At 35.3% G+C, this 72089-nt stretch overlaps 2 protein-coding genes across 2 annotated transcripts; both read right to left on the bottom strand.

Annotated features, from left to right (window-relative positions):
- Positions 1–16316: 16316 nt before the first annotated feature.
- LOC114317958 (protein FAR1-RELATED SEQUENCE 6-like) lies at positions 16317–19479 on the bottom strand. The gene is made up of 6 exons (XM_082900661.1): positions 18391–19479; positions 17320–18213; positions 17154–17219; positions 16906–17040; positions 16608–16612; positions 16317–16452 (listed from the first exon to the last, which is right to left on the bottom strand). Exons 1-6 carry the CDS (start codon positions 19477–19479, stop codon positions 16317–16319), a joined length of 2325 nt encoding a protein of 774 aa, XP_082756787.1.
- A 42950-nt stretch (positions 19480–62429) lies between these two features.
- LOC114269780 (uncharacterized) lies at positions 62430–68514 on the bottom strand. The gene is made up of 5 exons (XM_082902609.1): positions 68408–68514; positions 68247–68326; positions 67744–68152; positions 66601–66728; positions 62430–63071 (listed from the first exon to the last, which is right to left on the bottom strand). Exons 2-5 carry the CDS (start codon positions 68322–68324, stop codon positions 62604–62606), a joined length of 1083 nt encoding a protein of 360 aa, XP_082758735.1. The 5' UTR covers positions 68325–68326; positions 68408–68514; the 3' UTR covers positions 62430–62603.
- Between the last annotated feature and the right edge of the window lie 3575 nt (positions 68515–72089).

The raw sequence follows: 72089 nt of genomic DNA, 5'->3' as shown, positions 1-72089 counted from the left end.
AATCACTCACACAATTTGGCACCGTCTGTGGGAAAGAAAGGAGAATATATGGCCAGTGACGGACAGAAGGAAAAGATTGGGGACGACACTCCTGCTAGGAGTGGCAGACCTATCGACCTTGACATCGAAGGAGACAACCGCAACACAGAAACTCGTAACCAGAATCACAGCAAGAAAGACGTCAGCCAGGATGACGACGTACCAAAGAAGCTAGATCGAAGTGGGTACTAGAATGAGGATGACCTCCAGGTATGGAAGGATAGATACCTGCGGAGGGACAAAGAGGTAAAAGAGATGGCGGACAAATTGGCAGACCTGCAATCGGTCGTCAATTTTATGATGCAAAACAATGTCATGCAGCCACCGTTCCCGCTGCAGGGTACGCCAATTTCAGCGGCCAATACACAGAAGGGAGGGCAGAAACTAATCCCAGAAATTCCCTAGCACACCAGGAGTGAAAAACACTCTCACCGGCCTTCAAGGGAGGTCGAACGAGGAGGGTCGAGGAAAGAAGAGTCGCAGAGGACGCATCGTGCCAAGGAGGCAGACCCCAAAAAACACCGGCATGTTCAGGGGCAAGCACTTTGCTTCGACACAACCCACGGAGAAAGATCGAAAAGGACCCACCATGAAGCTGAGAGTAGTATGCCGAAAAGACTGAAGTCAGGAGATAGCCGAGCTCCTGGGCAGAGCAAAGAAGACTTGAGAGATTACCTCAAGAGGAAGCAGCAGAATGCCGATGCCGAGGTAACTTCCCCTGATAAACAGAGAACACCATTCTTAGTGGAGTTAGAAAAATTTGAGGTGCCGAAGAGATTCAGTATGCCGAGGTTCCAAATATATGATGGTAAGTCAGACCCCAACTTCCACGTTGGATTATACTTAAACTCAATGGCATTATATAGTGGGAACGAGCCGTTACTCTGCAAAGTGTTCCCCTCATTGTTCGGGGAGATTGCATTAGATTGGTTCCATAAACTATCGAAGGGAAATGTGAAGACCTGGGAAGGCCTGGTCGAGATGTTTGTGGTCAGGTTCGTGACAAACAAGCTGCAGCCATTGAGAGTAGATGCATTGATGGCTCTGAAGATCAGCAAGGATGAAGGCCTCAGGGCCTATGCAAAAAGGTACTATGAGGTGTTCAACAGAATACTAGAGTGTAATCAAGAGGTGGCGGTCGTATCTTTCAAGAACGACCTAAAAGACGACTGCCCACTACGAAAATCTTTGGCAAAGACATTGCCAAAAAGCATGGAAGAGCTCATGGCGAGAATCGAGAAGTATGCTAGAGCCGAGGAAGATACATCGGGGACTAGGGGGACAAAGCAAGAGAAGGGAAACGGCTCGCCGAAGCGAGGCCGAGGTAACAATGGATTGAGTAAGCAAGAGCCAGAATTGAAAGTTGCACAGACAGTGACAACTGTGTTCCGAATCCCAATTCACAAAGTCCTGGATCAAATTCGGAATCAACCATATTTCAAAACACTAGCAAAGGCACCAGGAGAATTCATGGGAAGAAACCTTGGCTGGCATTGTGCTTACCACAATGAAAACGGACATATAACTCAAGGCTGCAGAGCCCTGAAAACACACTTGGAAGACCTGGTAAGGCAAGGCCATCTGAGAGACCTTGTCGATGAGGCCAGAACAACGGAAGAACATGCAAGATTGCCTCAAGCGACAATAACTCCGCCTCACCCAACACAACAACCTCAAGTAGGAGGACCTCGGGTAATTAATGTAATTCACTCAAAGGTCAGCGAAAATGAGATCAGGGGGGAGACCTAGAAAGTGAAGCATTTGCAACATGTCTACCACGTCAGGGAGAAGACACATCGGGCAGAGGAGTGCCAAGGACCAGTAGTATCCTTTTCTGAAGCTGACCTTGAGATGGTGCAGCACCCGCATAATGATGCCTTGGTAATATCCCTCCAGGTTGGAGAATGCCAAGTAAGGCGCACCCTGATTGACCAAGGCAGCTCTTGTGACATCATGTACGTCTGATATTACAAGGAGCTTGGCCTTCACCCAGACGATATGGAGCAATCCAATAGCCCAATGGTCGGGTTCAATGGAACGCCGACATGGCCACTAAGAACAACCAGCTTGGAGATGCAGGCAGACACCAGGAAGATAACAACAGAGTTTACCGTAATTGACACACCCTTCCCTTACAACATCATTTTGGGAAGACCATGGTTGCATGCAATGAGGGCTGTTCCCTCAACTTTGCATCAACTATTGCGGTTCCCAACAGAGCATGGGATTGAGGAGGTCAGAGGAGATCAGCTGTAGGCAAAGAATTGCTCCATGGCAGCAATGAAATCCACCTACAGCATAAGAGAACCAGAGAAGGCAGAGATCGAAGACGAAGACATAGAGGTCTTAGAGGATGTCGGCAAGGAGCCAGCTGAGAAGAGCGAAGAAGCACTGAAGAAAATCCTCGTCCAGGAAGAGGATAAAGAACGCTTCTTTCTTCTCAGCTCGGACTTAGCCGAAGAAGAGGAAAAAGAGTTAGAAGTTTTTTTGAGAGCAAATATTGAGGTGTTTGCTTGGACACCTTATGAGATGCCTGGAATTAACCCTGAGGTCACTTGCCATAAACTAAATGTTGATAAGTCGGCAAAACCAGTGATCCAACGAGCAAGAAGACCGACGTTGATACACGTCGAAGCAGTGGAAGAGGAAGTAGACAGACTTCTGGAAGCTAGGGCCATTTGAGAGGTAAATTATCCGACATGGCTATCAAACACAGTGGTGGTAAAGAAAAAGAACGGTAAATGGAGGGTCTGCGTGGACTTTACCAGCCTGAACAAAGTCTGTCCCAAAGACAGTTTTCCTTTACCTAAGATTAACCAGCTGGTAGATGCCACTTCGGGGCATGGAAGAATGAACTTTTTGGATGCCTACAGGGGATACCATCAGATAGCCATGTATCCCCCAGATGAGGAGAAGACTGTATTTATTACCCCAAAAGGTCTGTATTGCTACAGAGTGATGCCCTTTGGGTTAAAAAACGCAAGAGCAACTTACCAAAGATTGGTAACTAAGATGTTCAAACACCTGATTGGCAGAACGGTGGAAGTTTACATCGATGACATGGTCGTGAAGACCAAGGTACCTAAAGGTCATCTGGCCGACCTGAAAGCAATCTTTGACATCCTTAAAACATATCGGCTCCAACTCAATGCAGCAAAGTGTGCATTTGGAGTGGGATCTTGTAAGTTTTTAGGATACCTGGTGACTAGAAGGGGCATTAAGGCCAGCCCAGATCAGGTTAAGGCCATCTTGGAATTGAAGAGCCCGACATCGGCAAAACAGGTACAAGTGTTGACTGGAAGGGCTACAGCCCTGAATAGGTTCATAAGCAGAAGCTCAAACAAGTGTAAACCTTTCTTCAACTTAGTAAAGAAAGCCATAGATTTTTTATGGACAGAAGAATGCGAGGCTGCACTGGCTGACCTGAAGAAGTATTTGACCACAACTCCAGTTCTTTCAAATCCAAAACCTGGAGAAGAGTTGTTTTTATACTTAGCAGTCTCAGAACACGCAGTAAGCACAGTGGTAATCCGAGAAGAAAAAGGGGAGCAAAGGGCTGTTTACTATGTAAGCAAAACCCTGGCCGATGCAGAAACAAGGTATCTACCCTTAGAAAAATTGGCACTGGCTTTAGTAATGGCTTCAAAGAAACTGAACCATTACTTCCAGGCCTATAAAATTGTAGTGCTAATAGAACACCCTTTGAAGTCTTTGCTACAACAAGGATACCTGACAAGAAGAATAACCAAATGGGCAGTGGCCTTAGGACAGTATAATTTGGAGTACAGACCCAGAACAGCAATCAAAGGCCAAGTTTTGGCCGACTTCGTGGCTGAGTTCACACCAGAATCCATCGTACATCGGGCTCTGTTGAGCCGAGGTGAACGATGTCCAAGAAAGTAAAGAGAAGCCCAACCAAATGCAATAGAATAAAGGAAAAAGGAAAAACTCAGACCCTGCAGCATTTACATCGGCGACTCCTTTCGACTGTTTGTCGATGGGAGCTCAAACCGGCAAAGAGCAGGGGCAGGAGTAGTACTGGTATCTCCAGATGGAGAAGTATTGGAACAGTCCATTCGATTGGGATTCAAGGCCTCAAATAATGAAGTAGAATATGAAGCATTGATTGCAAGACTAAAGCTGGCGGTAGCAGCAGAAGCATATGAAGTGATAGTCTTCTGTGACTCCCAGCTCATAGTCAACCAGACAACGGTCGAATTTGCAACCCGAGATGAAAGGATGTCAGCCTATGTAAAGGAAGTCAACAGGTTAGTAGCTTTGTTTCAGAATTGCCGACTACATCAGGTCAGCCGAGATGATAACAGTCACGCCGATGCACTAGCCAATCTGGCTAGTGCAATACAACCTGGAAAAGCAAGGACGATAATGGTCGAATACTTGTCGGCCCGAGCATCGAACCACTGACCACAAAACGTGAAGCAATGTGTGTGGACATGGAACCAAGCTGGATAAATGCAATTGTTGCATTCCTGAAAGAAGGAAAGCTGCCAGATGACCACAAGGAGGCACACAAGATCAGATTGAAATCGGCAAGATTCAGTCTAATAGCAGAAGGACATCTCTACAGAAGATCTTTCACTGGACCCCTTTTAAGGTGTGTACACCCATCACAAGCTGAAAATTTTTTATATAAAATACATGAAGGAATCTGTGGAAGCAACACCGGGGGTAGATCACTAGCCCATAGGGCCATTACCCAGGGATATTGGTGGCCCTACATGCAAAAAGACGCAGAAGCCTATGTCAAGAAGTGTGAAAAATGCCAAAGGTTTGCACCACTGATACACCAACCAGCAGCAGACCTTAACCCAGTATCCAGTCCTTGCCCGTTTGCCCAATGGGGCATGGATCTCGTTGGGCAACTGCCCCAAGTGACTAGACAAAGAAAGTACTTGCTGGTAGCAACAGATTATTTCACCAAGTGGATAGAAGCTGAGCCCTTAGCCAAGATCTAAGATGTAGACGTGAAGAACTTCTTATGGAAGAACATCATCGCCAGATTTAGGATTCCGAGAGCAATAATTGCTGACAATGGAACACAATTTGACAGTAAGCTAATCAAGAACTTCTGTGCAAAGTTTAAGATCAAGAACTACTTTTCAACCCCAAGTTTTCCTCAAAGCAATAGTCAAGCAGAAGCATCCAGCAAAGTTATCCTAGATGGGATAAAAAAGAGGCTGCATGCAGCAAAAGTAAAGTGGGTGGATGAACTACCAAGTGTGCTCTGGACATATCGGACTACGCCGAGAAGATCAACGGGGGAATCCCCCTTTGCCATAACTTATGGCACAGAAGCTGTCATTCCGCTTGAAGTCGGCATCCCTGGGATCAGAACCCAGGGAGTAGAGAACGAGACTAATAATGTACTTTTAGCCCGAGATCTGGACCTACTAGAAGAAAGAAGAGAGAGAGCTGCAATTCAGCTCGCAGCCTACCAGCAGCAGCTTGCCAGAGCTTATAATAAAAGAGTCAACCCAAGGGAGTTCCAAGTCGAGGACTTAGTCTTGAGAAAAGTCGTCGGCAACAAGAAGGATCCTAAGGAGGGCAAGCTTGGCCCAAACTGGGAAGGACCCTACAGAATCACTTCGGTATTGGGCAACGGGGCATATCGACTTGAAGATAGTGAGGGCAAAGAGTTGCCAAAACCCTGGAATACTTGTAATCTGAAATTTTTCTATCATTAGATTTTTCTAGTTATTTGCCGACATAATGAATAAAATTTTTAGCAGAATTCTTCTATATTTGTGACTGATGAAGATACATAACGTTGTTTCGGAATACATGCATAATGAGACCCCAAGTGGAACTTAGGTTCACATTAGGGGGCATAGAGAATAAGTGATGTTTAACACTTGTTGAAACTTGAGAAAAGTTTACAAGTTGAAGTTAAACTGATATGATGTTTAACACTTGTTGAAACTTAAGAAAAGTTTACAAGTTGAAGTTAAACCGAAACGATGTTTAACAGTTGTTGAAACTTGAGAAAAGTTTACAAGTTGAAGTTAAACCGAGATGATGTTTAACAGTTGTTGAAACTTGAGAAAAGTTTACAAGTTGAAGTTAAACGGAGATGATGTTTAAACACTTGTTGAAACTTAAGAAAAGTTTACAAGTTAAAGTTAAAACCGAGGTCGCGCCAAGAAAGGTACTTGGATACTTGCCGAAGTAAATCGTCAGTTTGTATAACTGAGGTATGTCATCCCGAGAAGGTTTCACAAGATTGAAGTATATATTAAAGATGTGCAAATTATTCTAAGTATGAAAGTCATACAAGAAGCAATAAAGGGAAGACAAACATACAAACATTCAAGAAAGAAGGAAGTTGTATTCATTAAAAGGCACGTCGGCCATATGTAGAGCTTACATTGTCTCAAAAAAAAAAAACAAAGAAACAAAAGTACAAAAGACAAAGGAAAAAGACATAGAATCAAGAGTCTTCAGCATCATTAACAGGCTGGGTCTGTATCTCAGAAGACTGTTGGGAGGACATCTCGGCCACCTTCTCGGCCGCAAGCTCAGCATCGATCTCTTGAAGGGTCTGATCAAGGCTCTTGTCGGCGAGAGGCACGTCCAAAAATGCCTGCTCAGGGGTAGCTTCCTTGGGGACCTCCTCAACCTCCTCATCTTGAGTCAAGTCTAGGACTTGCTCATTTTGAGGAAGAGACTTGGCTCCAGCAACGTCTTTTGGCTTCCTCACCAAAACCTCCTCCTCGGACTCAGAATCGTCGTCGGCAAGCTGACTTGGAGTTAGGGGGAATAGCAGAGGAAGGACATTGACATTCTTGAGGGGAGAGTCCGCGGGGACATCAAGCCTTTCCAGCAAGGTAATCCAGCCAAGGGTGAAGCCTCTATTACATGCCTGTTTCACCTGCTTTTCGTAGTCTGCCGTAACGTCGGCCACCCCCTCAACATATACCTTCTCGTCGGCGGCCTTGACTTCGGCCTCTTTGGTGGCCAGGGCGTCTTGAAGCTCCCTTTGGGCCTCGGCCATCTTGTCCTCGACCTCTTTCAGCTGGGCTTGAAGGACTTTGTTTATCGCCTCTACAGCACCAACCATTTCTTCGGCATCGTCCTTGGCTTTGATAGCGACCTCGGCCTGATCCTCCAAAGTCTTCATCTTTGACTGCAGATTTTTGTTAGTCTTCTGCAGACTAGAGACCTCCCTCTTCTTCTCGGCCAACTTCTCCCGGTTTTGGAAAGATTGTACTGAGAAAGAATGAGCGTGCTGGATGGCCTGAAAGTAAATAAAAGTTATTAGAAAATATTCTAAGTGTGTAAATGACGAAACAGAAAGGAAAAATTCCCAATAAAGAGACTTACCTGAACAGAATTCTAGAGCATCAGTGCATAATTTTCATACTCACTAAGCTCGGCGTTCTTGTCGAGATCGCCGGGAAGAAGCAAAGCGGTACTAAGGGCAACGCCGACGTTAATATCTTCAGCACTATCACTAGCCATAACTGGCTTATCTTCCAAAGTGATTTTGGGGGCCCAGGGGGCATCATGCTTTTGAGACCCCGAGGTCGTTGCAGAAGATGTCCTCGGCCTTTTTGATCTGGTTGATTCGAACGGGTGTGTTTCAGCAGACCTCTTCTCGAGGACAAAGGCAGTCTTCTCGCTCTCAGTCAATCTGGAAATTGGCAAGGTGTCCTCAGTATCTACCTGAGTCACCTTTGCCTTTGGTTGAGCCTTTTTTTATTCTTTTTTGCTTTGGTGGAGGCTGGCTTTGCTGAGCGTCAACGTCAGAAGGGATGCTGGCTAAGAGGTCTTTTGCAATAGCTTTTTGGCGGCCCATTTCGGCAGCAAAAACGGTTCGTCGCCGACGTTGGCGCTGGGATATTGGGAGCAGATAAGGAGCTGAAGTTGACGGCTGCTCAGTAGGATCAGAAGTTGATCCTTGGTCTGTTCGAGATGTGGACGCGACTTGTGGAGTTGTGGCGGAAGGTAGAGAAAGGCTTTTCTTCTTCTTTTTTGGGACGTCGGGAAGAGCCGACTTATAAGTGGGGATGAAGTTGAGAAGCAGAGGGGCCTTCCGCTTGTGAACTGGCAAATTCAGTAGTTTCCTCAAGTCTTTGTTGGGAAAGAAAGACTGACGGAAACCCTTTGGAGGCTGAGGAAGAGCTGCAAGAAAAAACAGACATTAGAAACAAATAAGGGTATCGAAGACTTTGAAACAAACAAGTAAATATGGACACAGGGATCTTACCATTGCCCTCTGCAAAAACTGATCGAGGAAGAGGGTAGAGATGGAGGTCCTCGTCTGGAGCAAATTTCCAGTTCCCCGAGGTAATGAAGTAATCGTCTCTAGCTCCCTTGTTGGAGTCTGGGACGTCGGCTACGATTTTGTATTCTGTGGACCTTGGCTTAAGGTAGTAAATATAGCCTGTATCTTTTTTGAGGCCACACATGGTGTAGCAATATTGGATGTCGGCTAAGGTAATCCTAGCATTTTCTTGTTTAGCTAAGGCAATTATACCGTTGACAACTCGATAGGAATTGATGGCAAGTTGCATAGGGTTCAGCTTATAGTAATGAAGTATTTCACGAAAAATGATGTTTAGTGGGAACCGAAGTCCGCACTCAATAAAGGCCACTACAAGGAAGGGCATAGAATCAGTGGTGGGCATGATGAAGTTGTTATCCCCAACCAACCTCAGATGGATGTCGGCAGGGATGGAAAACTCTCGCCTAAAGTAGTCTAATTTTGTCGGGGTGTCTACCTTATGCTTCCACATACCCAGGATATCGGCTTAACTGAAGGGGTTGGATTTAGAAAGGTATTTTAAAAGGGTTATTAGGACCTCGGCAAAAACCAAAATTATGTGCTGGGTAAGAATTTGTGAAAATAGTTTCAGTTTTTCCTAATAATCGAGGGTTCTACAAGCAAATCTCAAACCTAGATCTATGGAAACGAAGATTGGATGCACGGATCTGGAAAACAGAAAAACAGGGATGTGCTTCAGAATCAAGAACAAAGATGGATTGTCAAGAACATTGAAAGAACAAAGGGTATCAGGCCAAGAATAGTGGTAGAAATAAACTAGTGTGAACAGTGTATATTCAAGAAGATGATTTGAATAAAAACATAATCATGAAGCAAACAAGTTCAAATATATAGTGGAATACAAAATGCAAGATGTAATATCAGAAGTATGAACAAGATTGCAAAGACAACAGGTAAAACAGTAAAGTTCAGTAAGGTAACAAGAAACCGAAACCAGGAGAAACAATGGCTTACCAGAAAGAAGAAGGCCGGTGTTGAGTTCGCCGAAGTCAGACGAACGGTAGCAGCGGAGAAGAATAGCAAGCGTCTCGCCAGAAGAGGAGAACAACGGTGGTACCAGAGCTTGAAAGCTTGGAACAATGGAGGAGATGGAAAGCTAGAGAGAGAGAGAACTTCAGAAACAATGAAAAGTGAAAAGACGGGGGAAAGAAAGAAGTTTTGATAAAACAGAAACGGCGGCAAAAGGGTCATAAATGTGCCTAGAAGAACGTATGCGTCAGACGGCGCACGTGAGAATGATTCGATTTACAGACGTGTATCAGGTACGATCCAGTAAGAAAAAGACGCGTGGCTAAAAACGGTTGAGTTGTTATGCATGACAGCTCATGCGCGTGAAGAAGTTCTTGGAAATCTTGATCTTTAAAAAGACATGTCGGCCTATAGTAATGAGCTTGGCTTAAACTGATGTACTGGCAGGAAGTACCAATATAGGTTCCATCACCTCAGAATGCCGAGGTAATAGAACCTAGGGGGCAGTTGTGGGGAAATATTTTTTGAGTCCCAACACGTGGCCAAGGTGACGCCGACATGTCAGCCGAGGTGCCACGCGTCCAGGTCATGACGCCGAGGTGATCTCGATAAGGCCGAGGTTATCTCCGAAGATATCGGAATCCAAGATAAGCAGATAAGGGACGAGAGTCCAAGAATAAGGAAAGACTTTAGCATGGATAAGGATAACACTCTTAGGGAGTTTATCTTTATCTCTTGGAAAGTCCAGGATAAGCACAGAACAAGAGTCCATTGAAGCTAGGCTTCTAGTGGGACAAGGATTGAGTAAACTATAAAAGAGAGGCACCCCCGATGGGTCAAAAGTACGCAATTTATATTCTGAACAGTGAGTTTAGCACTATTGATTGTCTTTGAGAAATTTACTGACTTGATCGTCGGAGTGCCCCCGGGTGGACGAACTACCGTCGGAATCTTCTCTTTCTATTGCAGGTCAGCCAGGTGTCATCTATTCTGCCAGTACTCTCCAGCTGATTACTGAGTTGGCAGTGTGATCGGAAAATCACTCACACAGTAATTAACTTCAAATATTCTCAGTTTGTTCATTAAAAACCTACAATCAAGAATAAAATTACTGAGCCTATGGTGAGTTATGTCTTTAACTGTCATGAATTCCTTAACTAACTTAACATCTACTTCTACTACTAGATTATGAAGTTCAAGATTAGATGCAAAATTTAGACCCTCTTTTAAAGTTCAATCAAACTTCTGCTTCTGGTGGATCGATTACCACAATAATAAGCTAAAGATTATTACGATATGCCAATGGGGCTATTTCGGCGGTTTGGCCGCCGTTATTTCAACCGTAGGTAAAGGTTTTTTAGGTTTTAGCGACACTTTTTCCTGCTTTTAGCAGCAATTTTAGCCGCTGCTAAACGTGATTTTTTTTGTAGTGACCATTGGAAAGATTTTGCAAGGATTAGAGCTGATGAGTTGGATTGGATAGGACTGCTTGAAATAAAATGAGCAACACAATAAAATATTTTTCTTAGTGAGAAATGTGGAACCCAATTGCCTTTATATTTATGAGTATAGTAAAAAATTTCGCATATAATAAAATGCCATTTTATATATTGAGAGTATGAGTATGAGATCATCAAGTGCAAATTTTTTTTATTTTTATTTTTGGTTCAACGGTTAGGGATGTTCGGGTCATCTTATGTACATCTCAACTAATTCTGTTTCGGGTCTAGTTTACGGTAGGCCATCTATGCCGGGATTAGAAAATTCATAATAAATTACTTTTTCGCAGCGTGGCCTCAAGAATTGAACTTTGAGTAATTGCGTAGGAAGCACACCTACCAACAACTCAAGACAATCCTAGGGGTTTCATTAATGCAAAATTAAGGTCGATTTCATGGCGCGAAAAAAATAAAATAAAATAAAATAATTAAAAATAAAAATAAAAATGAGGAAGGTCGATTTCAAGGCTGGGGGTCAGGCTGGTCCTACACCCACCGAGCCAATTAAGGTAGCATGTGGTGCGCCGGTCTGGACTCTTGTTTTTGTCTAAGATTTGATTATTTCCAATTTTCTTATGTTCGAGATTTGGACCAGCCTGTGAGTGTGACCATTATAGAGGCAAAATCAATGATTTCAATTTTCAACCCTAAATCATGCGGGCTTTTTTTTTTTTTTTAAAAAAAAGTGCAATTAACTACATGATTAGTGGTGTACTTTACTAGAATCAAAAGTGAAAAATCTTCCTAAATTTTTTTAAAATTTTGTTTACAAACTAATATTTTATGCGATAATAAATAATTTGATATTTGAAATATGATTTGCTTAAATAGGGATTGGGAAGACTGATGTATACATGCACAGCAACCACTGTTGCACACTTAATGGAGTCTTTTTTGGCTTTCATTCTGAGGATCCGAACCGTTCACTATTTAGAAGACATTGAATAGAATATACCTGTAAAAATTCAAATTAATCGAAGATCAATATCTTTTTTATCTAGACATATTTGTATCTATAAAATTGAATGGTAAATTTAATTTTAAGTATAAATATGAATACAAACACGTCTTGATGGAAGGGATACCCAAGTCCGATTAACTTGAATTTTTGCGTGCATATTCTACTCAATGTTTTCTAAAAATTGAATGGTTCAGATCGTCGAAATGAAACCCGAAAAATGCCTCATTAACTGCGCAATAGTCACTGCTGCGCATGATGCGCTGCAGCCTCCCCAAACTGACTCAAATAACATGACAACAGTTTCATCAATCTATATACTATTATAATTGCAAAACATTATCTTATTAAGGCTGAATGCTGCAATTTTTTTTTTCATTTTTTTTATTTTGTTTAATTTTTGTTAATATGTGTCACAATATAATTTGCCTATAAATTAATTTTATATTCTTAAAATAAATTTTAAATATAGATTTTTACTTAAATTATGTTACCATAATTGGAATAAGATCAATATTCATTCCTTAATTTACACATCCTTTATTAAATTATAAAATAAAATTTTAAATTTAAATTATCTTTAAATTATGTTACTACAACTAGAATGAGATCGATATTCATATGTAGCATAATAATGTGTCATAATATTATTGGTCTAAACCTAATATGTTATTAATCGCTATTAGAAGTTTATATTTTTATTTTTTTGTCATTTTGGTTTTAAATTTTAATTTTTTTTTTCTATCCTTCTAAAGACTTGAACAATAATTTTTTTTAATACAAATATTTTTTTTAACAAAAGACAAAAACATTAAGAAAATGAATGATTTTTTTAACGCTTCCCAAACATGATGGATTCTGTTAAATTTTTGTATCTCAATTGTCAATTAAACAAATTAAAATAAAAAAATAAAATTTTTTGGCTTAAATAGTTGAGAAGTAACTTTTGTTAAAATCAAATATAAATAAACATAATATTTCTATTAAAAGTAATGGTTAGTGAAACTTATTTTTTCTTATACAATAAAAATATGGGAGTTACACATGATAATTTATTATTCTAACAATGGTACAAACCCACATTTTCCAACCACAATAATGTGGCAAGGGAGTTGGGCCCCATATCATTGAATGTATAGCTAATCAAGAGTTAACACATATGATATCAATAATGTTTGTAGCTCGACAAATTTGGCTCGAATTGGCTCGAAAGAGTGGACTCACGTGCGGTCTTTATCTCTTGTATCTCAAACCCCCATTTCTCTATCTCTCTACTTCTTTATCTGTCTACACCCAAAGTATGATCTCCTTCTCTCTCCTCTCAAGTCTGAAACTCTCCTCTCCACCTGAAACCCTGTCGCCGTTTACCCTCCCTCATCCGAATGCCCCTCCAACGCAGACATCCGACTCTATACTCTGCTCATTCTCCTTTGACTTGGTGGTCATACGCTGGTCATTATCCTTCGACTAGGTGGTCAGCGGGACACTTCTCTCATTCTCCTCTCGTTCGACTATGTTCATCCGACTCCTTTCACTGATTGAAACTTGTCATACGTCGAATTACCGACTAATTGAAAACGAATCGCAGGTACGTCCCGACATCGCTAAACTAGGGTTTCAAGATTCAAGAAATTGGGGTTTCGTGTTTGGTTTCTCAATTGGTTTGATTTCTAGTCTTTAGGTTATAGAGTTAGTTCTTGTGGGATGTTCAAATTAATTGTGGTGATGTGCTTGTTCGGATGTTCATTTCCAGACATTTATTTATTTTGTTTTATGCTGAAATTTTCCCCGATGATTGTTGCTGCTACATATTGGTTTATTGGTGAAGTTTTTCCCCAAGAATGTTTGCTACTAACATCCTGTTTTGCCACTGAATTTGTTGCCACTAATGTTCTGTTGCTACATGTTGGTTTGCTTCGTATGTTTGGTCAAGAATTTATGGTGGTAAACATTGTTTTGCTGCTAAAATTTTTTTTGGCAATCCATGTCAATTTAACAACTTTACATTTCTCCAACTCATATCTTCCTCTAAAAACTGTTAATGATCTTCTTCACCTTTGTTTGGCTTTTTAATTGGTGGTTCCATATTTCTTTCTTACTGCTGCATCCTTGTAGTACAATTACTGATTCATAATTACATTAACAGTTCTTGGGGGTATTTAGTATGGATGTAATTACTGATGGTTTAGGATTTTGGGGTATTTAGTTTTGATGGTTTGGCAAGTTCAAATAGCTGGAATCAGTAGTACAATTTTGGGCTTTGCAACTGAGAAGTCATATTGAATAGGCAAACAAGGCTTGTGAAAAAGAAATGGTGAAAAATAAATACATTGTCAAGCACCTCTTATTGAATAGGCAAACACTAGGAATCCATCTTTTTGAGTGTTTTGGAAATGCAAGTGAAAAAGAAATTGTTTTAGCCTAATCACTTCAGATTGCATAGAAAAATATTGAGGAAATGGTGTAAACTTTAGTTGTTACTAAGTTGCATCTGTGCTGCACAGTGTAGCGAATCCTTTTGAATTTCCAAAGCCCTAAGACTGCAGGAAAGGCGAAACATGAAAGACCAAGAATCACGATTGAGTAACACAAAGAAGAGTTTGGCATCATAATCTGATTTTTATTTACAGGATTCCTAGTGTTTGTTTCCTTTCTTTCTTATTTGCAGTAGAGTATAGTTGAATCATCATCTTCTACTAATAGGTAAAACAGCTTGAGAGATAAAAAAAATAGGAAGGACATCATCTTCTACTAATCGGTAGTTGAATCTGTTGGTATTTTTTATGCAGATGAAAAAATGGTTTCATCTTCTACTAATAATACGAACATAAGATTAAAGCCAAGGTTTTGTAATTGTGGAAGAACAACTTCCATACGTATAGTACGAACCAATCAGAATGGAAATGAAGGACGTGTCTATTTTGTTTGCCCAAGAAAATATATAAGTACCTGTTATATAAATGAATCTGTTACTTTTTACAAATTTCATTTGTCCTTTATTGATTAACTGATTCTTGTCCATTGTAGACTGCGAATGAACACTGTAATTACTTTAGGTGGTTTGCAGATAACGACGATGACGACGACATTACCTCCACAATCCAAGCCAATAATGGACTTCAGACAGATCCAAGAACAGAAAAAATTAATGATCTACGGAGAAGGGTTGGTGAGCATGATAGAAGGCTTCAAAGGATGGAGAAAATGTTCAAGGCAATGACTTATGTCATTGTATTTTGTGTATTTTTGTACTTTATCATGTAAATGACTCAGTTGTTAGGTTTTGGAACATGCTATGAATGTAATCTACTTTTCTACTTGTTTTGTAATTTTTTTTTTTTTTTTTTTTTTGTGCTTATGCTTAAAAATCTGATGGTTTGAAAAAACAAGTGTATAACAGGTTTGTTTGAGATGAAATGTGTTGAATGAACAGTGTGTGAAATCTGTTGAATTATGTTGGTTGCTTAACAGTGTGCATTATATGTGATGGTTTGAAAAAACAGATATATTGATTAATAATGTATTGACTTAACAGGTGCTTCACAGTGTATCTTTTTAGACAATGGTTGAACAGGTTCAATTTAAATGTGTTGAATGAACAGGTTGAACAGGTTGAATAACAAGGTGTTCAATGAACAGGTTGAACAGGTTGAAGGTTGATTAACAGGTTCTTCAATGATTAACAAGTTCTTCAGGTTGAAGGTTGATTAACAGGTTGAAGGTTGAAATCTGATACTATGAACTTGGCATGAAATCTGTTGATTAACAGGTTCTTGAATGATTAACAGGGTCTTGGGAAAATCTGTTGAATGAATGAGACAATGTTGAAAAATTTGTTGAATGAATAAGAGGGTCTTGAATGATTAACAGGGTCTTGATTAATGGGACAATGTGGGAAATCTGTTGAATGAACAGAACCTTGCTTAACAGTGTGCATTGTATGTCATGGTTTGCAAATGACTCAGGTGTATTGATTAACAATGTATTGAATGAACAGGTTGAATGTATTGAACAGGTTGAACTTGACAATGTGCGAAATTTGTTGAATGAATAGGGGCATTTATTAATAGTGTATATGACGGCATACTAATAACAGTGTATTGTATGTGATGTTGAACAATCTGTTCATGGTTTGCATTTATTAGCAGGGTCATTTCTTAACAATGTGTATGGTTTGCATTGTATGTGATGGTTTACAAATAACTCAGGTTTATTAATTTTTTTTCATCACAACAGATTATTCTGGTTGGTTTTATCTTCATGCTGCTTATGACATTATTTCTGAGAAAACTTCATCTTGGTCTACAACACACTAATGATTCCAAGCATCTATGCCACTATTGAAAGCCAAAACCAGCAAACTCTGTTCAGATGCAGGACACTATAGGCTGCAGAATACTGTAATGCAAGACATTATAGTAGCCTTTCAGCAATATCACCCCACTCCAGCCGGCCCAACAGTGCAAAGATGAACATCAAACTAGCAGGCAGGTAACCCAGCAATACCAGAAGCAAACATGGCACACTTCACAGAACAGATTAAACATCAATCCATCAGTAGCAGCAGTAGCCCTGTTGAAGAACTCAAAATACCAGCAGACAGCATAGGAAGGATCACAGCAGCAAAATGCCACTGCTCATCAACACTACATTGGACTAGTTGCACCACAGCAAAACACATCCTTTAGAGCATAATCACCAGCAGATTTGCAGAGACCATTTCTAACAGATTTCATTCAATCACCAACAGATTTGCAGAGACCTTCTAACAGATTTCATTCAATCACCAACAGATTTGCAGAGTTCACTTTCTCACCAATAGATTTCATTCAATCACCATTTCTATAGAAACATAATGACAGTCATAGTGACTAACAGAACCATTTGTACAAAACCATTGGTGCAGAAATTGCTTGAGAATCAAAAATAACAAAAAATTGCTTCAGAATAAAAAATAACAAAAAATAACAGAACCATTTCTAAGAATAACAAAAAATTCCCAAATCATTCAACTCAAAAATACGAGACATTCACTTCATTGAACTCAAACGTATGGGACATTCAAGTGAACAATCGAAAGTTTACAAATGAAATTCACGTACAATTACCATTTCGAAATTAAAAAAAAATGGGACATTCGGATCCCCGTCGATGTTCAAGTCAACAAAATATGACGGTACTATCGATCTTTGACAGCTAATATTGTTGACCATTCCAGCTTCTTGGTGAGATGTGCTCCCAATGTCATCCCCACTTATGGTAACTGGTGCCTGTAAAAATAAAGTAAATAATAATAACAAAATTCCACAAACATATTCAGGGAAAGGGTCTACTATGGCATCGACAAACAAAGTGCAATATATTAAGTTCGTTGAACACATACCGGTACAAGGAAATGGTTTGGTATGGCATCCATAGAAGGACGATAGTAATGTTGACTTGGCGACACCTAATGATGAAATAGTAACACAAGTAAATTACTAATTTCAAGCAGTAAAATGAAAAGGCAAAACACAAAACCCCAAACAACCTTCATATTTAACACGTACCGGTTCATACATGGTGTGTTGCACGCTTCCCATACAAGGAAAGCTTAACTTACGAGGTTCACCTTGACGCACCTTCTTATTCTTTCCCTTCAACCAATTAACTATTGCATCAACCTTGCTAACCTTTCGTTTCGTACATGGACGACCTCTTCGGCAAGCAACCAAAGGACTTCGTACCTTGCGAGTCATGCTTTCTTTTGTAGTATTGATACGAGGCGGACTTTTTGGTGAAGTATGGGAAGGTGGTAAAGTACTACTTGAAGGTAATAAAGTACTAGTACATGGCACATTACTCGCACTACTTGATTGAACTGTTCTCACTTCATCCTTCATTTTCATCAACCCAAGTTGAATCACTTTGTGTTTAGCATCATCATTGGTAACAAGATCTAGGATCTCATCCAACGTGTTGTGATAGTTATCATGCAACTTTGGATGTAAAGAAGAGCCAAAGTTAATATATGTGGTTAGAATGCATGTGTAGCCTCTTTCCAAGTCTTTTCTCCATCTCGAAACAATGTATTTAGTTGGCACCTCATATATGGATCTCTCAATAAGCACAGAAAATGAATGTGCACACATAATACCTCTAAACTCAAACAACTGACACATACATTGGAGCTCACATTTAGTTGAATTAAAGTACACAACAAATTTTACTTTTTTCATCCCCTCACCCACAACAATAGCCTCCCTCACATGATAGGTACAAATTGGTCCCTCATTTTTTATAAGATTTGCACGACAATACACTAGACGCTTCATTTCTAGTTGAACTTCTTTAAATTTGTAATTAGTGTAAGCTGCACGAAATTGCTTCTCAAAACGATACACCGTTAAGCAATCATACAATTTGTTACGAGACTTAAAATCTGCTTTTGTCTCCTTCTCTACCTAACTTCTCAACGCATTGTCATATTGCTCAACAAATTGCTTCAAGGTTGTCTTGGAGTTCACATATCCATCAAAGAATGCATTCATACTCTCACTTCATTGTGTAGTTGACTTGCCAGCCCAAAATATGTCTTTAACATAGGCAGGAATCCACCTATGTTGCTCACGGTGTAATACCCCCAACCACTTGTTATCATTCAAATTGAAATTTTCAATCATTGCTTCCCAGTATTCCTCAAATTCATCTATTGTGAATGAATCATAAACTGCATTACTGAAAGCAACCTTAATGGACTCATATTGCGAATATCCTCTCAATTTCTCAGAAATTTTCTTCATAATATGCCATAAACACCAACGATGCCGAGCCTGTGGGAAGACAATTTCTATGGCATTTTGCATAGCTCTGCACTGGTCAGTTATTATCGTTTTTGGGGGAGCATCTGACATGCAACTTAACCATTCTTTGAATAGCCAAACAAAAGTCTCCGTGTTCTCATTACTTAACAACCCACAACCGAACAAAATTAATTGTCCATGGTGATTAACTCCTACAAACGGAGCAAATGGCATGTCATATTTGTTTGTCAAATAGGTTGTGTCAAAAGAGACAACATCCCCAAATGCTTTGTAAGCCACCCTACTCCTTGCATCCGCCCAGAACAAGTTGTGCATGCAACCATCTTCATCAAGGTTAATTGCCGAATAAAAGTTTGAATTTTGTTGTTGCATTTTATAAAAATAATGTGTAACTGATTCGGCGTCTCCTACCCCAAGTCTCAACCTTCTAGCATTGTTGATATAATTCCTTGCATCTCGTTCATCAAACATTAATGCCTCATATCCCCCCGCTTCAACAACTATGGAATGAAAATTCTTAGCTACCCCAATTCCTGCTGCATCATTAACTTCTGATCTCCTCTTCACCGGCGTAACAATCCTCTTATTCATTGCAAAATGCCGTGAGTCAGTAGCAACCAAATCATGAGTGTGCTCAAGCACAACTGTGGTTAACTTATATGTTCTATCCTTTTGTAGACTGGCTCTTACCCTTGCTTTACACTCAATTTTTGATGACAAAGATGGTTCCAAGGGATTTATTTCTAATCTTTTTGTTCTGTTCCGCACCCTAGTGCATTCAATTCCAAAGTACTTAACTTCCCCATCACATGTTAAATTTTGTGTTCTATAAGCTATAGCAAATCTCGAGTATTGGGCATATTTTGCATAACATGTGTACACCTCTTCCTTTGAGCTAAAATACATTCCCTACTTAGGTTCTTCAACTTCACCACACTCATTAAATGAAAGAGTGTTATCTTCTTCTTCAACTTCGTCACTCCTATTGAAAAAATTATTGTTCGAATCAATATCCATTGTACCTTCAAAGTTAAATAGAATACAAAATTTTAGAGTACAAACAATTATCTTTATCTAATGCTATGGAATCAAATAAGGAGACATGTGAAGCTAACATATTGCAATTACAGACAACATCTCTGTGAACAAGTTGAATTAAAACAAACAAAGAAAAAATAATTCAAGAAAATTCATGACAACTGTACATTAGATAAAGAAAATTCAAGACAACTCTACATCCGAACAATAATTTTTTCAATGGCTTTGGCTTTGATATTGATTCGAACAATAATTTCTTTTGCAATTACAGACAAAAATATCTGGATTTGAGTTGCATCTGAACAAACTTAATTTGTATGGACTTATGTGACTTGAGTGATTAAGTGGCTTGAACACCCAAAAGTGATTAAGTGACTTCAACACCCAAAAGTGATTAAGTGACTTCAACCAAACATATGTTCAGACTTAAAATGTTCAGACTTAAACACCCAAATGTTCAGACTTAGAAACATATATTTGAGCATTATATTTGAGCATGATATATATTTGAGTGACTTGAACCAAACAGATTCGTTATCTGAAAGTGATTAGTCAATATTTGAGTGACTTGAACCAAACAGATTGCATGTATAAAAAGCTATTTGAAAGTGAATTTGTATGATTATTAATAGATCCCATATCAATATTTGATTCAAGTAAGCTTGCCTTTGATTCAAGTCACTCTCAAATAATCAATATTTGAGTGACTTGAACCAAACAGATTCAAGTCACAGCCAAACGAATCTGTTTCTATGGACATGATATATATAAACGAAAATAGAGTGGATTTGCACACTCAAAATTCTGTTAAAAAATACAGTGGATTTGTAGAGAAATTATATATCACCCTAATTCTGTTAAAGAATAGAGTGGATTTGCGCACTCAAAATTCTGTTCAAAAATAGAGTGGATTTGTATAGTGGATTGAGCATGATATATAATCTATTCTTGAGCATGATATATAATCTCCTCTTCACACTCAAAATTCTTGAACCGAATCATATATATAAACTAGAGTGGATTTGCAGAGAAATAGAGTGGATTTGCACACAAGGGAAACAAAAATACAATACAAACAGATTCAAATGACGAGCAAAGAACTGAAAAGGGAAACAAAAATACCAGTCAAGACTCCTCTTCTTCAACTATGGACGACACAATAACAATAGCTTCCGACACCCACGGCAGCAACAGCAACCCAGATCGAAAATGTACAGTGCCGCTAGGTTACAAATGATACATTGCTCCTCTCATTGTGCAACCCAGATCGCTGCTCTCACTGTGTCTTTCTTTTTCGTTCTTTTTTTATTGTTTTGCCACCAAATATGATGCTTGGCTGTGATACTTCATTCAATTCAAGCACACGCCAGCAGAGGATAAAAAATAACATTCGGGCCACTCTCGAGCCACAACATTTGAGTTACGAATCGGAATTGCATATGATATCATATCATTATAGGTGCAATTGTGAGTATTTTTTGTGGGTCTCAAACATTTTCTTCGTTGAGTTCAAAAAAACATTTTCCTTATTGTTCATCTAAATTTTTTTTTGCACTTGCCAAATACGATGGATCTTATTAATTTTTTTTAATCTCAAATGTCAATTAAAAAAATTAAAATAAAAAATATTTTTTTTGCTCAAATTACTAAAAAGTGACTTTTGCTAAAACAAATAAAAATAAATGTTATTTTTCTATTAAAAGGGATGATTTGTGAAGTATCTTTTTTTCTTAAAAAAGATTAGGATTATGGGTGATAATTTATTGGTCAGCTAGAGTTATTTTAAGATCAAATGACAATACCATTAAAAAAAAAAAATTTCTTGTCTTCTTCTTTTTTTTCTTTTTTCTTTTTTTTATCTAGATACTTTATTTTGTAAGAAATTTAATTTTATTATATGAAAATTATTTTATGCCATTATAAAATGTAATTTTTGTAAGGATAAATCACAATTATAGTCCCTAAAGTTTAAAACCTTTTTCGTTTAAGTCCCTAAAGTTTCAATTTTGTCAATTGAGTCCCTAAAGTGTTAAATTCAAATCAATTTAATCTTAATGACAACATAAAAATAGAACATAAGTCTAAAGGTTATATAAAATTGTGATCATACCTAAATTTTAATTTATTGTTAACTCAATTATTATCTGCACGTGTGTTTTTATAATTGGTAAATTTCTCTCAGACTTAATTTTAATTGCTTATAAAGATCTTCTTCTATTTCTATTATGCTATTATTTATTTCTTCTAATATACAATTATCCATTTTATTTGATTTTTCAACTATTTCTAATTAATTTAAAAGATTATCTTGGCGAGTTTCTCGGTAAGGATAAGTATAATTACCTGTATTATTTTGTACAAGAGCTAACTACCTACCTTTATCTAATAATAAATATCGAATTTCATGTATAATTTCGAATTGATTTCCCTTAAGATTTTTCTTAAGTTCTTTTAATAACTTGATTATTGTATTATTTTGTTCAATAATTATATGTAGGGCAGTACTATTATTTAAATTATTTTATTTGGCTTCTTCAGTGTATTTAATGCTCATATATTAATATTGGAAAAATTGAGAAACCAAACTCTGATATCAATTTCAAAACACACGTGTGGAGGATAATTAAGTTAACAGTAAATTAAAATTCGAGCCTGATAACAATTTCATATAACCTTTGGGCATATATTTTATTCTTATATTATCTTCAAAACTAAATTTATTCGAATTTAATACTCTAAGAATTTAATTGACAAAATTGAAATTTTAGAGACTTAAATGAAAAAAGTGTTAAACTTTAGTGATTATAGTTGTAATTTATCCCCTTTTTTTAATATCCTATGATCCCTTTCGAAAATGTGTATTTTTTAAACATAATAAAAAAAATTTCTTTTGAAAAAACTTAAGCGTATTGCTTTTACTTTTGTTCATTAATATTAAAATTTTAATTAATCTTATTTATTATTAAAATAAATAAATTAGCAAATAATTTCATATATTTATATATATATAATTTTGTTTCGATTACTCAAGTTATTTGGTGTCTCTATCCAAATCCACTCAAATTTATTCGAATTTTTAAATTTTACATAGGTCATCACCGAATTAAAAATTATGTTGTCCAATCTTTAAAAAATTTCAGGCTTGACTCGAGTTGCTTGGGTTGCACTCACCCGAGTTTACAACTCTAGTGAGAGAGTTAAAAGTTACATGATTGAAGTTGTAACAAATTTAAAATTAATACATAAATTGTGAAACTTAAATTGCAAGTTTCAATATTTTTTTATTTTCATAATTTATATATAAAAATCTAACTATTTATATTATTTTATACAAAAATATTTTATTAATTTTTTTTACAGGTTTTCACTAGTTTTAATAATGTGAATTTTGTTCTTTAGTATAGTTTTACTCTTTGAGAAACTCTAGTGACATGCTACAATTGTCAAAGGCAAATTATAACTAGATTTCTCAAAAACTCCACAACAACATTCTCCCAATGCTCATGTCAAATTATAAAGTATTGTCAAATTTTGACTCAATTTTACATAAAATCTGGTAGTTACTAAAATTTGGCAATTTTTTTAAAACTTATCTAATAACTATTAATAAACCCATGCTATTTATAGAATTTAAAAAAAAAAATACCAAAACTTAAAAATTATGAAAATAACTTATCAATTTTATATGTTTGAACTAAACACTAATAATGTGACTTGTACACAATTTTAATAATATCCTACATAATTTTAAAATAAATATTAAAAGTTGATTGTATTAAAACCCAGTAACTTGCAATGAAAAAAAATAAAATAAAGTTCTAATATGAACATTCTAAAGTAATTCTTTTGTGCTTAAAATATTGCCAAGGGGCTACATCGATTGAAGAGTTCGGTGAGAAATGAAATAAATGGAGAAAAATATGATTTTGTCACTTGTTTAAATCATTAACAAGATAAGAAAAAAAAGAGAAAGCGATATCTCTTGAAACTTCTCTTATGTTTGTCACCATAATTGGTAAGAGTAGGTCAAAAACAAAAAGTTGTTGTATACAATTTATTTATTTTTTAAATACCTAAATTGTCAATCTAAATTTTAAGAAATTAAAAAGACAAATATCTCCTCTTTTTATTTCTTGTTCATTGATAAAAAAGAATGAGAAGTCACAATCTATTCTCACGTGAGAAATCATAATATTAAATAATACATGTGAATATAGCAAAAGTTTTAGGGGATGCACTAATAAATCCCAAATTAATAACTTATGCACTGTTTAGTCCTAAAAGTTTTCTTATAGACTGAAAGGTCCCATTACAATGTTAATAACATCAGATACAATGTTAATAACATCAGAGTCATGTTACAAACATTGGATTTCAAACATCTAATGTTCATCAAATTTCAATAATGTTTGAAAATATAGGATGAAAAACATCTAATGTTCATCAGATTTCAATAAATTTTGAAATTATAGAATGAAACATCAGATCATTTACATCATTCACATCATGTTGATGTAAAAATGGAACTAAATGGAGCATAAGAAAACTTTTAGGACTAAATGGTTCAACGTTTCAAAAACTAGGACTTATGGGTAAATTTTCCAAAGTTTTATGTGTAAATGAAAAATGTTAGTTTTAAGATATGGCACAAATTAATTTTTGAAAAATGAGATAGATAATTTATATAATCAATGATAATGAGATATGTGTATCAAAAACTTTACAAATTAAAAAAAGATAAAATACACTGACCACCTCTAAGGTTAAGAAAAATACAAGAAGTCTAATTAAAAAAAAGCTTTTCCTAAAATTGTGGTACAAACAAAAACCCACTAACATGGATGGTTTTGATTGGTTATGATTTGCCTTTGGCTTTGTCAGCCCATGAATAAACCAATTAAAATGAATCTCGTTAGTGGACATCAATTTCCATTTATGCAAGAGTATCAATTTCCATAATTTAATTATGAATCAATCAAATTCGCACTTAGTATTTTCATTATTAACAAAAATAAAAAATGTATTTACACACGAGTTCTAATTTATAAACTTACACTCCATTAAGTCTTAATTAAGATTTTTTAGATTTTAAAATCCCATTAAATTTTTAATAATCGGAATTCCCCTTTAAACAATGGTTGTTTATCCTTTATGATTATCTATAAAAGAATATGATGATTTGACATTTATTTTGATTTTCAAAACTTTCAAATTGAAAAAACTAAATATATATATATGTGCAAAAAAAAAAGAACACTAATTTTTTTTGGAAAAACTGAATTATTTTTTTGTGCAAAATTGAAAATTTTGTATCTATAAAGGAGAATGATGATGGAATATTGATGTGAAAAATTGAAAAAAATAAATAAATAAGAACTTTAAAAATTAAAAAGCTGATAATGTTCTCAGTTTTAAAACTGGAAAAAACTGTTAATATTCTCGATTTTGTTGAATAGTTGAATCAAACCAATAAGTAAAAGGGTAAAAACATTTAATCTCATACTCTATTTTTTTATTAGTTAGTGAAATAATTACCTGGAACATTACTATGCAAAATTGATAATATTCTTAGTTTTAAAAATTAAGAAAAATTGATAATATTTTCAGTTTTACTAAATAGGACTTATTGGTTCAAAAAATATTAAATAGAACCTGAGCTACCTAACATTTGTAAATCAAACCAATAAGTAGAAGGGTAAAAAAATTTAATCTCATGCTTTGTTTTTTTATTAGTTAATGAAACAATTATCTGGAATATTATTATACAAAATTGATATTGTTCTTAATTTTAAAAATTGGAAAAAAAAATTAATAATATTCTCTGTTTTACTAAATATGACTTATTGATTCAAAAAATCTTAAATAAAACCTGAATTACCATAACATTTGTAAATAAGATTTTTGGATAATTAGCTCAAAATAAAAATAGAAAAAATTAGGTCAAGAATTTTAACCTCAAAGACCCCTATTTTAATTTGTAATAAGTATAGTTGTGAGATGAGATTGTAGACACAACCAAAAATGAAGCAATACAACCAAAAAAGGAAGTTTCTTACTTCTAAGAATGCAAGTCTATCATTGTGAAATGGTGAATAATTTTAGTCTTGTTAAAAAGAATAATGATAATTTTAGTCAATTAACAAACACTTTTGTAGTTATTGTAAAACTTTAATAGTGTATTATCATCATGTCAATGATAGACAATAATATTTCTTAGATTGAGCATCTAATTTTTTTTTTTTTTATAAATAAAATAAAATCAACACAATTAGAAAAATTGTTGTAAACGTTGATATAATTGTCATAAGGGTAAATGACAACAAAAACAGCTATCACCAAATTCTAAACATGATTTTTTTAGAAAAATACTTGGTGGTCCAAATTTGCGTGGCCTGAATAGTTTAAATGTGTCAAAAAGACATCGCTTTACACCCAAAACGACGTCGTTTGTCGTTTTAAGTGTTTCGAGTCATTCGAGTCATGATTTTTGAGCTACCTAACATTGTTGAATTTTTTAACTGTAGCCCCACAAATATAACAACTTTGCTACGTTATTCTGTTATTCTGTTTTGCAAGAAACAAATTTATGGATTTCAACTACATTTATAATTAGTATTTGCAATTGTGTCCTTTTCATATTCTTAAAAGCTTATGCTATTTACATAAATGTTCATGATTCGATATTGTTCACTCAATATTGTGATTAGGATTTTCAGTATTGTTCACTCAACTATTAAAATTTGGGAACGTTGATTTATACCCAAAAAATATACATATATATAGGGGTCATTATGTTTTAGATATAGTAATGAGTTTTCGTTTTGGGCACATCTAAAATTCTTAATATAGAAGTCAAATTAAGTTTTAGGGGCTATTGATTTTTTTAGAACAGAGCCAAAACCCCTCCCTACGCCACTGATGATTGCGGTGATGGAGGTGGTCATAGTTGTGATTATTGTCGTACATCCTCTCTATCTAACCTAAGTCAGCATAGTATAAGAAGTTAATTGGAGTGTCCCTATATGAAGATCTTGTGCAAAATCATGACCTCATGAGATAGATCAAGTACTATGCTTTAAAATTGAAATTCGTGACTGTGAGCTCAACATGAGATTCATTATTTTAAAATTGAGAGTTTTAGATCATATAGAAACTGTTAGGAAAAATACATGATTTCTTACAAATAAATTAATTAATCGGAATAAAAATTAATGTGAAAAAATTAAATTAAAAGCAACACAAGAATTTTACGTGGTTCCTTCAATATGAGGTACGTTCACGGAATTGAAATCTGATTCCACTATTAACTAAAAAGTTTCCAAATGACTACAAACGAGACACGAATAGTCTCACAAATCACCCTTAGGTGAATTCCAAATAATCACAAATAAATTAGAGGAAAGACCTCACCAAATAGATGAACAAAAATCTTCGAAACAGAATTATAGAAGACCCAAAATAATGCATTCAAACCAAAACTGAAAACTAAACCAAACAAAACAGAGGAGCACTATTGCTTGTATGTGAAAGTAATACACACACAACCACACCTTGACAAACTGATCCACTGAATAATGATTAGCTTTTATTCACCCACCAAATTGATCCCTTTTTCAATCTATACAGCCGCTAACTCTCGGAAATATATAAACAATATATATATATTGTTAAATTTTGGATTTGTTTAATCAAAACCCTAGTTGTATCCAAATTGAATTAGGTCTCTAAAAATTAGATGTAATATATTAAAATATATTACACGTAAACCAAACAAAATTAAAATTCTTTAACAAACCAATTTGGTCTCAAACTCCAATAAGGAGATATACCCCAATAATTCTCCTCCTATCGACTTAGGTAGAGAAATCAATCATACCCGCCAAAGTTCAACACTTCAAATGTTTGTCCCTCGACAAAGTCTTTGTCAACATATCCGAAATATTATCATCCGTGTGAACCTTTTCGAGTTGTAACAATTTCGAATCTAACACATCACGAATCCAATAGTACCTCACATCAATGTGTTTTCATCTCGAATGAAAAGTAGAATTTTTACTCAAATGAATAGCAATTTGACTGTCACAATAAAGCACATACTTTTCTTACTTCAAACCCAACTGTTGCAAAAATTTCTTCAACCATAACTCTTCTTTGCAAGCTTCCGTAATGGCAATAAATTCAGTTTCGATAGTTGAGAGAGCAACATATTTTTGTAATTTAGATTGCCATACCACAGCTCCCTCTGCAAAAGTCATCAAATACGCCGAAGTAGATTTCCTATAATCAACATCATCGGCCATGTCAAAATCTGTGAACCCATCAAGCATCGGCTTACCATCCCCAAAACACAAACACACCTTCGAAGTCCCTCAAAGATACCTTAGAATCCATTTTACCACTGTCCGATGTTCTTTACCCGGATTAAAGAGAAAACGACTCACCACACCAACGACGTGAGCAATATCTGGCCTTGTACAAACCATGGCGTACATTAAAGAACCAACTGCTGAAGCATAAGGAATTTTTGGTATCTCTACTTTGTCTTTCTCACTTGTAGGACATTGATTCGAACTAAGCTTGAAGTGACCCGCAAGTGGACAACCAACTGGCTTTACTTTATTCATGTTGAACCTCTCAAGAACTTTCTCAATGTAGCTTTCTGAAGACAAACAAATCAAGTCCTATTTGCGATCACGAACAATTTTCATATCAAGTATTTGCTTTGCTGGTCCCAAATCTTTCATAGCAAAAGACTTGCTCAACGCCAATTTCAACCTGTTAATCATGGTAGAATCTTGACCAACAATTAACATGGCATCAACATGAAGCAAAAGAATAATAAATTTGTCATCCGAAAATTTTTTCACAAACACACAATGGTCCGAAGTGGTTTTAGAAAAACCATTATTCATTATAAAAGAGTCAAATTTTTTGTACCATTGCCACAGGACTTGTTTGAGGCCATATAAATTTTTCTTCAGTTTGCAAACAAATTTCTCTTTCCCTTTCTCCACAAAACCTTCTGGTTGCTCCATGTAAATTTCTTCTTCAAGATCACCATGAAAAAATGCGGTCTTCACATCAAGTTGTTCAACTTCAAGGTTCATACTTGCAGTCATGCCAAGTACAACCCGAATAAAAGACATCTTCACAACCGGTGAGAAAATCTCATCAAAGTCAATGCCTTTCTTTTGCCCAAAGCCTTTCACAACAAGACGTGCTTTGTACCTCAGATTCTTGCTATCATTCTTCAATTTGAAAATCCACTTATTTTTTAGAATTTTCCTCCCTTTAGGCAACTTTACTAAATCATAAGTGTAATTTTCAAGTAAGGAATTCATCTCCTCTTCCATTGCCTTTTTCCAATCATCTTTCTTTGCATGCTCAATTGCTTCTTGGTAGCTCTTAGGCTCCCCATGATCAGAAATCACACAAATTCATTGGGAGGATACTTTCTTGAAAGTAGTCGGTCCCTTGTAGATTTTCTCAACTCAAGTTGTGATGACGGTTCTTGAGTTGGATGCTCTTCCTCAATTTCTGACTCAACTTCATTAAGATTAGCACAATCCTCTACATCTTCAATAAGTGGCTGCATATCTCTCTTATTTTCATCATCAACTGAAGATGAAGGAGATGAATCTATGTCAATGAGATCACTAATTTTTTGCTCTGGTTGATCACCTTTGCCAAAGTCTTCAATTATTTGGTCTTCAAGAAACATAACATCACTGCTTCGAATGACTTTCTTGTTGACTGGATCCCACAATCTATACCCGAATTCATCATGCCCATAGCCAAGAAAAATACATTGTCTTGACTTACTATTAGGCTTGGACCTCTCATCCTTTGGAATGTGAACGAAAGCTCGGCAACCAAACACTCTCAAATGCTCATAAGACACATCTTTGCCGGTTCAAACTCTTTCAGGAACATCACCATTCGAAGGATAGGAAGGAGACAAATTGATCACGTCAACCGCTGTCCTTATTGCCTTACCCCAAAAGGATCTTGCCAATTTAGCTTATGAAAGCAAACACCTTGTTCTTTCCACAATGGTGCGGTTCATCCTCTCGGCAACGTTATTTTGTTGAGGAGTCTTCTTAACTGTCTTTTGGTGCCGAATACCTTGGCTACGACAATACTCATCAAATGGCCTAATGTATTCACCACCATTGTTTGATCGGATGCACTTCAATTTCTGCCCTGTTTCTCATTCAACCATGGCCTGAAAATGCTTAAATACTTCTAGAACTTGATCTTTAGTTTTTAGTATAAAAGCCCAAACTTTCCTTAAATAATCATCAATGAAAGTAACAAAATAAAGTGCACCACTATGTGTTCTTACTTTCAAAGGACCACAAACATCCGAATGAATCAACTCCAAAACATTTCATTTTCTAGAAGTAACATTTTTATGAAAAGAAACTCTATGTTGTTTACCCGCCAAACAATGAACACAAGTTTTAAGATGTGTACCTTTCAAACCAGGTAGAAGCTCTTTCTTTAACAAAACTTGTAGACCCTTTTCACTCATGTGCCCAAGTCGCTTGTGCCATAATTTGGTAGAAGTATCATCATCAAGTGCATTAACAACACATTTACAAATTTTTCCTTGCATTGAATAAAGTGTATGAGTCTTCTCACACCTAGCCACCACCAAAGAACCCATTGTGAGCTTCCATATTCCATCACTAAATTTGTTGCTGTAGCCTTCATCATCTAGCTTCCCAGTAGAGATCAAATTGAGGCGAATGTCGGGAACATGCCTCACATCTTTAAGCAACAACTTGCAGCCCAAATTTGTTTCCAAGCAAACCTCACCCATGCCAATAATTTTGGACAAACCTTCATTACCCATTCGAACAGAACCATAATCTCCTTTGGTGTAGGTAGTAAAGAAATCAACTCGAGAAGTCACATGAAAAGAAGTACCAGAATCAATCACCTAATTGCTCTCTTGGCCCACGAAATTGATGTAATCATCTTCACAAACGACCATGAGATCATCGGTAGTAACTTCCGTTGTGTCTTCTTCCTTCTTATCCACACTTTTGTAACGTCTTTTCTCCTTATTCTTGAGGTTTCGGCATTCCCGCTTCATGTGCCCTTTCTCATGGCAATAATAGCACTCAATGTCTTTCTTTGAAAAAGAACCATCTTTTGATTTGTCACGGCTTTGATCACGACCATGAGAAGTCTTACTCCTCCCCATTGTTTTATTTCGGCCTCTCATAACAAATGCTTCCGAATGAGAGGAACCCGCTGATTTTCTTCTAGTTTCTTCAATCAACAAGCTACTAGTGACTTGGCCCATTGTGACAACTCCATCAGGTGCCGAATTGCAAATCGTCACAACCAAAGTCTCCCAACTTTTGGGCAAAGAACTAAGTAGCATCAAAACCTGCAACTAAACATCAAAAATAATTTTCATAGAAGCAAGTTGGTTAACAATACTCTTTATTTCATTCAAATGTTCTAGAATGGGGCTGCCATATTTATATTTTAAATTAACCAACTTACGAAACAGAAAGACTTTATTTGTGACTGATTTTCTATCATAAAGATTCTCTAATTTTTTTCATAAATTATGTGCCGAAGTTTCAGTAGCAACATGATGAAACACATTGTCATCAATCCATTGACGGATAACACCAACAGCTTTTCGATTAAGCCTATTTCATTCATCATCTTTCATACCCTCGAGTTTGCCACTATCACCCTCAATGGGTCCATACAAATCTTTACAAAATAATAGGTCCTCCATTTTAGTTTTCCAAGTTACCCAATTACTTCCATTGAAGCTAAACATACTACCCACATTCCCCTCAATTGATTTACACAAATAAATAAACCCAAATAAACCGTAAACTCTGATACCAATTGTTAGGAAAAATATATGATTTCCCATAAGTAAATCAATCAATAGGAATAAAAACTAATGCGGAAAATTTAAATCAAAAGCAACACAAGAATTTTATGTGGTTCCCTCAATGTGAGGAACGTCCACAGGATCGAAATTCAATTCCACTATTAACCAAAAAGTCTCCAAACGATTACAAACGAGACACAAATGGTCTCACAAACCACCCTTATGTGAATTCAAAATAATCACAAATAAAAAAGAGGAAAGACCTATCATGAGTGGGATATCTTTTAAGTTGGCTAAAACTACAGAGGTTTTAGCATATGTAGTGAGTATAGCAGCCAAACATGCCACTAAATAAACATCCTATATAACCGTCACTCACTAATCACTTTTCACTAAAGACGAGTGCAAAACTAAGAGACACTTGACTAATAAGTTTACATATAGAAAGATGGGGGCTTTGGTAATACATCATTTACTGTTTAATTTGTCTTTTAAAAAGATAAGAATTATATATGTATTTTCAAAACTCCTTAATATTTTAAAATTTGTTTCTTTTACTATATTACCCTCATATCTATCAGCTCTCTTATTAAGTCATCCTCACTCTGTATTTCAAAGTAAAATTTTACTCTGAATTTTACTATGATTCAAAGTAAAATTTTACTCTGAAAGTACAATTTTACTCTGAATCAGAATATAAAGTTTACTATGATTCAATATAAAATTTTATATCGTTAAGCAAATCAACATGTTTTTAACCAGGGTAAAATTTTAGTATTACAAAAAATAAAATACATACTAAACGAATGAACCAGAGTCAAATTTTACTCTTAGATCTATTAATAAATAAATAAAAAAAGCCAATCGAAAATAACAATCAATCTCTCTCTCTCTCTTGTCTCTTCCACCGTTGCCAAGCTAGCCATAGCCACTGCCACCGATTTCTCTACTCAATCCCTTCCTTCCGATCTCTCTTTTTCGACACTGGTCATGAACTTGGACCCGTCCTCACTGTCGCTTGTCGCAGACATGGATCCACCATTGCAGCGAAGATCTGGAAGACCATCTATCGCCGCCATCTTTGATCTCCTCTTTCGCCGCCGCCGCTCCGACACCTTTGGTTCAATCACAGACTATAGATCTACTCCGCATACCAAATTTGCTCCATCAGTTGCTTCCTTTTTCCAGATTTTGTCTCCAATTTCCAGTGCTACAATTTCAATTTGATCAATTTATATACATTATATATCCATATATATACACACACATCACTAGATAAATCTCAATTGCGTGCTCATTCTAGCATCTCTCTCCTTTTACTTTGCCCTAACTTGCAGTTTAGTTAATGATTTTGCTTCGAATTTCGTCGTATACTGAGGTTGATTACGAGGAGAGAGACGAAGAAGGTTGGGAGAGAGTGGGTGGAGAAGGTGGGAAGATTTAGTTGAGGGTATAATAATCTGATAAAATATTTAAATAATAAATTTTGTCCTTTATACAAGACTTTATAATTATGAGGGAGTTTTGAAAGTATAATTGTTTTCTTGATCCTTTTAATAATAAAAGGAATGTAAAAAGGGTTTATAGCCAAATTTCTCTAGAAACCGTCGCAGCAAATTATTGAGTGTTTTTTTTTTTTTTTTTTGGGAGTAGAGTCACACATTAATTCAAAATAATAAAACGATACCCAATTGACGGTAATAAGATGATATTTTATCATTAGGGTGTGAGAACTTTAAGCAAGTTGATTGGGAACTAAAGACATATATGGGGATAATTTGGAAACTTAGGCCAAGTTTGGCATGTCCTGAAAAAGATAAAAAGTCAAAAAGTCACTATCCTATTTAAGTCACATCATCTTATTTAAGTCACATCACCTCTCTAACACATCACTTCAAACCCAACCCAAACTTCAATTTATATTTCATAAAAAGTCAAAAAATGCACTTATTTAGATTATCCCAAACAACCCCTTAGTAAAAAGTCAATTTTTTGACTTTTTAATTTTTTAACACAAAAAAATTACAAAAACACCAATTTTTTTAACAAAAAAAAAATATCAAAAAAATTAAAAAATTAATTTTTTACAAACTTCCCAAAACATCACATAGATGTAGTTGCTCTTTAATGAGTACACTAACCTTAAAGTACGCAAAAATATTTTTAAAATGACTGTAGATTTTTTAAAAATCAAAATAGCCCGTTGAAGAATGAGCAATCATTTAGGCCTTGTTTGGGGTGTACTAATAAGTACACACTTTTTATCTTTTTTTCATCGCATCACCTCTCTAATTTTCTGCACATCTTTTCGTAAAAAGTCAAAAAGTACACTTATTTAGATCGTTCCAAACCACCCCTTAATGTTTTGTTGTTCGTTAGCCAACATGAAATTAAAAAATAAAAAGATTACAACACAACCAATTAAGACTAGCTCGATTGTTTATAATCTGCGAATTTCATTAATGCTGTATTTGGTTGGGAGATTTGGAGAAGGATTTGGAAAGAGAAAGGGAAAAGGTATGTGAAACTATGTGAAATATAGGCATGTTTTATTTACATTTCACCTACCTTTTCCATTTTTCTTTCTAAATCTTTCTCTAAATCTCCCAACCAAACACAACATAAGAGATCAAGCTTTCAACTCTCCCTCCCGACCACAATCCGTCAGCTTTCAATGCATCCAAATAAATAAATAACCGACACTCGAATCCCAGCGGTTGGTCTAACTTCCCCAATAACTGTAATGGAATTTTGGGCCCAATCTTTTTTGTAATTAGGTGAAATTGCGTTGTATGCAATGCAATTTGGTACTTTTCCAAAGATTTGGTCACACATCAACATCAGTGGATCCAGTATTCAAATTTTTACAAGAATTTAAAAGGGGATATTGGATGTTGATCTCTTTTGGCTTTTGACTGATTTATATATTTAAAACCTTCTTTTTCACTTCACCATGAATCTGGTTAATTCTACGCTTTCACAATTATTTATACAATAATCTTTTTAATAAAAAAAAGACACACACACATTCAATTCTTGATGTTATTTTCTTCGTGGGATTTATTAAAAAGTGTCCTAGAAGCACTTGTTAAGGATGTACTAACTCACATTAACCAACCCTACAACTATAAAAAATTAAATAGATTATAAATGTTATATTGTTAGAGGCCAAATTACTCTTTCCTTTGAGGGTGAAGTATCAATAAATCTCAAAATCTGATATTGTGAACGATTCAATCCTCTCTTTTTTCTTATAAACTCAAAGGTCTCATTAAAGTGAAAATTACATAAAAAAGTAGTCACTTACATGTTTGGGTTTAGTTTTAAGAAATAAAAGTGATTTTCTCAAAATATAACACTCTAATGTAACACTCATTCTAGAACAAATCTCACATTACGAACAAAAGCTAACACTCTAATGTAACACACAAATAACGTAACACTTCAATGTAACACATTAAAAAACTCTTTGGCGTACTTTTTCCAAACATAACAACGTGATACTCAAAAAAAAATTATTTGGTATATTTTTTCCAAACGTAACGCTCCAATGTAAAAAAATAAAAATAAATAAATCTTAGTGTACTTTTTCCAAATGTAACACTTTAATCAGTGTAATCACAAACTTAACACTCCAATGTAACACAAAAAACACCAAAAAAACTTCTTAGTATACTTTTTTCAAACGTAACACTCATAGTTTAAAATTATACATTTGTTCAAAACTTACTAAGGAATATTTGTACTCCTTTTGGAATGGTTTGAAGAGTCTCACATTCTTTTTCTTTTCTTTTTTTAGTATTATATTGGAGTGTTATATTTATGAAAAGTATATTAAGAATATATATATTTTTTGGTTATATTGAAGCGTTACATTTAGAAAAAGTACACCAAAGAGTTTGTGTGCTATATTAAAGTGTTACACTAAGGAATTTTTTTAGAGTGTTATATTGAAGTTTTATGTTTAGAAAAAATACACTAAGGAGTTTTTTTTAGTGTTACATTAGAATGTTACACTAAGGAGTTTTTATGTGTTACATAAGGTGTGTTTGATTGGGGGGATTATTCATTATTTGGATTGCTTATCCAAAGGAGTGAGTAGTCCATCGTTTGCTTTTTTTTTAGTCCGCCGGGCATGGAGTCCGGCCGGACTCCTTATCCCCCATATGGGGGATTATACTGTTCCAGGAGGGTGTGGGACAGTTTTGGGAGGAGAATTTACTGTCAGGATTAGGTGGTAAAATGACCATTTTGACCATTTACTATTTAATTATGTACTATATTTAGTAAAATTTAATAAAATTTAAATGTCTCAATTTAAAAATAAAATAATTTTATTTAACTTTTTATTGATGTTTTATTTATTTAATTTTTCAAAATAATTTTTTGTGGATATTTTATTGATATTTTATTTTAAAATTATGTTTATATTTTATTTAATTTCATTATTTAAATATTAATAGATGTTTTATTTAATCTCATTATTTAATTATTATTATTTTTAAAAACAAATTTATTTAAAATTTTAATTAAAAAAATAACATATATTTTTATTGATATTTTATTTATTTAATTTTAAAAAAATAAAATTATTTAATTGTGTAAAAAATAAAATAAAATAAATTTTTATTTAATCTAGCTAAAAATAATTAAAATATTAAAGATATGTTTCATATTGCTGTTAGTTAGTAAATAATTGAAAAATGGTAAAATAGTCTTTTATTCATTTATCTTATTCAGTCCGTTCAAATAAACGTTGGATTCACTAAAAATAGTCATTTCCAGACATTTAATCCCATGAAAAAATAAACACAGGATACATATCCAATCCAACCAAATAGTCTGGGAGATTCACAGTCCTATGACTCAAGTCCGGTGGATTTTAATTCCCCTTATCCAGTTCGTCCAATCAAACACACCCTATTATATTAGAGTATTACATTTGGAAAATGTACATTAAGAAGTTTTTTTGTATGTTACATTAGAGTGTTACACTAAGGAGTTTTTGTGTGTGTTACGTTAGAGTGTTGCATTAAGGAATTTTTTTTGTGTGTTATATTAGAGTGTTACGTTTGGAAAAATACATTAAAGAGTTTTTTTGTGTGTTACATTAGAGTGTTGCAATTACAAATTTTCTTGGGTGTTATTTTAGAGTGTTACACTAAGAAGTTTTTTTAAAGTGTTATACTAGAGTGTTACGTATGGGAAAATACAATAGGGAGGTTTTTTTATGTGTTGCATTAGTATTACGTTTGGATGTTAATTATTGTCAATGTTATGATATCAATGTTACAATAGGGATGAACACAAAAAAAGAATGAACACCACACCAATAACACCACAAACGGGAGAATATCATCCATCTACAAATCACTTCACTAAATCCCCACAAAAAAAATAGAAACATAAAAACCTACCTTATCCACACGCACCCAACATTAGGAAAAAAATGCAAACAAAAGCACACACAAGGGCAAAAAAGTAAACTTTCAAACCTTCAAATCAAGGAAATAATATACTCAAAATAAAAAGGACTAATTGGTTTGAAAGAAAACTTCTAGGACTAAATGGAATAATGTTTCTCTAAATAAGATTTATGAGTAATTTTTCCTTCATTTAATTGCCTCTATTCATAATGAATTTTATTTTTGTAGATAACATTTCTTGATTTTTTTTTTATTTTTAAATTTCAATAATACTTAAATTATACAGTGTAAGAAAAATAAATCTAAAAATTATGAAAAATATAAAAATTTCATAATACTAATCAACAAAATATTTTATTTTTAAATGGCATTTTGTGGATTTCGTTTTAAATTTGTCAATGTCCTTTATTTTCAATTATAATTAAATTATATGGTGTAAGGAAGTTGTCATTAAAATTTTAAAAATCAAGGGCATTTAATTTTTTTTTTCTTTTCAAAATAAGCCACGAAATGTTTCATCAAAAATTAAAGGGCATTCCCTTTAATTATTAAAAAAAAAATGTTAAAAAATATTCTATTATGAAAAGTATATAAAAATAGAGGCAATTAAAGAAAAAAGTAATTTGGTCTCTAACAATAAAACATGGGTCATGTAGGGACATATTTTTTGGATAGCAACACGTGGCCAAGGTGGCACCGAAGTGCCAGCCAAGGTGCCACGTTTCCTTGACTTGACACCGAGGTAATCTCAGCTAGGTCGAGATTATCTGCGGAAATACTGGAATCCGAGATGAGCGGATAAGTTGTAAGAGTCCTAGAGTGAGGATGGACTTCAGCTTGGATAAGGATAAAACTCTTAGGGAGTTTATCTTTATCTATTTGAGAGTCTTGGATAGTCATTGAACCAAAGTTCATTGAAGCTAAGCTTCTACAGGGATCAAGTCAGTATTGGTTATAAAAGTAAGGTACCCTCGCGGGTTTAAGGTACGCTTTTTGTATTCTAGCTTGTGAGTTAAACACAATTGATTATCTTTGAGAGATATTGTTTACTGACTTGATCGTCGGAGTGCCCCAGGGTGTAAGAACTACCGCCGAAATCTCATCTTGCTGTTACAGATCGTTCGGGCGCAATCTATTCTGCCGGTGTTCTCCAGCTGAGTACCTAGTAGGTAGTGTGGTCAGAAAATAGCACACACAATTTGGCGCCATCTGTAGAAAAGAAAGGAGAATAGATGGCCAACGACAGACAAAAAGAAAAGGTTCGGGACGACATCCTTACTGAGAGTGGTAAGCACATTGACCCTAACGTGGAGGAGGATAACTGCGACGAAGAAACTCGGGATCAGAATCCCAGAGAGAAAGACGTCGGCAAGGAGGGCGACGTACCAAAGAAGTCAGACAGGGACGGATATTATAGCAAGGACGACCTCCAAGTATGGAAGGATAGATGCCTACGGAGGGACGACGAGATGAAGGAACTGGCGAACAAATTGGCGGACCTGCAGTCGGTCGTCAATTTTATGATGCAGAATAACGTCATGCAGCCACTGTTCCCATTACAAGACACGCAAATTCTAGCGGCCAAGAACAATGCCCAGAAGGGAGGGCAGAAAATAGTCCCTACAGTCCCCCAGCACACCAGGACCAAGGAACACTCTCACCGGCCTTCAAGGGACGTCGGGCGAGGAGAGTCAATGAAGGGAGATTCTCAGAGAACGCATCGTACCAAGGAAGCTGACCCCAAAGAACATCGACATGTTCAAGGGAAGGAACTTTGTTTCGATGCAACTAATGGAGAGAGGTCCAAGGGGACTCATAATAATACAGGAAGTAGCGCACCAAAAAGGCTGAAATTCGTTGATAGCCGAGCTCTTGGATGAACCAAGGAAGATTTGAGGGATTACCTCCAGAGGAAGCGACAAGATGCCGAGGTAACCTCTCCGGTCAAGCCGAGGACACCGTTCTCGGTAGAATTGGACAAGTTTGAAGCTCCAAAGAGGTTCCATATGCCGAGATTCCAGATATACGACGGGAAGTCTGACCCTAACTTTCACGTCGGCTTGTACCTGAACTCAATGGTACTATACACTGGGAACAAGCCGTTGCTTTGCAAAGTATTCCCCTCATCCTTTGGGGAAATGGCATCAGACTAGTTTTACAAGTTGCCAAAAGGAACTGTGAAAAGCTGGGAAGGCCTAGCCGAGATGTTTATGGCTAGATTTATGACAAACAAACTACAGCCATTGAGGATGGACGCCCTGACGGCTCTAAGAATTGGCGAGGATGAAAGCCTTAGGGCCTATGCCAAAACGTATTATGAGGTGTTTAACCGAATACCAGGATGCAACCAAGAGATGGCGGTCGTGTCTTTGAAGAACGGCCTGAAAGATGATTTCCTGCTTCGAAAATCATTGGCAAAGACATTGCCAAAAAGTATGGAGGAACTTATGTCCATGATAGAAAAGTATGCCAAGGCCGAGGAGGACACGCTGGGGACAAAGGCGTCGAAACAAGAGAAGAAAAACGACTCACCGATGCGAAGCCGAGGTAATGGTGGATACAATAAGCAAGAAGCAAGATTGAGGGCTGCACAGGCAGTCACAACCGTATTCCGAATTTCAGTATACAAAGTCTTGGAAAGAATCCAGAATCAGCCCTATTACAGAGCACCAGAAAAGTTTCCTGGTGAATTTATGGGAGGAAGTCTGGGGAAACATTGTGCCTACCACAATGAGGATGGGCATCTAACTCAAGGGTGCAGAGCCCTAAAGGTACATCTGGAAGACCTAGTAAGACAGGGTCATTTAAGAGACCTGATAGATAAGACCAGGACAAGGGAAGAGCAAGCAAGACTGTCTCAGGCACCAGCAGCACAACCCCTGCCAGCACCATAACCATAGGCAGGCGGACCTCGAGTGATCAATGTAATTCACTTGAAGGTGAATGAGAATGAGATACAGGGGGAAACTCAAAAGGTAAAACACCTGCAACATATGTATCAGGTCTGACAGAAGAGACCTAGGGAAGACGAGTGCCAGGGATCAGTGGTGTCCTTTACTGAAGATGGCCTAGAGATGGTGCAGCATCCACACAACGATGCCTTGGTGATATCCCTATAGATTGGAGAGTACCAGGTTAAGCGAATTCTGATCGACCAGGGTAGCTCTTGTGACATCATGTATGTCAGATGTTACAAGGAGCTCGGCCTACACCAAGATGATCTAGAACAATCCAATGATCCAATGGTTGGGTTTAATGGAACGCCGACGTGGACTCTGGGAGCAGTGAGTTTGGAAGTGCAGGCTGGCACCAAGAAGGTAAAAATTGAGTTCACAATAATTGACACTACCTCTCCTTACAATGCTATCCTAGGAAGGCCATGGCTGCACGTAATGGGGGCTGTTCCCTCAATATTGCACCAGCTGTTGCGATTCCCAACAGAGCATGGAATTGAAGAGGTTAGACGGAATCAAGTGCAGGCAAAGAATTGCTCCATGGCAGCAATGAAATCCACCTGCAACATACAAGAAGCAGAAACAACAAAGATTGAAGATGAGGACATGGAAGTCCTTGAGGACGTCGGCAAGGAACTAGCCAAGAAAAGTGAGGAAGCCCTGAAGAAGATCTTAGTCCAGCAAGGGGATGAAGAGTGCTTTTTCCTCCTCGACTCAGGCTTGGCCGAGGAAAAAGAAAGGGAATTAGAAGCATTCTTGACAAAAAAATCTTGAGGTGTTTACTTGGACACCGTACGAGATGCTTGGCATTGACCCTGAGGTCACTTGCCATGAATTGAATATGGACATGTCAGCTAAACCTGTCATCCAGCGAGCAAGAAAGCCGATGTTGATGCATGTTCAAGCAGTAGAAAAGGAAATGGATAAACTTCTGGACGCTAGAGCCATTCGAGAAGTAAATTACCCGACATGGTTATCAAACACGGTGGTTGTGAAGAAAAAGAATGGGAAGTAGAGGGTCTGCGTGGACTTCACTAGCCTAAACAAGGCTTATCCCAAAGACAGTTTCCTACTACCCAAGATTGACCAATTGGTGGATGACACTTCAGGGCATGGAAGGATGAGCTTCTTGGACGCTAACAAAGGGTATCATCAGATAGCCATGTACCCCCCAAATGAGGAGAAGACCGCATTTATCACCCCAAAAGGGCTGTATTGCAACAGAGTGATGCCTTTTGGGTTGTAAAATACAGGAGCAACTTACTAGAGATTAGTAACTAAGATGTTCAGACATCTAATAGGCAAAACAGTAGAAGTTTACATTGATGACATGGTCGTAAAGACTAAGGAACCTGAAGATCATCTGGTCAACCTGAAGACAGCCTTTGACATCTTAAGGACATTTCGACTTCGACTCAATGCATCAAAATGTGCATTTGGAGTTGGATCAGGAAAATTCCTAGATACTTGGTCACCGAAAAGGGCATTGAGGCAAGCCCGGATCAAATCAAGGTCATTCTGGAGTTAGAGAGCCCAACGTCGGCAAAACAAGTACAAATATTGACTGGAAGGGCTGCAGCCCTAAACAGATTCATAAACAGAAGCTCTGATGAATGCAAACATTTCTTCAGTTTAGTAAAGAAAGCCATAGATTTCTTATGGACAGAGGAGTGCAAAGTCGTTTTGGCCGACTTGAAGAAGTACTTGACCACAACTCCAATTCTCTCAAATCCAGTACCTGGAGAGGAGCTGTTCTTATACTTGGGGGCCTCAGAGCATGCAGTCAGTGTAGTAATAATCAGGGAGGATAAGGGAGAACAGATGGCAGTTTACTACGTGAGTAAAATCCTAACAGATGCAGAGACCAGATATCTACCTTTGGAAAAGCTAACACTAGCTTTGGTAATGGCCTCCAAGAAGCTGAATCATTACTTTCAAGCCCACAAGATTGTGGTATTAACTGAACACCCTTTGAAGTCCTTGTTGCAGCAAGGGGACCTGACAGGCAGGATAGCCAGATGGGCAGTGGTGTTAGGCCAATATGACCTGGAATTCAAACCTAGAACAGCAATCAAAGGCCAAGTGTTGGCCGACTTCGTGGCCGAGTTCACACCGAGCGCCATCATATATCGGGCTCCGTTGAGCCGAAGTATACGATGCCCAGGTGAACAAGAAGAAACCCAGTTGGGGATAGCCAAACAGAAGAAAAAAGAGAAACTCAGGCCCTGCAATATTTATGTCGGTGACTCCTTCCGACTATTTGTTGATGGAAGTTCAAACCGACAAGGAGCGGAGGCAGGAGTAGTACTAGTAACGCCGGATGGACAGATGGTGGAACAATCCATTCGTTTGGGGTTTAAAGCCTCAAACAACGAAGCAGAGTATGAAGCATTGATAGCAAGATTAAAGTTGGCAGCAGCAATGGAAGACGACGAGGTAATGGTCTTCTGTGACTCCCAGCTTATCATCAACCAAGCAACAGACGAATATGCTGTCCAAGACGAAAGGATGGTGGCCTATGTAAAGGAGGTGGGCAGACTGATAACATTGTTCCAAAACTGCCGACTACAACAAGTTAGCCAAGATAACAACAGCCATGCTGATGCCTTGGCCAACCTGGCTAGTGCAATAAAACCAGGAAAGGTAAACACAATAATGTTTGACTACTTATCAGGTTCAAGTGTAGAACCACTGAGCACAGAGCATGAAGCAATGTGTATGGAGATGGGACCAAGCTGGATGGATGCAATAATAGTATTCCTTAAAGAGGGGAAACTTCTAGATGATCATAAATAAGCACACAAGATCAGACTGAACTCTGAAGTTGGCAAGATTCAGTCTGACAGCAGAGGGGCATCTCTACAGAAGATCTTTTACTGGTTCCCTTTTAAGGTGTGTGCATCATTCACAAGTTGAAGACTTCTTGTATAAGATACATGAAGGAGTATGTGGAAGCCACACTAGGGGCAGGTCACTTGCTCATAGGGCCATTACTCAGGGGTACTGGTGGCCCTATATGCAGAAAAATGCTGAAGCCCATGTCAAAAAGTGTGAAAAGTGTCAGAGGTTTGCACCTTTGATACACCAACCAGCAGCAGACTTGAACCCAGTGTCCAGCTCTTGGCCATTTGCCCAATGGGGCATGGATCTTGTTAGACAACTGCCTCAAGCAACTGGACAAAGGAAGTTCCTGCTAGTGGCAATAGATTACTTCACCAAGTGGGTTGAAACTGAACCATTTGCAAAGATTCGGGACATTGATGTAAAGAACTTCATATGGAAGAACATCATCACCAGGTTTGGGATCCCAAGGGTAATAATAGCAGACAATGGTACGTAGTTTGACAGTAAGCTAATCAAGAGCTTCTGTGCAAAATTCAAAATCAAGAATCATTACTCTACTCCAAGCTTCCCTCAGAGTAATGGCCAAGCAGAAGCATCCAATAAGGTTATCCTAGATGGAATTAAGAAAATGCTGGAAACAACAAAGGGCAAGTGGGTGGATGAGTTGTCCAGTGCACTCTGGGCATATCGGACTACGCCGAGAAGATCAATTGGAGAATCCCCATTTGCCATGGCTTATGGCACAGAGGCAGTAATCCCATTAAAGGTCGACATCCCAGGGGTCAGAACCCAAGGAGTGGAGAATGAGACTAATAATGCATTTTTCGCTCGAGATCTGGACTTGTTGGAAGAAAGAAGGGAGAAAGCGACAATTCAGCTGGGGGCATACCAGCAGCAGCTTACCAAGGCTTACAACAAAAAGGTCAACCCACGAGAGTTTCAAGTTGGGGACCTTATCTTGAGAAAATTCGTCGGTAACAAGAAGGATTTCAGAGAGAGCAAGCTTGGCCCAAATTGGGAAGGACCTTATAGAATCATCTCGGTCTTGGGCAATGGAGCATATTGGCTTGAAGGCAGTGAAGGCAAAGAATTGCCAAGACCTTGGAATACTTGCAACCTGAAGTTCTTCTATCATTAAAATTTCCTTTTTGTTTTTAAGTTTTTCTGTTATTAGCTGAAGTAATTAATAAAATTTTAGCTCAATTTTTGGTTCCAAACTTGTGTAAAAGGATTGACCAGTCACTTGGCGATGTTTCTGATTGAAACATGACGAATAACTTAGACTTATTATATGGCAGATTTGGATTATACTGGCATATAATAGAGTTGAACTAAGTTGGTGATGTTTCTGATTGAAACATGACGAATAACTTAGACTTATTATATGGCAGAGTTGAATTATATTTGCATATAATAGAGTTGAACTAAGTTGGCGATGTTTCTAATTGAAACATGACGAATAACTTAGACTTATTATATGGCAGAGTTGAATTAAGTTGAATTAACCTAGATTTACTGTGTTCACAGAATGAAAACTTTGAATGAGACTAAGTGTATATCAGTTAGATTAACAGAGACCGAGGTTGATAACCGCGGCCAATCTCTGTTTGAATCTGATCTCGACGACAAGATCATATGTACATACTTAATATGAACATAAGTGAAACTTAAGTTCACATTAGGGGGCAGAAAGTTGGAGAATAATGCTTGAAAGTTAAAATTTACATGCTAAAGTTAGTTTAACACTTGTTGAAATTTTAAGAAAAATTTACAAGTTAAACCGAGGTCATGTTGAAAGGAAATTGATTTAACACTTGTTAAATTTTTAAGAAAAATTTACAAGTTGAAGTTAAGCCAATGTCATGTTGAAAAAAATTGGTTTAACACTTGTTGAAATTTTAAGAAAAATTTACAAGTTGAAGTTAAAACCAAGGTTATGTTAAAAGAAAGTTGGTTTAACACTTGTTAAAATTTTAAAAATTTACAAGTTGAAGTTAAACCAAGGTTATGTTAAAAGAAAGTTGGTTTAACACTTGTTGAAATTTTAAAAAAAAATTACAAGTTGAAATTAAGGTGAGGTTATGTTGAAAGAAGTATCTACGTACTTGCCGAGATTACCATAGAAAACAGAAGTCTAGTTAACTAAAAGTGAAGTACCAAGATAAACACTTGTGAAAATATTTCAACAAAATGTTTTCAAGTGTTAAACCAAGGCCAAGATAAACAAGTCAGTGGGTATATCCGAGGTATTTTACCCCGAAAGACTGCACAGTTAAGGTGTACTTTGAAGGCATGCAAAATATTCTAAGTATGGAAGCATACAAGATAGTAAAAGGAAGACAAGCATTCAAACACTTAGTAAAAGCAAGAGGAAGTTGAACTTGCATTCAAAGGTGGAAAAGGGCACTTCGGCCTACAAAGGGATTACTTGTTCGGATTACAAAGATGGCACGACGGCCAAATTAAAGCTAACATTGTTTCAAAAGTAAGAAAAAAGTACAAGGTATAAGAAATAAAGAAAAGCATCAAAATGGACTACTCGGTGCCAACAGTTGGTTGTGTCCCAACCTCAGAAGACAACTGTGAGCCCTTCTCAGCCTCGAGCTTGGCGCTGATCTCTCGTAGAGTGTGATCAATGCTCTTCCCGACGATTGGCACCTCGGAGGCTGTCTTCTGGGATGAGGCACCTTTAGAGACTTCATCCTCCTCATCCTGAGTCAAGTCCAAGACCTGCTCATTCAGAGTTGGGGACTTGGCCCCAGTAGCTTCTTCAATCTTCTCAACCTCAGCCTGATCCTCGGATTCAGCTTCGTCCTCGGTCTGGCTTGGAGAGTGAAGGAATGGCAAGATGATGCAGCTATTTTCTTGGAGAGGCGAGTTCTCGGGGACAGCTAACTCCTTTAAAGCAGCAATCCAACCAAGGGTGAAACCCTTGTTGTATACCTGCTTCACTTGCTTCTTGTAGTCCTCGCGGACGTCGGCTGCCCCCTCGACGTATGCTTTCTCCTCCGCCGCTTTGATCTCGATGTCCTTTGTGGCCAAAGTAGCAATGAGCTCGGCTTGGGCCTCGGCAGTCTTCGCTTCGGCCTCTTTTTTTTTAGCCTTGAGGACCTTAGTGACGACCTCAGCAGCTCCTGTCCTCTCATCGGCCTCTTCTTGGGCCTATGTGGCTGCCTTGGCCTGATCTATGAGCGTCTTCATCTTGGCCTGGGCTCTGTTGACAGTCTTCAACAAATTAGCAACCTCATTGGTCTTATTGACCAACTCCTTCTTGATGTCAAAAGCCTGCATCGCGAAGGAGTCTGGATTGCCTAGAAGAAATAGACAAAACAAAAATTAGTAAAATTCTCTAAGTATTGAAAAATAAAGAATGAAAAGTATTAAGTGTTAGGGGCTTGCTTTTACGGAGTGCTATAACATTAAAGCAAAATTTTCATATTCGCTGACCTCGGCGTTGCGGTCGAGGTCTTTGGGAAGGAGCAAGGCAGTAGAAAGGACAACGCCGACTTCGATGGCATCGGCGCTGTCACCAGCTCTGACTGGCTTGTCCTCAATTGTGATTAAGGGGGCCCAGGGGGCATCGGATTTGAGAGAACCAGAGGTGGTCGCAGAGTCTGACCTCGGCCTCTTTGACTTGGTGGATTCGGATGGTTCGGCCTTAGCGAGCTTCTTCTCGGCGGCGGAGAAGGTCTTCTCGCCCTCGACCTGTTTTGAAATTGGCAAGGTGTCCTTAGTGTCAATCTGAGTCGTCGTTGCCTTGGGTTGGGCTTTCTTCAACCTCTTTGGTTGTGGTTTGGGTTGAGATTGGGAAGATGGAGATTGGAAGGTAACAACGTTCGAGATGTTGGCCAGAAGATCATCAACAACTATCTTCTTGCGACCTATTTCGTCGGAGGAGATGGCAATGGTAACTTTAGTGCCAAGGCTGATTGCTGGTAGAGCTATTGGTGGGTTGACTAGATCGTAAGAGGACGCCTCGATATTTTGGTGTCTTCGGCTACGGGTCCTACCTATTGGTGCAAAAAGTGGCGCTCGACGTCAACATTGGTGCTGAGAGGGTGGAATCAATTGAGGAGTTGAAGTAGATGGTTGCTCCATAGGACCAAATGTTGATCCTTGGTCAGGCCTTGATGATTCGGCTTGAGAAGTAGTTGCTGCAGGAGGGGACTTGCTCTTTTTGGGGACGTCGGGCAACGTTGATTTGTAGGTTGGGATGAAATTCAGAAGCAAAGGAGCCTTGTGCTGATTAACAAGCAAGTCCAACAGCCTCTTGAAATCTTTACTGGGATAGAAGTTTTTGCGGAAGTCCTTCGGGGGCTGAGGAAGAGCTGTAAGGAGAAAACGAATAGACGTTAGCACATACAAAAATATCAAAGTAAGAAAGACTTGAAAGGAAGTAAATGTGACACTTAGCTCTTACCATCTCCCTCTCTGAAAACTGTTCGGCTTAGGGGATAGAGGTGAAGGTCATTGTCTGGATGGAACTCCCAGTTGCCCGAGACGATGAAGTAATCGTCTCCAGCACCCTTATTGGAGTCTAGGTGGTCGGCGACAAGTTTGTATTCCGTGGATCTCGACTTAAGGTAATAGATATAGCCCTTTTCTGACTTCAGGCCGCACATAGTGTAACAGTATTGGATGTCGGCAAGGGTAACCCTAGCATTCTCTTTTTTGGCTAAGGCAATTATACCATTGATAACTCGGTAGGAGTTAATGGCAAGCTGCATTGGGTTCAATTTGTAATAGTGAAGGACTTCTCGAAAAAAGGGTGTCAAGAGGGAACCTAAGTCCACACTCTATGAAGGCTACCAATGGGAAGGGCATGGAGTCGTCTTTGGGCATGATGGAGTCCTCCTCCCCTGCCAACCTAAGATGAACATCAGCAGGGATGGCAAACTCCTACCTAAAGTATTCTAACTTAATTGGGGTGTTTACCCTTTACCTGAACATACCCATGATGTCGGCTAGAGGGACGCGGTGTTGGATTTCAGGACGAAGTGTTTTTTGTCTAGGGTAAGGACCTCGGCAAAACCTAAACGTATGTTGGAGTTTTTTAGGATCTAAATGGAATTTGTTTTAATTTTTCCTAGAGTTTGGAGTTCTAAAGCAAATCCCAATCCTATAGTTGCTAAAACATGAGAATTAAAGGCAAGAATCTGGAAAAAAAAAAAAATAACAAGAAAACAGAAACAAGAACATGATTCAGACTCAAGAAAATGAGCAAGAATTCAAAGAACATTGAGCAAAAATGTGTACAAAAGTGTGAGGCCAAGGTTAGTGGAAAAATAAGCAAGTATGTGAGTAGTGTGTATATACTCAGCAACAGATGGTACAAAAACGGAATCATGAATTAGATGGCAAATAGTAGAATCCAACACACAAGTAGTTATTTGAAGAACATGCGCAAATTTGCAATGGCGGTATACGAACATAACAGTTTGAAATGAAACAAGAAATTGAAATGAAGGGAAACAGTGACTTACCAGAATGAGTGGCACCGGAGTAGTATACGCCGAAGTTGAAACTACGGTGGAATAAATAGCAAGACAGTGAGTGTTTCGCCGGAGGAGACAAACGGAGTAGTTGCAAATAGCTTTGAGAAGACGATAATGGCAGTTTGGGGAAAAGAATCTTAGAGAGAGAAAACTTGTGCAAAATCAAAGATGTGATGTGAAAAGACGAAAATAGGGAAAGCGTTTTTTGTCAAAACACGGAAAAGACGGAAAAATGGTATTGAATGTGCCTTGGACGACGTACCTATCAGGCGGCGCACGCAGAAGCGACGCGACTTGATGACGCGTGTCAGGTACGGCTCAATGGGGAAAAGACGCGTGGCAAAAACAGTTGAATTATTGTGCGTGACAGCTCATACGCGTGTTGAAACTCTTGAGTTCTTGAATTAATGGAGCAAAGACCTCGGCCAGGGGGGACAATCTCGGCTAAATAACTTAAACAAAACTTGGTTATTAGTTCTAAAGTATTTAAGAAAACAGACTACAAGTCTTCGTCATGAGGAGACGACTAATGATGACCTCGGTAACAAATGATAGAGCAAATTTAGTCGATGTGCTATGGGTTCAAATGATATAGGTTTCATCACCTCAAGATGCCAAGGTAATAGAACCTAGGGGGCAATTGTGGGGACATATTTTTTGGATAGCAACACGTGGCCAAGGTGGCACCGAAGTGCCAGCCAAGGTGGCACCGAAGTGCCAGCCAAGGTGCCACGTGTCCTTGACTTGATGCCAAGGTAATCTCGGTTAGGCCGAGGTTATCTACGGAAATACTGGAATCCGAGATGAGCGGATAAGTTGTAAGAGTCCTAAAGTGAGGGAGGACTTCAGTTTGGATAAGGATAAAACTCTTTGGGAGTTTATCTATATCTATTTGAGAGTCCTGGATAGGCATTGAACCAAAGTCTATTGAAGCTAGGCTTCTACAGGGATCAAGTCAGTATTGGTTATAAAAGTAAGGCATCCTTGTGGGTCTAAGGTACGCTTTTTGTATTCTAGCTTGTGAGTTGAGCACAATTGATTATTTTTTAGAGATATTGTTTACAGACTTGATCGTCGAAGTGTCCCCGGGTAGAAGAACCACCGCCGGATCTCATCTTTTTGTTACAGGTCGTTCGGACGCAATCTATTCTGTCGGTGTTCTTCAGTTGAGTGCCTGGTAGGCAGTGTGGTCAGAAAACAGCACACACAGGTCATGTTAAGGAAACTTAAAAGTATTGTCATCTTTTATTATACTCACTTCAAGTATAACACATAGATAGACAAAATATCTTAACATGTATTTTAAGGATACACGTTAAAAAAATACATACAACATTTATAAATTATTCAATTTTCTATAATAGTGAGGTTGATTAAGGTTAGTCTTTAACAAAACCCATAAATTATTAAAAGGGTAAATTACATTAACACTCCCTGAGATTTGGTCCAATTATATATTACCTTCTGACGTTTTAGAAATTACATTCTCATCCTTGTGAATAATAATCTCATTTCACAAATTTCCTTACTTATATAAAATGCAACAATTTCTAGTAGAAAAATAGAGCAAATTACATTGAAAAAAAAAAGTAAAGTAAAGGAAAGGGAAAAAAAATGAAGTAAATCAAAGTAATAAATGAGATAGTGCATGAGTTCAATGTATTCATTTCGTCTAAATAATTACAATGACAGGGAGTTAGTGTAATTTCTCAAATGTCAGGAAATGATATGTATTAAATTTAAATCTCGAGAAATATAAATGTAATTTATCCTTTTTACAAATTATACCAAATATATTTAGACTTCGTTTAGCATAAGTCAAAATGAGCCCTTTTAATTAAAATAGTCACAAAAAGATAAATTAAACTTTTTAGTTCAATGAGACAAAATGTCACATTTAAACTATAATCATTTTATTTTTTCTCTTATAAAAGTTAAAAAATCAAAAAATTTATCAAAAACAAAATTTTTTAACCTCAAACTAAAATAACAAAAAAATCAATCAACATCCTAGACGAACCCTTATAATTTATGGGCCGTGATTCATACCCCCAGTGGGGGTCGACCTCCAGTGACGTGGTGGCCCCCTATTCGCTGAAAATAAAAAAATAAAAAAATAAATAAATTTTTTTTGACCCAATCTGTGGGCTACACGCACGACCCCAGCACCCCAGCTGGGGACTTAAGCATTTTCTATAATTTATACTCCCTCCGTCCCATAATATTAGTCCCTTATTCCATTTTTCATTGTCCCAAAATATTAGTCCCTCTTCAAAAATCAAGTACAAAAATAATATAAATTTCCCATTTTGCCCTTCTTTTAAATTCATAAATAATATACAAAGTACAATTATGACATTGATATTCTCAAAAAAGTGTACTATCAAAGGGTAATTTTGGAAAACTAACTTTTTAAAAGTACAATAATTGTACTACCAAAAAAAATTGGATTCCCCAAAAGGGACCATTATTTTGGGACAGAGGAAGTATTGTTTTTTTAAAATTTTTTTTTTTTTTAAGGTTTGGTAACAGTATCGGTCAGACTTTTGGCCGTCAGCGGACTTGAAGAGCAATACGATAGAAGAAGGGCGCTGATTGAGGGCCCGAGGCTTCGGGGCTCGAATGCCCCGAAATGCCATTTTAGGTAAAAAAAAAAAAAAAAAAAGGAAAAAAGAAAGAAAAAAAAAACAGTTTTCAAAAATGGAAATTAGGGGTATTAGGGCCAACTTTTTTAGGGCCACCAATCATTTTCCATAGAAGAAAGTGTGGGTAAGCAGATCATAGCCGTTGAAACCTCCGCAACTGTCGTGGTGGCGTGGGTCCCAATTTTTCTCAATCTCCAAAATCGGACGCAATCAACGGTGACTCCGTTTCCGTCATATCCGGAGACAGTGGTACCACGTGTACAGTAGTTGGGGAGGTGCATTAAATGTTGATCATGTGCGTGCACGTGCACTTCTGCTTCGTAACAATCCTCACCCTGGACCCACCACGTGACACCGCCGGATGACAATTTCCTGCACAACAAAAATTACAGCCGTGATAAAGGAATTAGGATCCTCCCCTTGAGCCCCTCCTTCATTCCCTCCTTGCATGGGCCTTCGGGTCTACTTTGAGGTCCAGTTTTGATAATCCGAACCGTTCATATTTTTAGATTTATTCAGTATATCATACCTGTAAAAAATCAAGTTGATCGAATATCATAAAGTATATGTTCGGAAAACTGTTTATTAAAAAATAGTTTGTAGTCCCAATTTTCTGAACGCATACTTTCTGATATCCAATCAACTTGATTTTTTACAGGTATACTATACTGAATAAATCTAAAAATATGAACGGTTCGGATTATCAAAACTGGGCCTCAAAGTGGACCCGAAGGCCCCTGCAAGGAGGGAATGAAGGAGGGGCTCAAGGAGGGGATCTGGACTCGTGATAAAGGCCTCGAAAGGGAGGCGCGAATTTGTGCCGAAAAGTTATTTTGTTTTGTTTGTTTATTTTTTATTTTTTGGTTTTATATTAATTTGGATTTGTTTGTTTGTTTGTTTGTTTTTTTTTTTTTTTGAAAGAGTTTTTATGTGTATTCTAAAACTTAAATCTTAATGAAAAAAAATAAACTAACACAGTCTAACAAATAAAATAAAATAAAACCAACATAGTCCAACAAATAGAAAAAAAAAAGAAAAAAAAAACAATTGGGTTAGATTGATTGGGTAATAAAATTGACTGATCAGTTAGACTGCTGGTTAAAATTTGTTAATTCCATATAATTTTGTACGAGTCGTTACTATATTTTTATTTCAAATCAAAAAGACTCGGAAGAAATAAAAACCTAAACCTTAAATCTTAAATTCTAAACCCATCCGTATACATTAAAAAAAAAAAATTACAACAACCCAACAAATAAATAAATAAATAAAAACAACCAAACTAACACAACTCAACCCATATAGTTTTGTACGAGTTTTTACTATATTTTTATTTCAAATAAAAAAGACTCGGATGAAATAAAAACCTAAACTTTAAATCCTAAACTTTAAACCCACTCCTACACATGACCATCTTTTATAAAAAAATAAATAAAAAAAATTATAACAGCCCAATAAATAAAAAAAATAAATAAAAACAATCAAACTAACCCAACCCAACAAATAAATAAAAGTTATAATTAAAACAACCAAACCAACAGTTTCCAAAAAAAAAAAAAAAAAAAACTTTTTCGAGCCACGTTCGATGCCTCAAATTCGAGGCCTCAATCTTCTTCCCAAAAACTAATAAAAAAAGCAAGAGTAATGATTCATCCTCCCTTTTTCTCCCACCTCTTTGACCGCCTCTCTCTCTCTCATTGGTTACCTTTTTTTTTTCTTTTTCTTTTTTTTCTTGCTCCTCCAATCACCCCCTGCCACGTGGCAAAGGGGTGAGGGGGTGACCCCCAAAAGAGGGTCCCAAGCATTATTCAAAAAGCAAACATCAACTGCACGTGTTCTTCTTCTTGGGGCATCCAACCAATAGATGAAACGTGGTGACATGAATCTTCCTCTCACATGTTCCAACCTAACCAGTTATTGTATGTATATGTACACTTTCGATGTATTTTTGTGTGTAAATTATTGATCATGTTTTGGAAAATTAACAATTTTAATTAATTTTTTAATTATTTTATGAGATGTAAAAAAATTATATTTAGAATGGTAGAATTTTTTTTTAATTAAATAGATGATTGTGAAACAAAAAATAATTAATTAATATATAAGATGTGACATTTTATTTTATTAATTATTTTAATATTATTATTGTAGAAATTGTATATTTAAATAAAATAAATAGATTCATATTGAACAACCACTTTGAATTTCAGAACAAGAACATGCTGGAATTTACAAAAAATTATAATAAAATAAAACTAGTAAAAGAAAGCAAACCGAAACCTGTGCGATACCACAGTGTACTTAAAACAGATTAGTCGTCTCACCGTGAGTGTTGAAGGAACATCGACTTCTATCTCTTAGGATTAGATCAGTTAACGCAGAAGCACATTCTGTTAGCTTTGGCGAATTGACAATGGCATCACTCTCTCACAAAGGAAGAAAATTATAGGAAAAGACTGACTTGACTATAATCTGAGAGCAAAATTTCTCTATTGAACCCAAGGGAGATGAGCCTCCTTTGATATACAATGGGGGAGAGATGAGAAACCTTCCAGCCATGAAGGCTAGCAGCTAATGCCCATTACACCTGGAGTAATGGACCAATTGATGGAGATTCAATGTGTGAGTTACACACACTATAATATACATATCTTACAAAAAGATTAAGTGAACCACCAAATCGACCCAGCCTAAACCTAACTCATTCAAGCCTTAAGTCTAACCCTAAGCCCAAGCCCAAGATCCACAGACCCGAACCCAGTTCGATATGGGCAAGTAACATGCGCGCACATGTAACAATTTTTCCATAACCAACTTAAACCATAGTCTTGGCCCAAACCTATCCTTGAAGCATCCATAACTCCATTCCTTCGAAATTTTGGATGCCACAAAGGGCTCATGCTCTTATCAAAATCTTGAGATTTAAATACCCATCAAAGTTTTCCTCTACATTCAATATGGGATTGGTAGTTATACATAATTCTCAATACCTTATTCATAAGGCCATCTTTATGAGACAATTTCTCATTCAATTCTCAATGGTTTTTGGTAATTCTTTTTGTGGTGTAAATACTTTATTACAAAGAATCTAAACCCATTTAATCCTACCTTAATCAATGGTTGAGACTTACTTTAATCTCACATTAAAGTCACCATAAAACCATTTTTTCTATTAATTTTTTTAGGGACATTTACATACAAGTCCCATTTTGTAAACTTATAATCCATTAAGTCATATATAAAATTATTTGCTCCTTCAAGTCCCATTAATTTTTAATAGGCCAATTTACCCTTCCAAGACCTCCTCGCCAACCAGTCTCTCTCTCTCTCTCTCTCTCTCTCTCTCTCCTCTCCACAGACCCAGTCTCTGGTCTCTGGTCAACATGAATAGTCTTGCTACGATCAGATCCTTCATATTCTTCTTCTTTTTCTTCAATCCGTTTCCAACTCTGTCGTTTGCGAAATCGATCGGACTCCGAATGCCGATACGCATCCACTTGAGTATCATCGAAAAATCGCCACCGATCATCAGCGACAGCGTCCTAAGGCGACGCTTCACGTAGATCTAGATACGAGCTATTGGTCCTACTAGTCCTACTCAATCCACCAACACCAGATGAATCATACACCGTTTGATGATCCGAATACTCATACCACCAATCAACTGTAAACGAATCCGATTTTTGGACCTCATTTATGACATTACTAGAAACAATCTGATGATCCTAATGATGATCTTCATCATAGTTCTTCTTTCGGCTGAGAAATTCGAAGACCAGAGCAAAGAGAACTAGTACTATAATGGTCGTCGAATCGGAGTTGGTGTGTAAATTGAGGAAATTACCGTCACCTCACTCAGGGAATTTGCAGCGATAGATCAGCCACTGCCATTAGAGATAGAGAGAGATCTAAGGTTTTCTGAAATTGAGAACTTTCTCAATTTATAATATTTTCAATTTTAATCATGAAAAAATTGAGAAAATTCTCAAAATTGATAATTATAAATTTTTTAGTTTTGATAGTTTTGATAATATTCTCAGTTCATACTAGAAAAAAAAAATTGAAAAATTTCCTAGTTTTGATAATTATAAATTGAGAACATTCTCAGTTTTGAAATTAAAGGACAAAACGTCTTTTTACCTGTACATGAGACTTATTGGTTCAAAAAAAATTTGATAGGACCTAAGCTACCACCAAATGTGTAGATAGGACTTTTAGGTAATTACCTCTTTTTTTTTTTTTTTTTTTTATCTTTGTTGACTATTTTAACCAGAATAGTTATTCCCAAACATAGCCATTATGTATATAGAAATTTAGAGGAAGAAATAATTAAAAAATAATTTTATTTTTATGAAGGTATAAGTTTTTTGTGTGTGTGGTGTAAGTTTTTTTATATGTCAAAATTATACAAAAAAATATTTTTATTGTGCTTATTTTTGTGTGTGGGAGTTATACCATCCAATGTAATTATTTTTTGACTTAATTGTAGTTTGTCCAACTTAAAATTGAGAATGAGTTTGGATAGGAATGGCAACGGGGCGGGGCGGGGATCACCCTCCCCGTCCCCGATCCCCGAAACTACAAACTTCCTCGTCCCCGGCCTCAATCCCCGGCGGGGAACCCCTCACCCTCCCCGGTCCCACCCCCAACGGGGATCGGGTTTCCCTGACCCCGAAAAATCCCCGTCTCTGTTTAGCTTATCATCATCAACAATATCATCGATTATCAACACCAACATCATCGATCATCAACAACATCATTTTCATCAACGATAACATCATCAAAAAAAAAAGAAGACAAATCTGGTAGGAGGGAGGAGCCGAGCCAACGGATCTTCTCAGATCTGATGGTGGCTTAGCGGAGAAAGACGGTCGCGAGAGGTGACGGGAGGAGGCTGTGAAAGGCGACGGAGGAGGAGGAGGAGGAGGAAGCGACGGGGAGGCGGCAGTGGCCTGGAGGAGGAGGCTGTGGTGGCCTGGAGGAGTACGAGGTGACGAGAGGAGTCGACTGCATTGCGTAGCGTCTGTGAGAGAAGAAAGAGAGTGAGACAGTTAGAGAAGAGTGACAGATCAGAGAAAAGAAAGATCAGAGATATATAATAGATATATAATAGATTAGATCGGGGATTGGATTTGATATATAATATAATAATAGATATATAATGGATTAGATCGGGGAGGAACGGGGCTGGGGCTGTGAAAGTGATCCCCGTTCCCGGCCTGAATTTGATTGGGGATTCAATTTTAAATACCATTTCCAACCCGTCAGGGGTATTTTTCAGAAAAAAACTATTCTTATCGGGGACCGGGGGTCGGGTCCCCGTCAGGCCGGTTTCAAATTGCCATCCCTAAGTTTGGAAAAGGAAAATGACTTGGACCCCAACAAGGGGCGCCCCAACAACCCCTCTCTCTCTGATTGGCTAATTTTTTTTTTTTCTCCTCCAATCATCAATCCTAAGGTATGTGTGAGGGTGGTGATTGAAGAGGGTCTCAATCACTTTCCGTTTGGCAAATAAGACAATTTAAAGGAATAGAAGAGTTGGAGGATAGGACATGATCAAGGATGATGAGGTATTTTGTCTCCTAATGCGAAAATATAATCATTCATTGGAAATGCATTATCAAGATTCCTAAAGATAAACAAAAACAATAATAGAAATAGGGCAATTTATTATGCTTTAATGGAAAGGTTTCTACATAAAGTAAGGCCCGATTGATATATATTTTCATTAAATTATTGATTATTTTCACATTTCTTTAGTGCAGTAGTGGAGTTAAAAATTTGACTTAGAAAGGGGACTATTGAATTAAAATTTTAATAAAAATTATAATTTAATTTAATTTTTATTTGAGGATAAGATTAAAAATTAGTATGATTGCAAAGATATATTTAAATATAAGCTCAAATTAATTAATCATTATCTGTATTATTAAGAACATAGTTATTCAGGTCAAAAAATTAGACTCACTTTCTAGACTTAATAATGTATCAAGAAGATGATTTGTTAATAACCAATCATCTTCTATTACCCAATTACCTTTTTAACATATTACTGGGTCTAGAAAATGAGTCTAAAAAATAGATTTGTATATCATTTTTCTATTATTAATTTGATTGTATGTATGGTGATCATCACGATTTAAAAAATAATTATATACCTTTACAAAATATGAGAACAAAATTATATTAAGATACACACAAAGAAATATAGAGAAGGATAGAAAAAGAAAAGTGCTCGGTGAATAAATAATACACAAGAACTGTTATATATCTTTTTTTTTGGGGGGGGGGGGGCATTTTGAATCACTGAATTAAATGGTAATTTATATATTATTATAATTACAAATCATTATCATCTTATTAAGACTAAAAGTTACAATTCTTTTTTCTTATTTTTTTTTATTTTATTTAATTTTTGTTAATATGTGTCAAAATATGATTGGATTATACATTAATTTTATATTCTTAAGATAAAATTTTAAATTTAGATTCTTTCATAAATTATATTACCATAATTGGAATACGATCAATATTCTTTCTTTAATTTATGCAGCCTTTATAAAATTATAAAATAAAATTTTAATTTTTAATTTTTCTTTAAATTATGTTACTAATGAGAACAATATTCGCATGTGTCATAATGATATCTCATAATATTATTGGTATAAACATAATATTTATTAAATACACGTGTTCAAATTATTAATCGTTATTAAAAGTTTATATATTTTTTTCATTTCTTTTTAAAATTTTATATAAAAAAATTATATCCTTCTAAACTATAAGGACTTGAACAATAAATTTTTTTAATACAAATATTTTTTTTAACAAAGACAAAAATATTAAGAAAATGAATGAATTTTTTAATACATGCCAAACATGGTGGATTTTGTTAATTTTTTATTTATTTATCTCAATTGTCAATTTAACAAATTAAAATGAAAAAATAAAATTTAAATACATGTAATATGTTATAAAAAAAATTATCTCAATTGTTTAAACATAATATGTTATTAAATACACGTGTTCAAATTATTAATTACTACTAAAAGTTTATACTTTTATTTTTTGACATTTTTTGTTTTAAATTGTATAATTTTTTTTTTATATCCTTCTAAACGACAAGGATTTGAACAATAAATTTTTTTAATACAAATATTTTTTTTAACAAAAGGCAAAAACATTAAGGAAATGAATGACTTTTTAAACACTTATCAAACATGGTAGATTTTGTTAAATTTTTTTATCTCAGTTGTCAATTAAACAAATTAAAATAAATAAATAAATAATTTTTTTTTGGTTTAAATAGTTATGAAATGACTTTTGCTAAAATCAAATAGAAATAAACATTATTTTTCTATTAAAAGTGATGGTTGGGGAAACTTTTTTTTTATATAATAAAAAAATGAGAGTTACGAGTGATAATTTATTATTTCGACAACGCTAACCCACACTTTCACTTACAATAATGATGTGTCAATGGAGTTGGGTCCCATGTTATTAAAATGTATGGCAAATAAAGAGTTGATACATATAATACCACATCATTATGGGTACAATTGTGGCTATTTTTGTATATTTCAAATATTTTTTTTATTGTTCATTTAGACTTTTTTAGCACTTGCGAAATATGATAAATCTTGTTAATGTTTTTTTAATCTCAATTGTCAATTAAACAAACTAAAATAAAAAATGAAATTTTTTTGCTCAAATTGCTAAAAAGTGACTTTTGTTAAAAAAACAAATAAATGTTATTTTTTTTAATTAAAAGTGATGGTTCGTGAAATATCTTTTTTTATTAAAAAAATGAGATTGGTAATCTAGAATTACTTTCAGATCAAATGAAAACACCATTCTGAATTTTCTTCTTACCTTTTTTTTTATCCAGATATTTTTATTTTGTAATAAATTTAATTTTGTTATATTTATATTATTTTATGCCATTATAAAATATAATTTTTTTAATATCAACTTATTTGATGATCCATTTTTAAAATGGAGTATTTTTTAAACATAAAAAGAAATTCTATTGAAAAAACTTAAGCATATTGCTTTTGTTTTTGTTCATTAAAATTAAAATTTTAATTAATCTTATTTATTTTGAAAAAAAAATAAATTAGCAAATAATTTTAGGAGAAATTACATTCCAGTGGGACATAATTTTTTTTTTTTTTAACACAAACATTGCACCCCCACGACTTGCACCACATCATAAAATCAATTGCACTCCACTATGTTGCAACTCCCCCATAATTTTATATATTTATATATACAATTTTATTTTAATTGCTCAAGTTATTTGGTGTCTCCGCAAAAGTCCACTCAAATTTATTTGCATTTTTGAATTTTACATAAATCCTCACCAAATTAAAAATTATGTTGCCTAATCTTTAAAAAATTCCAAACTTGACTTGAGTTGCTTAGATTGAACTCGCCCGAGTTTACTACTCTAACAAAGGGGTTGACAGTTACATGATTGAAATTGTGACAAATTAAAAATTAATACATGAATTGTGAAACTTGAATTGTAGATTTCAATATTTTTTTTTGTTTTCATAATTTACATACAAAAATTTAACTATTTATATTATTTTCTATAAAAATATTAGTATTAATTTTTTCACATCTTGTGCACTAGTTTTCACTAGTATATTATTAGTTGTAATTAATTGTGTAATAACTATATGTAAATAAATGAACCAATTACAAATATTTATGTACGATGTGATATAACAAAAAAACGGTGACATATAACATTTCTTTAATATAAAATTTTATAAAAATATTTTTTAGTGTAATTAAATATTCAGAGTGACAAATTAAACTTGTTTTTTTTTAAAGAAAAAAAAGTTTTAAAAAAATCGTGATATAAAATTTCAAGAAATTATTTTAAAGGATTATATTGAAATACATTTTTTTATTAAAAGCATAAATATTAATTTCTCAAAAGTTGGGAGGGACACGTGACTCACTTGAACCGCAGGTACCTCTGGCCCTGCTTAGTGTGCACAGAGCTTTTAGTTTTTGTCACCTTAACTATATAAATTGAATGTCTCTATTGGAAATATATTTAAAAATTATTTAACTTTTTCACGAGATTCTATTTTTACACACAATATATATATATATATATATATATATTTTAAATTCACGTTATCGCTTTAATTTAGATACCCATTGTTAGATAAAAATCTATGATTCGGATAAATGAAACCTCTATGGTTCAGCTATTCTTTTCGTTTGGTAGTTGACATATGGATAAAAAAAAATTTGTTAAGTAATTAATATCCGAGCAGTAAAAATAGTGTAATAAAAAAAAAGTGGAGTGTAGAAATAAAAGAAAAATTCTACTTGGGACATTTCCAATGCATACTTATTTTTTTATATATTAAGGCCTCGTTTGGCAAGAGGCTATTTTAGTCAATTAGCTAAAAAGTTGCTAAATTAGCCAAAAAGCCAACAATCCATACCAAAAAGTCAAAGATTCTTTTTTCTCTCTACTTTTTGCACATATTTTCGTAATTAGCCAAAAAGTCATCCCAAACATACAAGTTTTTTTTACCTACCTTTTTAGCCAAATAGTCAAAAAATTACTAAATTAGCCTGTTCCCAAACGAGGCCTAAATTTGAGTAAAGATTTAAGTTAAAATCTCCATCTGATATCAACCGTTCCAATGCTAAATTTTTAATTTTTATCAAATAACCGATCGATTGGAAGGACGATCGGGAGGATGTTCAGGCGGTCAACCGGCAATGGGCAACTTTGCAAGTAACTGGACAATTGGCTAGTCGTTTGGTGTATGGTGAAGCGCAATAGCTCTTTCCAAAAATTTGATGAACACTGAAACCTGTCTCGATTTGATGAAACTTTTGGTTTTCCCCTCATTTGATATAGGCTTGATGCTAGGGTTAGAGGAGAAAAAGTAACCATGTTTCGCCAAATTTAAATTTGATTCCAAATCTGACTAAGCATTGGAGAAACTTTTATACAACACTTTTATCTTATTATACCCTTCATTTTTATATCTTTTTTATTACATCTTATTTCTTTGTAAAATTATATTAAGGACTAAAAATTCCAAACATTCCTCTTCATATTTCTCTTTACATTTTTATCTTTTTTTTCATCCACCACCACCACCCTTCTTCTCCACCAACCACCACTACCTAGCCACCATCCTTTTTCTCCACTAACCACCACCACCTTTCTTTCATTTCCCACCCTCTCCATCCATCTACAAATCCAAATACATCTACCTTAATACATATATATACACATACATATAAAATAAAATAAAAACAACAGACAAAAGAAATAAATTAAAATGTACATATAATCATTATAAATAAATAATGTATATATTTTTTTGTGTTCAATAGATGTGTGGATATAATTTTTAATCATTTTGATATAGTTTCGCATAATTTAAAAAACAAGTGAGTTTGAAACTTCTTCCGACTAAGTTTATTCAGACTTCTATGACCGATCATGGTTAATTAATCAATTTTGGACCATTTGGTGGGACACGACTGAACAAACATGATTTGCTTGGCCGTTTCCAACCGAACAAACCAAATTTGTTCATTGTGTCCCGCCGAACAAACAAAATTTGTTAAGTTTTGGTTCGTCAAACAATACACAAATGTTGAAAAGAAGCTGAGAGGTCGCGGGGTAGTGACCATGGTGGTGGGGTTGCAAGGTGGTGGTTAGAGGTATGGTGGTGGCGACAACGATGGTTGTAGTAATTGCAGATAAAGTTGGGATTTGAAAGATTTAAGCTGTAAGAAGAAGAGAGTATATTAGGAATGAGGTTATAAGTGATATAAAAAAAGTGTGTAGACAGATAAAATAATATTTTTGAATTTTTGGGGGATGTGTAATTAGAAAAATGGTGTAATAAGGTAGAATTATTGTGTAAATAGAATCACCAAAAATAAATTGTCCCAACTTTTGGTCCTTTTTATTACGAAATTACTATATTAGCCGTCATTATCTTTGAAGAATTTGTGAAAGACCCATTTGATATTAAATAAAATTAGTATCCATAGGGTTAGAGAAAGCCCAAAAGTTGGCACTTGGGACAACCAAACATGCCAACCCAATGAAGAATTTTAAGGAGCCGAGGAGAGTCTTCATATTTTTCTTTTAAAAAATAAATAAATAAATTGAAGTCAAGATCGATGGACAATAACTCAGTACGCTCAATTAAAATTTTAAAAATTTAGTACCTATTATATCTTAATGCAAATTCTCCTCGGTACGCCCAATAAATAAATAAATTGAAGTCAAGGTAACTCAGTAGGCCTAATTAAGATTTTGAAAATTTAGTTCTTATTTTATCCTATTCTAGCTCATGATATGTGATGTGATAAGTGTCAATTTTTTATTTGCCACACATTCAACAATATAAAACTCAACTCTCTTGTTACATTATTATAGATAAATTGTAAATCTAAAATTATGAATATGCAGCATTTCTTACACTATGTTTGATTGAGGAATTTGTGAAGAGATTTGAAAAGAGAAAGAGAAACGATAAGTGAAATATAAATAAAATATAATACACTTCACCTAATTTTACACATTTTTTATATTTTTCTTTCTAAATTTATTTCCAAATCTTCCAAATAATTAGATTAGACCTCTTGTTTCTTTTCCCACACAGTTCTTTACACGATAAACCAAAACAATGTAACCAATGTCCTCAATCTCTAATTGGGTCCCTAATTGTAATCAATGCTAACCTTAAAAAGGGCAGCTAATCTTTCCACCCATCTTTGTTAAATCGTCTGGAAGCAAGCCCTTTGGATGAGAGACTTGGAGTCACAGGCATTGAGGGTGTTTTGGGTGCCTCTTCGTCATCCCAATCGTCACCCCAACTGTTGTCCCACCCATCATTTAAGTCCGACTCTGCTTTGCTCCCGCCTGAAACTGGCAGCTCCGCGTCTAGCTTTTGATATTTAGAGCCATTGCTTTTGTTGAAATGCCGCCTCTGGAAGCTGACACACATCCACGCTGATACCATTACCAGTAGAACACCAAAAACAATGAATACAACCAAAGGAGGTTTCTTAACAAGGTTGATGTACGCTGTTTTGGTGCTGTGGTCGGTTTCTTTGTTGAAATCTCGTGGAATAAGATCCCCGAAATCAAGACTGCAATTACCTTCTCCTGCTTTTAGAACAATAAAGTTGTCAGTTCCACCGCTCTTGATAGAAACTTTCACCTGCATAATGCAAATCTTTAGTCAAACCCCAAATTTTCAGGTCAAAGATAAATTAATTTTTTTTTAATGGCTGGTCAAGATTGTTTTAAATGGAGAGAAAAGAGCCACTAGTATGAGAATAACCGTACAGATAAAAATATCAGAAAGGTTATCTGACCAGAAACAATGTATAGATGATGCACCAAGTAATGTGGAGTAAAAGAAGCTCAAGAAAGACTAAATTTAAAGAAGCGATAATATTTGGACGTTGGCATAACTTCATAGAGAAACTAATAAAAATCTTCTATAACTATGTTTCTATTATTATTAGTTTTATTTTATAATTATTTTATGTTTTTCGGATTTTGAGGCGAGGGGTATTTTGGTATTTTTATGTTTGCTGACATGGGTCGTCTTGGGAGTCAAGTTATTATTTAATCTTATTTAGTAGTTTTGGAAGTCAATGATATTATAATAGTTTCATTTTTGGTTCTAGTTAGTTTAACAAGTCTCATAGTTCCATATAAAGCCATGTAATACTTATAATTTAAGAGAGTTGATATTTAGAGAATTTTGAAAAGCTTTAAAGCTTTCTTATGGATTGTGTGATGCAACCCTAACCCTAGGTGTGATGCCTAAAGGATTTTAGGAGTGATTCCTAAGCCTATCTTCTTCTTTCTTTTTCTTTTCTGTTTCAATTTACTATTCACAGCCTCTAAAAGTGCATTTTTCAACCTCAAAACCCTATCCAATCACCCCCAAATCAACCATAATCCCTTTCCCTACCTATTAGCCTTCAATTTAACCCTTTAAACCCTAAATTACTCACTGTTAAGGCTGTCAAATAACCTCTGTTTTCAAAATTCAGCCGTGTCCTACATCACCAGGGGTCCTATTTCTGCTGTTTGGCAACATGTATCTTAGGGAAAATTATATTAGCATTATCAATTAGACCAAATTGGCTGACTATTTCTATCAAAAACTCTAACCGACGTTATTAATTGGGCCAAAATGACACAAAGTTCAAAATTAGGGGTCAAAACCGTGTCAATTAAAAGTCTAGAGAGCAAAATAACACAAGCAGCAAAATGCAAGGACTGCCCGTGTAATTTGCCCTTTATGATAAGAGATAGGCCATAAATTTGACAGTTTGTGTCAGTATGTGTCTCCAGATGCAAAGGAAGCCTTCATATCCTTACTCAACAATCAATTTCCAACTTGTACCAAAAAAAGGGAAAAATAATCATTGTCCTACAACCAGGGCGAACAACAAGAAACATTATTGCAAGTCCAAAACACAAGTCAGCTAGATGAGGACATAAATAAAGCTATCAAGGGCCTTGACAAAGTATATTAATGTGCAAAATAAACATTCCTTACAGACATTGACCTCCATTCTTCTTTAATTAAATAAAATTTCTGTCACCCATTAGCGAATTAGTTGATAATGTTATGTGGCCAGCAGAACCAATTAACAATCTTGGGGCTGACAAAAATATTTCCTCTTAAAATATGTACAGTGCCTCAGGAAGAGAGAACAGGGAGGTGTGTGTTTGGCAAAAGTAATTCATTCCCTCCAACTCAGAAACCGCTCGCTGTGACACCTCCCGATTTATTTTCGCATTTCTCTGCCCAACCATTTCTTAGCCAACCCACTTTCTCTCAACCTTTAACACAATTCTCTGCCTATGGAGACAATCCTTTTAACAGCTCACCTTCCACAACAACTTCAAGAGTTGAGACAACACTTATCGTCACTAAAACAAAAATTGAACTTGCTTGGAGTGGAATGTTATCAAAATCACATTTCTTTTCATGGCAAGGCATATTGAATCATGTTGTGCTATTTATTGATATGCTATGTCAGAATTCAAAACTTATCCAGACTATTGAACTCAACAATTCATCAACTATGAAACACAAATACTCCAAAATAGGTTGCATACGAGTATCGGAAACAGATACGCGTCTGATATGCCGGGATACGGCCAGAAAGTATCCCTTTTTTTTCTTTTTTTTTAAATTTCAGATACGGCTCGGATACACATGGATACGTGGGAGATACGTTCCGCATACTTTTGGGATATGACAAGGTAGAAAACATAATTTTAAAAACTTTTTTGTGGGTAAAACCATAAATAAAAGAAGTTAAATTGAAATAAAATCAGATCCTCAAATTGACATACACGCATGAACTAAATTCAACAAAAACAATGAGAAGAAAAACCCTAGGCTCAAATTGACAAACCAAAGCTAGTTCCTTCTGTCTCGATTGACAAATAGCAGAAGTATTGAAGCAAAAATATGGTTCCTTCTTCTTGATCGACCACAGCGACAACAACAGCTTGTCCGAAAGAGTGTCCGCCTGCAAAAATTCAAAAAAAAAAAGGGACATGGTAGGTCGAGTGTCGGACACGTGTCTATCGCGTGTCCGACGCGTGTCCGACACGTGTCCGTGTCCGACACCCATACGCTGCCTCCAGAGACGTGTCCGTGCTTCATAGCTCACGTTTCTTCTCTATCAATCTTATTCTTTTTTTTCCCCTTACTATTAGGCTGCTTTATTTTAAAAAAAAAATTCACTTTTTTTTTTTTGGGGTTTCCCTACAGTGTTTTAATCTTATCCTTCACTTTATTTATTAATTTGCTTTAGGTTTTATTTTCATGCATATTACATTATTAGAATTATAAAAAATAATAATAATTTTTTTTACGAACGTATTCCCTCCATAACCCTACTTTTTCAAATTTTGGCATATCGTCATATCCGTGTCGTAACATATCCTTATCGTATCCGTGCTTCCTAGTTCATCAAAAGCATTATTCTTTGAGCTAAATGCTCTCTAAATTTGAAGGCACCCAAAGCAAGAAGAAAAGGAAAAAGGATGTACTAGAGAGTTCCTCCTAGGAGCAAATACTTCCTATGCCTAAGCATACTGGTTTTTTGTTCTTTCCCTCAATAAAAAGAATTCAAGCAGCAGACCCACAAATTGATACATGGTGACCTCCATTCACGTCGACATAAAGAAATGTTACATCAAAAGTGTCTAAAACTAACAGAAACCCATAATGATATGAGTGGATGCTAGTGACAACGATAAATGACATGGGATATTAATAGAACAACTAATCAACTACACATTATGGATGTCTTGTTCTTGTTTCTATATATCCAACCTACAAAGGTGTGGCATTCTTAAATGAACCTAGATATGTTCTTATTACATACATAGGTTCTAGTGCCCTTTTTTCTTATTGAAATTTATTTCTTTAGAATGTGAATAAATGATAAATATGTACATGGAAAACAATAAATTAATAGATATCCATCTTGGTAGAACACATATTTAGAAAACAAAAAGTAGGTAAAAACCATTAAAATCATATTTAAGAGCATTAAACAATTTGAATGTTCAATGAAGGAAAATTCCTTCAAAAGGTTCTATAAGTGACCAGGCTGGACTAGACATGGAGTCTAGCAATTAATCAATGAGAACTCTTTCATCATCCTTTTAAATGTTCTATAATGTTGTTTACATGAATGATATACCTTTATGTCTTCTTTCTCTGGGAGTTGAATTTTTGTTTTCTCTAGCACAACAAAATCAGGAGCAGAAATTGCAACAGTGAGAGGATTGTTTCCCTTATTCTGAATCAGAAGTGAAAGCTCTGGAGAATCTGGAAGATTGAAAACCAACACCCATAACTTCTAATGCCAAATGAAATCAACCAAGTAAAGGAAAAAATTTCAAAAGAAATTGAGAGATATTCCAGTGTAATGCAGCCAGCCACAAAATATGATGGATATTTTTATAAATTTACAGACCAATCTGGTCATCTAATGATTAACGTGTAATAATGACATAATGTGTAAAATACTCTTGAGTTTACTTTGAAATATATAGCTCCCAGTTACTTCTTTAGAAGGTAGAGAAGACATTTAGGCTCCCTTTGGATTTATGAATTTGAAATTAATGCATTTGACATCACCAATTTGAAGAGTGTAGCGTTTAAGTTAATGTAGTATTTTAGATTTAGAAATAAAGAACAGATTGGAGAAGCTTTATAATGGTGGATTTCAAATAACTTTATAAATTAGTTATTTGAAATCCTTCATACAATATTCTACTTGTGCAAGAATCTTAACAAAATTCATGAAACATACCTCTATTCAATCCTCCATTTTAGGGTTGTCATCTACCTTCAATTCAATAACTAATATTTTTATAATTTTACAAAATTTAACCTCAAATCATTTGAAATATGCCCATCCAAAAGGAGCATTAAAGCATAAATGATTCAATTCTCTCTTTACATTTGTCAAGTTTTGCTCTCCCTTCCTCTGACCCCCAACAAACTTTCCTTGGTCGAAAAAGATTTATTCCATCTTTCAAAAAGTTTAATTATTTGGCATCCTCCAGATCACCACCATTTCCTACTTCTTTCCATTAACCCCAATGTGATCACAAAGGAATATAAATCAGTGCAATGGATCAGATAAACCAAATGGAGAAGTAGAATTAATCTAACTGAATCCCTATAAATGGAATAAAAGTATTGCAACCTTAGCTCAATTTAGACTTGCAATATAAAAAGAACTCCGAAATGATGGAATTTAGTTCAAATGCATAGTTAATTAAATAATAAAGAAACATATTGGATGAGAGAATGAATAATAATAAGATGACAATACCATTTCCTGGAACTCTCAAACATGCTACCAGCTTGTTCTTATCATCCTTGCAGCTTTTAGATACATCACATTCTTCGCCGCGAGAGCGCTCCTTCACCGGTACCTCTTTGGTCGGCCCCGATTTCTCTCTCTTGTCACCCTCCACCACAGAACCATCCTCACCCTTTTTCTCACTTTGATCTTCTTTTGATCCATCTTGTTTTTTTTCAATTGAATTTTGATCATTCAACTCATTATTCTGAATAGCCTCTTTTGATCCACCCACTTGAGCTTTGTCATTCTTTACTTGGTCAACTTTCTTATAATCCACATCTGTCTCCAACCTACCAGTTTTCTCATCTGATTTGTTATTTTTGTTCAAAGTTAAGGGATTTTTTGGATCTAAACCAGTATTTGCAGTTGCTTTTACCTAAATTTCAAAACCCAAAATCAATAATAATAAAAACAAACAATACATCTATTGAAATTGAAAAAAAATGTAATCTTTAATCTTCATCATTTACCTCCAAATTGGTAGTGGCACAGACAATCAGGATTAGGGTCCAAGAAAGACGCAGCAGAAGCAAATAATTTAGCTCCATCTTTTCACAGAAACCCAATTATTTTAGATATATTTGGAAGCAGAGATAGGTATTTTGAATTCAATGGGCATGAGATTACTAACCTGGAGTGTTAATAAAACTTGTTGACTTGTAGATTCGCACTGACAGTAGAGATTGACAACAGAGGTGCACAAATCTCAAATAAAGGTTTATGTAATGTATGTATCAGTAGAGAGAGAGAGAGAGAGAGCTCTGACGAAAGAGAGGAAGGAAACATGAAAGAGTGGACTCCGGTCAAATTAGGGTGAGAATTTTCATATGTTAAACACCACACACCAATTGTACATTTTGTAATTCCAAGTTGTAACTTTTTTTTTTATTCTTTCTTTTTTAAAGAAAAAATTGATAGCATAGCACAAATATTGAAATTTAAAATTAATTACTAGAATATGTGAATTCAAATTTAAGGGGTATACCTCTCCATAAGATCTCATATAAAAATATGTTTGTCTTCCTAATTGGGTTGAGTTTAACCTCTTGTCCAATTTATGAGTCATGTTGGATTCCATTACTTGGACTGTGGTCGGAGTGAAGTTTGTTTAATGCCAGAATTTTGGTCTATATTGTCCTATCACATGACATTTTAGCCCAAAGTCGTATCACATTACATAGGAGCCATACACTAAGCGAAATTTGACCAATGCCATAATCTCGATTTGTACTGTCTTGCTACGTGATACTTTAATGCCTGATATCATGTCGCATAACCAAGTCGTACTTAAAAATATGCTCTCACAAATTTTGAATCTATTGGTAACTGTGACAAAACAAAAGCTAAAGATAAATGTTGCACAAGAGTCATTTTCTAATAAAGAGTGAAATATATTTTTATATAAACACTTCTTGGTAACAAATATCCTAAGCCAAAAGATTAAAAAAAAAAAAATACAATACACTTTTCATTACTTTTAAAATAGTATTCATTGAATTTTTTTTAAAAATTTACACAAAATTTAATATTACAATAGTCTATAGCACTCATTAGAATTTCTCTTAAATTAATTTTCACATGTAGAATCTAAACATACAGGATTGGAAACATAATTAATCAAAAAAAATCCAAATTTAGAAAGAAAAATAGAAAGAGACTGTAAGACCTACATGATGAAAATATGCTAATAACCATTAGTGTGTTCTCTAGTACATAAATGCTTTGCTCTAAAATTTGATAAAATTGATTTTACTAGACTTGTTTTTCTTTTTTGTTTTTGTTTTTGTTTTTTTTCCGTGAACTTTGAGGATGGAACATGCTTAGCTGCTGTGGATGGCCTAGAATAAAGCAATATATATACCATATTAGAGTCTCACAATGGTAGTTTATGTTTATCTGAGATACTTATCAGCTTGCTTGTTTTCATTTTTCAGAAAATTATACTTTCTTATTTTTCGTATTTTTTTGTTTTTATTGAATTTTTTTAATATTTTAAGCAATTTTTTTACTTTTTAGACACACCTAACATAAATACACCTAAAAAGTAAAAAAATTATAAAAAAAATCTTTTAAAAATTCACTAAATACCAAAAATACAAAAAAAAAATACAAAAATTCAGTACATTTTTTGTATTTTTATGTATTTATTAATTTTTTAAAATATTTTTTCATAAATTTTTTACTTTTTAGATACATCTAACTAAGATGCATCTAAAAAAGTAAAAAGAAAATGTAAAAAATTTAAAAAAATATTCACTAAAAACAAAAGAATACGAAAATTAAAAAACTAAATTTCCAAAAAACTTAATCCAGAAAACTCAAACCAAACACACTGTATAATTTTTTATTTTGAAAACTTGTGTAAGATTGTGTTGATGTAGATTATGTCCACAGTTTATTTGGTAAAAATAATTTTAATAACTTGGTTATCCAAAAATTAAAGAAAATATACTAGTCAAAATTGATTATCTGAAATAGTTTATTGTTCAAAATTGACGATCAATGAAAGATACATGGAATGAGCCACACTCGCCAGCCCAATTTAATTGTTCAACAATGGCTCACACGCTTTCTCTCTGAAGGGTCCTTATTTAGCCCAACTAAATAGCCCAGTGCCTTTTTAATGTTGAATCTTTTTTTGAGCGAGAGCTGCAAACAATTGAGCCGAGCACTCATTTGTTTACCAAGTTTCCAGCTGGCTAATACTAATCAAGTTCAAGTTTGGCCCAAAATTCAAATTTTAAAATTCAAAAAAAAAATTAATTTTTATATTTTCTAACATATAAATAATATATTTATTCAATTATTTATACACTTTGTATTATTTAATATATAAATAATATATTTATTCTATTATTTAGGCCTCATTTGAGAACAAGTTTTTTTAGTAATTTTTTAACTTTTTAGCTAAAATATAATGTAAAAAAACTAGTATGTTTGGGATGATTTTTTAATTTTTTACGAAAAGATGTGTAAAAAATAAAAAAAAAGATAATCTTTAACTTTTTAGTATAGGTTGTTAGTTTTTTTTATTTTTTTAATAACTTTTTGACTTTTAGACTAAAAATTAATGTTGCCAAACGAGACCTTAAATAGATGATAAACAAGTCGAGCTTATTCAAGTTTCAACTTGACTTGTTTATTAAACAAATCTAAAAGTTTAGCTCAAACATATTTATTTACTTAACAAATCAAAACGAATTGAATTTAATCAAGTTAAAAATGACTCGCAAATAATTCAATTCATTTATGACTTTACAAAAAAAAAACACAACTTTCTCTTTTTGGTTAGGCTTTTCTCACCAATCCATGATCAAATTCCAAAAACTCATTTCCCATCTACCCTCTTCCTCCCGTACCTCAATAATAATAATAATAATAATAAATTGATTTTTTTTGAGTTTTTCATTTTTTCATGTTCTCTTGCTTTGTAGAACCACGACTCTAAATTCTTGCTGTCAAAAGATATTTGTCCTTAGCGCTCATTTAAGAACAAGTTATTTTAGTAATTTTTTAATTTTTTGACTAAAACATGAGATATATTTTGAATGACTTTTTAATTTTTTATTAAAAAATGTGTAAAAAATAGAGAAAAAATCTTTAACTTTTTGATAAAAATTGTTGACTTTTTTATTTTTTTAATGATTTTTAAACTTTTTGATTAAAATCACCACTTACCAAACAAGACTTTAGTCTTTCTATTTCAAACAACAATTTTTTTGCCATAAAATTTCTTTATTTTATTTTGATTGCGTAGTAGAGAAACGTCATAAGACATAAGGACTAGAGAATGAGACAAAAAAAGCCAATTATGCATTTAAAGAAACCCAAAACATCCACTAATAGTATTTTATCTACTAGCTAGTCTCATAATTGCTAATTTGCTACGACTAATCAAACCAATAAAAAAAATAGTGTAAAAGTCGCAAAGGGACTAATGGACAAACATTGTCTCCCACTAATTCAATATTATTGTGATTCCTATGGCAAATTAAGATTGTTCATTACTTGGCGATGCCACCACATGATATCTCCGTTATATCTAATATTTACGTCAAACCAATTTATTAGTAATTGTAGAGTTGCAGCCCAATCGAAGAAACCTATATGCAATTTTGTGAGGAAGATGATTAATGTTACAGATGAGTACTACTGCATGATTACCCATATTGAATGAACAATAAAATATCTTATGACCAAAATAGTAATCCTAATCCTAATTAACTCATAGGAACTGTTTGTGGCATACAAGTATAACTTATTTCGTTGCACACTCAATCAGGGGTTGAATTTTGTTGTTAGTAAATGTACTG

Source organism: Camellia sinensis, chromosome 13 (genome assembly GCF_055761805.1).
Source record: "Camellia sinensis isolate YWXY chromosome 13, ASM5576180v1, whole genome shotgun sequence".
Lineage (NCBI taxonomy): Eukaryota > Viridiplantae > Streptophyta > Magnoliopsida > Ericales > Theaceae > Camellia > Camellia sinensis.
The sequence above is the reverse complement of the archived record's forward strand: the minus strand, read 5'-3'. Positions and strand labels throughout refer to the sequence as shown.

Coding starts and splice junctions, on each gene's coding strand:
- LOC114269780 (XM_082902609.1), bottom strand. CDS start 68,324: ATGGAGCTAAATTATTTGCTTCTGCTGCGTCTTTCTTGGACCCTAATC. Junction 68,153..68,246: donor GTGCCACTACCAATTTGGAG/GTAAATGATGAA, acceptor TTTGAAATTTAG/GTAAAAGCAACTGCAAATAC. Junction 63,072..66,600: donor CAGAGAAAGAAGACATAAAG/GTATATCATTCA, acceptor TGCATTATGCAG/GTGAAAGTTTCTATCAAGAG.
- LOC114317958 (XM_082900661.1), bottom strand. CDS start 19,479: ATGTATTTTAGCTCAAAGGAAGAGGTGTACACATGTTATGCAAAATAT. Junction 18,214..18,390: donor ATGATAACAAGTGGTTGGGG/GTATTACACCGT, acceptor TTGAGAAGTTAG/GTAGAGAAGGAGACAAAAGC. Junction 17,220..17,319: donor AACACACCATGTATGAACCG/GTACGTGTTAAA, acceptor TTTCATCATTAG/GTGTCGCCAAGTCAACATTA.